The 72,089-nt window shown below is 38.4% G+C and overlaps 3 protein-coding genes across 20 annotated transcripts in view; 1 reads left to right on the forward strand and 2 right to left on the reverse strand.

The window, feature by feature from the left end:
• The window catches only part of pins (G-protein-signaling modulator pins), a 281,528-nt gene extending 276,267 nt beyond the window's left edge, over window positions 1-5,261 (forward strand). For all 11 annotated transcript variants that reach the window (XM_071672594.1, XM_071672591.1, XM_071672595.1 and 8 more), the window contains 2 exons: window positions 1-177; window positions 317-5,261. The exon at window positions 1-177 is cut by the window's left edge and continues 23 nt beyond it. In XM_071672594.1, the coding sequence (XP_071528695.1) occupies window positions 1-177; window positions 317-583 (444 nt within the window). In that variant the 3' untranslated portion in view covers window positions 584-5,261. The remainder of the gene's footprint in view (window positions 178-316) is intronic.
• Window positions 5,262-19,040: 13,779 nt separating this feature from the next.
• Window positions 19,041-45,257, reverse strand: Ada (adenosine deaminase-like protein). 3 transcript variants are annotated; one of them, XM_071672602.1, is made up of 9 exons: window positions 45,109-45,257; window positions 43,512-43,654; window positions 41,539-41,730; window positions 41,272-41,386; window positions 39,424-39,555; window positions 34,275-34,413; window positions 29,782-29,882; window positions 24,436-24,495; window positions 19,041-21,129 (listed from the first exon to the last, which is right to left on the reverse strand). In XM_071672602.1, the coding sequence occupies exons 1-9, from the start codon at window positions 45,208-45,210 to the stop codon at window positions 20,983-20,985; spliced, it is 1,131 nt and encodes a 376-aa protein (XP_071528703.1). In that variant the 5' UTR covers window positions 45,211-45,257; the 3' UTR covers window positions 19,041-20,982. The 3 variants fall into 3 exon arrangements, with proteins under 3 accessions (XP_071528703.1, XP_071528704.1, XP_071528705.1); XM_071672603.1 differs by lacking the exon at window positions 45,109-45,257 and adding an exon at window positions 44,942-45,028; XM_071672604.1 differs by lacking the exons at window positions 43,512-43,654; window positions 45,109-45,257 and adding an exon at window positions 44,042-44,694.
• Window positions 45,258-52,599: 7,342 nt separating this feature from the next.
• LOC139754793 (NACHT and WD repeat domain-containing protein 2) overlaps window positions 52,600-72,089 on the reverse strand; it is a 91,637-nt gene continuing 72,147 nt past the window's right edge. For 3 of the 6 annotated variants that reach the window (XM_071672607.1, XM_071672608.1, XM_071672609.1), the window contains 8 exons: window positions 71,862-72,005; window positions 71,110-71,289; window positions 69,839-70,057; window positions 67,966-68,178; window positions 67,330-67,504; window positions 64,254-64,388; window positions 63,391-63,601; window positions 52,600-54,479 (listed from right to left, as the gene is read on the reverse strand). In XM_071672607.1, coding sequence (XP_071528708.1) covers window positions 54,476-54,479; window positions 63,391-63,601; window positions 64,254-64,388; window positions 67,330-67,504; window positions 67,966-68,178; window positions 69,839-70,057; window positions 71,110-71,289; window positions 71,862-72,005 — 1,281 coding nt within the window. In that variant the 3' untranslated portion in view covers window positions 52,600-54,475. Of the gene's footprint in view, window positions 54,480-59,298; window positions 61,005-63,390; window positions 63,602-64,253; window positions 64,389-67,329; window positions 67,505-67,965; window positions 68,179-69,838; window positions 70,058-71,109; window positions 71,290-71,861; window positions 72,006-72,089 lie in introns of those variants that run through there. The other 3 variants (XM_071672606.1, XM_071672605.1, XM_071672610.1) reach the window with 1 other exon arrangement.

Raw genomic sequence — 72,089 nt, forward strand, 5'->3', positions numbered from 1 at the left:
TTGATGGAGAGCATCGCAGGAATGCAGAGCCGTCGAATGGATGAACAGAGAGCATCGCTACCTCAGTTACCTGGTTTGAACAACCAGCATGCCATTCTACAGCGACTTTCTGTAGCAGCAAGTGATTCTACACCTCTCCCAGATGACAACTTCTTTGACATGCTTATGAGATGTCAGGTACGGGGTAGAGACTCTTTGATATCTTTAAAACATCATTATCATACTTAGTGTATTCGATGATGAGCTTTTAAGTTCTCCGAGCCAAACAGGAGGTGATCCAATTTAGAATAATTAGGTTATTATTGGTGGTTTGCAGGGCTCTCGTATTGAGGATCAACGTAGCTCTCTTCCAAATGAGGGTTCACTGACTCATTCAGCTCCTACAGTGCCAGATGATGACTTCTTCTCTCTTATAATGCGGTTCCAGTCAGGTCGTCTTGAGGATCAGCGTTCCACAATGCCTCTGGAAGCCACTCGAAATAGCACTCACCCAACTACAGATGAAGAGGACCCACCCAGTAGTGCCCAGTCTACAGGGACAAAAGATGGACTTGTTAGTAGATTGGTGAAAGGTAGAAAATAAGATGTTTTCCATAAGGACATCAAATATTTTTTACATGTTCATGGATTCAGATAGAATTATAAAGGTGCACATTTCTGTATGGTATATTTCATTCAGAAATCATATTTCTGGCCTGTTCATTGAATAGCCTTTTTTCCTGGATATGTGTTTGCTATTGGACTCAGAAAAGATATGACATTTTTTTACATCCAATGATGTAGAGAAAATAACATTTGTTTAAATCTGAAGATAATTAGATCTTATAGAAAATTGTGAGATTATCTTCATTCTCTTTTTCTTTCATTTTGTCTCCCTAAAAACCCTCTACCAGTGTATCTGGTACAGGGTTAGAGTACCCCAGTATTGTAGCCTACAGTACATAAGGTGTAATGTGGCTTAATGTTATGTCCATCCATTCTTGATTTACCTGTCACATTTACGAGGTACTGCAGCCACTACATCTGGGTGAACTGAAGTGCAACTTCCAAAGTAGGGATGAGCAGGACTACACTCACACCCTTCAGTTTAAAAGTTTTATGTTCTAACCAGTCATCTTTCATGCCACCCAGAAAGTTAGTTGATTGTTTATTTAAATGAAATTAAACAGTTGAGTATATAGGACATTTTATATAGTGTGTCAATGATAGATGTCACTGTCTAGGAAATAATTGCAAAATTCTATAGTATTTATTTAAATATTTTCTGTGACTGGGATGTTATGTGATATATAGGTTTAAGACCCAAAATGACTTTAATAAGAAAATTGTCCCTTCTTTATTGTCAGTTTTTAAAAATAGGAACTAGAGAAAATTAAGTTTTCCTCTGATGATCAGTTCCTGGAGCTACCTTGCAAAGGCAAGAAAGGCAAGCACATAGAAAAGAAAATAATTCTCATTTTTGACCATCAGAGGTACACATGACAATCCCTTGTATTACGTGAGCACCAGACAGTTTTTTCAGGGCTGCCAATTCTGTGAAAACTTGTATATACAGTATATATGAAAGTATTGCTACTTAAGCAGGAAAGCTCATTTTGAATCTGTATTGAGCTTGGAATTTAACATTACTTATTTTATAAGCCATCATGATTGCCAAGTAGTATAAAATTGTAACATGCGTAAGATTTCTTTGTATTTAGAGAAATATAAGAAAGTATTATGTACACTAAGTGTATATTATGTATAAACTGGCGGGTACCCTCAGTATGAATGTGTAAAATGATTTCACGGTTTGAGAGAGAATGTAAGTCAGAAGAATATATTTAAATATCAATGGTTTCATTATGGCCTCGAATATTTTCTGATATATCTTGTTACTAATGGTTGTTAAACATGAACAAGGAGGAGTAATCTCCACTGAGTTTGGTTGTCCGTGACAGCATAAGGGGAATTCTGTTCTCTAGTAGCATATCATACATGTGTATTTATGCATCTCCCATTGTTCATGTGTGTATGCTGCTTAAAGGTTCATGTGTAATCTAAGATTCTGTGATCAGCATCCAGGGGTGGATTTAACAGATAGCTCTTGGGCAGTTGCTGATGCCCCCCAACTCTCAGATCAATTATTGGGGTTCTTGGAGCTCTTTGCTTGTTTTTAATATTACTGAAAAAAGAGGCTATATTGCATGCCTTTATGACCAATTAGTGAGCAGTGTGTTTCCATTTCAAATAAACAATTTTATTACTGAATCTCTATGGAATATTATGATTTAAATGGTTTGAATACCTAAGGGGGGCTTCAAACAGTGTTGCTGACCGGGCTGTTGTCCTTAAATCCGCCACTTTCAGTATCTCATACATATATTCTTGCCAATGATGTGCTGTTCAGCACTTTGTGACCTGATTTATTTCATTCTTTTATATTCAGCTGTGCTTTATAGTAACCCAACCCCATCCAAGTTTTTTGTACTCCATTCTAAATATGTGGACATTGTTACCCCCTTTTTGCAAACACTAGAATTGTAAATTACTATACTTTTGAATTTGCTGAGAGGAAATTTATGATTAAAAAAATGAATCAAGCTTTTGGTTATATAGATTTGTATTCATTATGATATGAAGCTAAAATTAAATGTCACATAACACTGTTACTGGAATACTGGGAATCAGGTATGGTGTCCAGAGGATAGCTTTAGAGTTAAGTGCACAGAATATTTTCCAAGTTTAGTATTAATTGTGATACTGGTCAAGAAATAGTATTCAGATGATCACTTCTAATAACTGTTCGCTAGTAATAATGTAACTGTGGTCAAGCATTTGGTCCAGCACAGCTATATATGTTATTTAGCTAGTTTGTACAAGATATGAAGAAAGTATTGTAAGACTCTGTGAATGTTTTTCCTTACATGACTGAAATTGCAGAAACATTTGTAAATAATGTGTTGGTAATGATAGTTGGGTATCGGTCATGTGAAAGCTAATCAACAAAAATAACGTGATTATCTTTTCTTCAGGGTAATGAGCTACCAAATTTTTCAGGTAAGGAGTTATGCAGACCAACTTTCTTCATCTTGATGTAATAATGTAGTGCCTAATGAGAGACATAGGTGACTAAATTTTGCATGCAGTTATTCCCCTCCCTCCCCTGGCAAGCTTTCACCACACCAAGGCAGACATAAGTAGCATCTTAGGTAGTGGGCATGGTCAGAATTTTCTTTGCGCTACCTCGTTGACACAGGAGACCGTGATTAAGTATGATAAATATAAATAAATGCACCAGAAACAAATAAATCAAAGAATTTGTTACAATCTTTTTCATTTTTTTGGTTTCGATGTTTAACTCAGAGGAATTTAGTGCTTTTGAATTTAAGGGGCAATAAATTATATGGGAGGGTATTGATTGAGAGGGTGAAGGCATGTACAGAGCATCAGATTGGGGAAGAGCAGTGTGGTTTCAGAAGTGGTAGAGGATGTGTGGATCAGGTGTTTGCTTTGAAGAATGTATGTGAGAAATACTTAGAAAAGCAAATGGATTTGTATGTAGCATTTATGGATCTGGAGAAGGCATATGATAGAGTTGATAGAGATGCTCTGTGGAAGGTACTAAGAATATATGGTGTGGGAGGCAAATTGTTAGAAGCAGTGAAAAGTTTTTATCGAGGATGTAAGGCATGTGTACGTGTAGGAAGAGAGGAAAGTGATTGGTTCTCAGTGAATGTAGGTTTGCGGCAGGGTTGTGTGATGTCTCCATGGTTGTTTAATTTGTTTATGGATGGGGTTGTTAGGGAGGTGAATGCAAGAGTTTTGGAAAGAGGGGCAAGTATGCAGTCTGTTGGGAAGTGAGTCAGTTGTTGTTCGCTGATGATACAGCACTGGTGGCTGATTCATGTGAGAAACTGCAGAAGCTGGTGACTGAGTTTAGTAAAGTGTGTGAAAGAAGAAAGTTAAGAGTAAATGTGAATAAGAGCAAGGTTATTAGGTACATTAGGGTTGAGGGTCAAGTCAATTGGGAGGTAAGTTTGAATGGAGAAAAACTGGAGGAAGTAAAGTGTTTTAGATATCTGGGAGTGGATCTGGCAGCGGATGGAACCACGGAAGCAGAAGTGAATCATAGGGTGGGCGAGGGGGCGAAAATCCTAGGAGCCTTGAAGAATGTGTGGAAGTCGAGAACATTATCTCCAAAAGCAAAAATGGGTATGTTTGAAGGAATAGTGGTTCCAACAATGTTGTATGGTTGCGAGGCGTGGGCTATGGATAGAGTTGTGCGCAGGAGGGTGGATGTGCTGGAAATGAGATGTTTGAGGACAATATGTGGTGTGAGGTGGTTTGATCGAGTAAGTAATGTAAGGGTAAGAGAGATGTGTGGAAATAAGAAGAGCTTGGTTGTGAGAGCAAAAGAGGGTGTTTTGAAATGGTTTGGGCACATGGAGAGAATGAGTGAGGAAAGATTGACCAAGAAGATATATGTGTCGGAAGTGGAGGGAACGAGGAGAAGTGGGAGACCAAATTGGAGGTGGAAAGATGGAGTGAAAAAGATTTTGAGTGATCGGGGCCTGAATATGCAGGAGAGTGAAAGGTGGGCAAGGAATGAGTGAATTGGAACGATGTGGTATACCGGGGTCGACGTGCTGTCAGTGGATTGAATCAGGGCATGTGGAGCGTCTGGGGTAAACCATGGAAAGTTCTGTAGGGCCTGGATGTGGAAAGGGAGCTGTGGTTTCGGGCATTATTGCATGACAGCTAGAGACTGAGTGTGAACGAATGTGGCCTTTGTTGTCTTTTTCTAGCACTACCTCGCACACATGAGGGGGGAGGGGGATGTTATTCCATGTGTGGCGAGGTGGCGATGGGAATGAATAAAGGCAGACAGTGTGAATTTTGTGCATATGTATATATGTATATGTCTGTGTGTGTGTATATATGTGTACATTGAGATGTATGGGTATGTATATTTGCGTGTGTGGACGTGTATGTATATACATGTGTATGGGGGTGGGTTGGGTCATTTCTTTCGTCTGTTTCCTTGCTCTACCTCGCAAATGCGGGAGACAGCGACAAAGCAAAATATGAAATAAATAAATAAACAAGTTAGAGTTTGGCTTTCAAGTGATTGTTGTTCAACTTTCATTGACATTTGTTCATTGTTTCTGCAGCTTCCCTATATCCACATAAATGCATTATAATCTAAAGTTTCATTATCACGGTTGTTGGTCAAGCCACATTATACCTTTTTTGTGTGAAAATACATGCTGATGATTGGTTACTGTTTATAGATTCATCCACATCCCAAGTTTAGTGAAAATCATTTAAATGTATTGCATTATTATTATCTAAGATAGATGGTGTATTCCTTGAGAATTTAATGAATACTGTTTTTGATCAGTGGTCATTATTGCTAAAATGTGATGTCATAATTTGGCTACTTAGCTATTTGAGGACAATGTTCATCAAGAAGAAAGATCCACTCTTGTTAAGGTGTATGGCATATATTATTTTTTGTTTTGTTTTATTGTTGACTTATGATTCGTATAATGCTCAGATTGCAGTTTTTATTTAATGGCAAGATTAGACTGCCTACTTGCCTATTCTCCTTCATCAAATAAGCTTCCAAATTACTTTCACGAGTAGGTTACTTTAGTAACTGCCTTGAAGGGGTGCAGAAAGCATGTAAATAGAGTTTCTGTGAAAATCAAGTATCTTCTGTCTTTAGAATGCAGGAAATAACTTTCATGATATAGATGCACAGGTAGTAGACCAAGCTAAGTCTTCTTCACATACTTATATCACATTTGAGTGATGATGGAATGCTTGTGAAAGAATCCCACTTTGCTAGTTGTTAACCACAGAAGCTAGTGATTTTCTTATACTTTCACAGTGATATACGGTGATGATAAATATCTAAGTCTTGAATAATGCTGTTTACTTCTTATATTTGCTGTGAAAAAATGTTGCCTAATTGTTGTCTTGTATCTTCCAAACGCAGCTGTCACATACTTTATTCAGTAATTTGCGATGTCCACTCTGAATAGTAATGTGTCAGATCAAGTCTTTACATGATATTTATTGTATTTCCATTTGAGTATCATTTTGCAGGTTGTATGGCGATGAAATCAGAACTTCTTGCTCATGCAACATAGCTCTTGCAAAACATCCTAGATGTTACAGTTTCTTTTCTCTTTCACTTTTGAGTCAGCCATCAGTTTGTAATTTATTTACATTTGATTTGGTATGATTAATTGATATTTTTCTCGTGTAGATATGATATCATGAAATGAGAGGCTGTATGAACTTGACTCACTACCCGAGATTAGGAATGGAGTTAATTCTAATATATAGTTATATTGCTAGTATAAGCCATCGATAATATTAACAATAAAAGAATTAAGGCGTTTTGATTTCTGTGTAATATGTCATGTGCATGTAGTGTATGTGTATATATGTAAATTTGTGTGTAATTACCTATTTGTACGTGTGGGGGAGAGCTAAACACTTAAGGTGCCCCATCTTGATTTCTTATTTCTGTTAAACAGGCTTTTAAGTCTCCAAATACTTTTACCTTAAAAATACTACTATGTTAAGTTTTCCACATGACCACCAGTGCAATTCTAAGTAAGCTTTTTCTTTTTACCCCGCTGGCTCTTCTTTTCCAGTTCTAGTTAGATCCTTTAGGTACATCATTCTTTAATCATTTTAATGATCTGATCAATATGAGCATCATCTTTACCTCTGATGAATTTGAAGGTTGTTGTTATGTTCTTAATCCTTATTCAATTAGTATGATTAGTTTTATCATTTTTCTGCTGTATCCATAACTAAGCCCCCAAAGTTTTGGTACATCCTGAATAATCTTAGACCTGAAATATCCATATTTTAGTATCCAGCGACTGACCTTTTCTGATCTTTCTTTGATTTGTAAGCACCATTCACTCTCAACACTGTTATTATTATTTAAAAACTTGAAAGTTTTAACTATGCCTTCCTTTCTTTTTCAGTGTAGTCAAATTTATAACCACTAAGATGTATATTTAACTTAGCTTCCTTATTGCAGGTATTATCTCTATCACATATTGCCTGCATGTCATAGAAGGTATCTATCTTAATCACATATTCCGTGCATGTCATAGAAGGTGACTAAGAGGGGTGGGAGCAGGTGACTGAAAATCTTCTGTATTATTTTCCAAAAGAAAGAACAGAGCAAGGAGCCAAGTGAGAAATTTTCCCTCTGAGGCTCTGTTCTTGATGCTACCTCATTCATGCAGGAAAACAGGAAGCATGTATGAAATATTTTTTTTTTCTTTCTTTTAAACTATTCGCTATTTCCCGTGTTAGCGAGGTAGCATTAAGAACAGAGGACTGGGCCTTTTTTTGGAATATCTTCACCTGGCCCCCTCTGTTCCTTCTTTTGGAAAATTAAAAAAAAAAACGAGAGGGGAGGATTTCCAGCCCCCTGCTCCCTCCCCTTTTAGTCGCCTTCTACGACACGCAGGGAATACGTGGGAAGTATTCTTAATCCCCTATCCCCAGGGATGAAATATATATATTATTATTATACTTAATTGCTGTTTCCCACATCAGCAAGGTAGCGCTAGGAAACAGACAAAGAATGGCCCATCCTCTCATATATATATATATAGGGAGGTTACCTATATATATATAGGTAAATAAAGTGCGTAAGACAAGGGAGCAAAAGGGAACTTCAGTGAAGGGCGCAAATGGGGAGTGAAAACAAGTAGTGGTGATGTGAGAAGGAGATGGAGTGAGTATTTTGTAGGTTTGTTGAATGTGTTTGATGATAGAGTGGCGACCTTTTGGTCGAGGTGGTGTGCAAAGTGAGAGGGTTAGGGAAAATGATTTGGTAAACAGAGAAGAGGTAGTAAAAGCTTTGCGGAAGATGAAAGCCGGCAAGGCAGCAGGTTTGGATGGTATTGCAGTGGAATTTATTAAAAAAGGGGGTGACTGTATTGTTGACTGGTTGGTAAGGTTATTTAATGTATGTATGACTCATGGTGAGGTGCCTGAGGATTGGTGGAATGCGTGCATAGTGCCATTGTACAAAGGCAAAGGGGATAAGAGTGAGTGCTCAAATTACAGAGGTATAAGTTTGTTGAGTATTCCTGGTAAATTATATGGGAGGGCATTGATTGAGAGGGTGAAGGCATGTACAGAGCATCAGATTGGGGAAGAGCAGTGTGGTTTCATAAGTGGTAGAGGATGTGCGGATCAGGTGTTTGCTTTGAAGAATGTATGTGAGAAATACTTAGAAAAGCAAATGGATTTGTATGTAGCATTTATGGATCTGGAGAAGGCATATGATAGAGTTGATAGAGATGCTCTGTGGAAGGTATTAAGAATATATGGTGTGGGAGGCAAGTTGTTAGAAGCAGTGAAAAGTTTTTATCGAGGATGTAAGGCATGTGTACGTGTAGGAAGAGAAGAAAGTGATTGGTTCTTAGTGAATGTAGGTTTGCGGCAGGTGTGTGTGATGTCTCCATGGTTGTTTAATTTGTTTATGGATGGGGTTGTTAGGGAGGTGAATGCAAGAGTTTTGGAAAGAGGGGCAAGTATGAAGTCTGTTGTGGATGAGAGAGAGCTTGGGAAGTGAGTCAGTTGTTGTTCGCTGATGATACAGCACTGGTGGCTGATTCATGTGAGAAACTGCAGAAGCTGGTGACTGAGTTTGGTAAAATGTGTGAAAGAAGAAAGTTAAGAGTAAATGTGAATAAGAGCAAGGTTATTAGGTACAGTAGGGTTGAGGGTCAAGTCAATTGGGAGGTAAGTTTGAATGGAGAAAAACTGGAGGAAGTAAAGTGTTTTAGATATCTGGGAGTGGATCTGGCAGCGGATGGAACCATGGAAGCGGAAGTGAATCATAGGGTGGGGGAGGGGGCGAAAATCCTGGGAGCCTTGAAGATCTGTGTGGAAGTCGAGAACATTATCTCCAAAATAAAAATGGCTATGTTTGAAGGAATAGTGGTTCCAACAATGTTGTGTGGTTGCGAGGCGTGGGCTATGGATAGAGTTGTGCGCAGGAGGGTGGATGTGCTGGAAATGAGATGTTTGAGGACATTGTGTGGTGTGAGGTGGTTTGATCGAGTAAGTAATGTAAGGGTAACAGAGATGTGTGGAAATAAAAAGAGCGTGGTTGAGAGAGCAGAAGAGGGTGTTTTGAAATGGTTTGGGCACATGGAGAGAATGAGTGAGGAAAGATTGACCAAGAGGATATATGTGTCGGAGGTGGAGGGAACGAGATGAAGTGGGAGACCAAATTGGAGGTGGAAAGATGGAGTGAAAAAGATTTTGAGTGATTGGGGCCTGAACATGCAGGAGGGTGAAAGGAGGGCAAGGAATAGAGTGAATTGGATCGATGTGGTATACCGGGGTTGACGTGCTGTCAGTGGATTGAATCAGGGCATGTGAAGCGTCTGGGGTAAACCATGGAAAGCTGTGTAGGTATGTATATTTGCGTGTGTGGACGTATGTATATACATGTGTATGGGGGTGGGTTGGGCCAAAATAGTAATATTTTTTCATACATATTCGCTATTTCCCACATTAACGGATAGCGTTAAGAACAGAGGACTAAGCCTTAGAGGGAATATCCTCACTTGGCCCCCTTCTCTGTTCATTCTTTTGGAATATTAAAAACGGAAGGGGAGAATTTCCAACCCCTGCTCCCTCCCCTTTTAGTCGCCTTTTATGACACGCAGGGAATGCCTCAAGATGCATACATTAATTAAAGTCTAATATCTGCTGTAGATAGTCCACGGAATCTCTTCTTATATATCTACCTATATCCTTTGGGAACTCCCTCATAGTACTGAAACATAATTTGCCTCTTTGATAATGCTCCATATGTGTTTTTCTGGCAATGAGCTAGGTTCTAGTAGACTTTCAAATCCATTTCACACATAAATTCATGCAATTTTTTCCTTCAGGATTGTAGTCATTTACAGGCTGCTTTTCACTGGGTCCTATTTTTGTATTTAGAATTTATTTTGGTAAAACTTCATCCATGTGTTTGACGAACCCTAGAGCATGTCTGTCTTTTCATATATTGATGCAGTCCTGTCATTCACACCTTTGGTTGCTCCAGCCCACCTATAGGCACATCAGACAAGTGTCTTCTGTTCCCTTACTCTTGAATGAATTTCAGCCCTCTGAATAATTTCCCCACCTATGCCAGGCAGAGTTCCAGTTTCTTTACTAACCCATCATTTTGTATAGGTCATTGTCAACATTTAGGCAGGATTTATGGAAACTGGTGAAGACAGGGTGATGGATGGTGTGTCGAATGAGAGGCGTGTCCCATCCACAAGGCGAAGCAACACACGGGGTGGCACCCTGGAGGAAGCACCGCATACAGGGATGTACGCGAGTGCGGATCCCAGTGATGAGACTACTCCTCCCACAGTTTTAACTGTCTCAGCCATCCTGCGGGTCCCCTAATCCCAGACAATTGCTTCCTTTGTGGCGGAGACTGTTGCTTATCTCGACACATTAGGACTTGGCCCCACAAGTCCATCGTGGGGCGAGGACATCCTAAATGGAGCCCTTGACCACTTGTGTCAGGGTGACAGCCTCGCCGCAATCAGGGTAGACACAGAGCATGCCACACATGTGACAAGCTCCTGTGGTTCACCCGCAGACCGCCAGAATCGTGGTGGAGGTGGTTCAAGGCAGTCAGCGAACTCTGGCCGTGTACACCGAGCGGAGAAGGTTCCTTTGCATGGAAACCGGCTTAGAAGAGACAATACCGGAAAGTACGGAGACTCTATCGAGAAAATAGGTCTTTGGCCGCTGGACTGGTCCTTAAAGGTGACTGGGAGGTACCGCCAACCTCGGTTGGGCCAGAACGCCTCAATCCCTTTTGGGGGGCTCTCTTCTCTCGGTCGTCTGAGCCAGATGAACATGCCATAACCGATTGCGACCAAGAACATGGACAACTAGCAGGAGTTGTCACCGTAGGCGAGGTAGCACACCACCTCAAAGCCACCCAAACATCTGCCCCTGGTCCTGATGGGATGTCGACTAGATTACTGAAGTCCATTCCTCCGAGGATCCTGGCCAAAATGTTTAACCTGTGGCTGGCTACGTCTACTCTACCAGAGCCACTGAAGGCAAACCGAACGGTGCTGATACCCAAGGTACCCAACCCAACCGAACCCAAGGACTATAGGCCGATTACCATCTCTTGTGCCATAGTCCCCCTATTCTATAAGATCCTGAGCAGCTGCATCTCGAGCCTCGTCCAGATCGATGAAGCTCAAAAGGCGTTCGTCCCAATAGACGGATGCCTTGAGAACCTCACGATCTTGGATGCGATTGTCGGTCGTGCGCAGGCACACGCCCACGGTGTGCACCTGGCATTCCTCGACATGGCCAAAGCATTTGATAGTGTTAACCATAGCACTATCGAGCGGGCCATGTCGCGGAAGGGCATCCCAGCCCCCGTCGGGGCATATGTCATGTCGACGTATGACTGAGCCTTCACTCACATCGAAGGCAGCGGCGAGATGTCAGAGAAAGTTCAAATGACTCGTGGGGTCAAGCAGGGTGCCCCCTTATCACCAATTCTGTTCATCCTTGTGATTGACGAGGGAATCACAAGGGTGAAAGAGACTGGTGTAGGGGTTAGGTTGGGTGACCAAAGGGTATCAGCATTAGTGTTTGCTGATGATTTGGTCCTGGTGGTGCAGACGCCCACTGGCCTGCAGCAGGCAATGAACGTGATGGCTGAGACCCTCGCTGGGGGTGGGCTTCATGTTAATCCAGGGAAATGTCGTACCCTCAACATGGAGGTCGATGGCAAATGCAAGACTTGGTACGTCAATAAAAATAGGACGTTCCAAGTTTTGGGCAGTGCTGTTGGCTCCATGAGTGCTGAGGATGAATATAAGTACCTCGGCGTTCTTGTCGGAGCTGAGGGGCGGCGAAAGTCCTACGGTGCCCTGTTAGAAGAGGGGCTCCTTAACATCACCAGAGCCCCTCTAAAACCTCAACAACGGATTGCGTTGCTTGTGGGACATCTGGTGCCCAAGCTCATGCATCAACTGGTGTTGGGGGAAGTTTATAAGACACAGCTAGCATGCATGGACAGGCAAGTGCGAGTGGCGGTTCGCCGCTGGCTGCACCTAGCCCATGACGTGCCCTGCACATACTTCCACTCGGCAGTGGGAGATGGTGGGCTGGGTATACCGGACTTTGTCTCAACCGTCCGGCTGAATAAACAAGCGTGGTTCGAGAAATTACTCACCTCGACCGACCCGGTGATTCATGCGGCTGTCCAGGAGCCTGCGGTGTTGAGCAAGCTGCGCAGCGCTGGACCGGACCCGCATGCATTGCTGGTCGGCAGGCGGGTAATAAACCTGAACGCCTACACGTATGGAGGGCCAATCTGGTCAGCACCATTGACGGAGCGGGTCTTGCTCCATCTGCTGCCGCGCCTCAGGTTAGCAGATGGGTAAATAGCGGGAACCGGTTCCTGTCCGGTTCTGATTACGTGAAAGCTGTCCAAGTGAGGATTGGCATGTTACCCACCCCTGCCAGGGCGTCCAGAGGCCGGCCCAAGATCAAAGGCCTCTGCGACACCTGTCAGAAGCTGGGTACACTCGGGCACATCGCTCAGATGTGCCCCGTACCCATGGCGGAAGGGTAAAATGGCATGATAACATCAGTGCCTATTTGGCTAGACGATTGAGGCAGAGGGGTTACGAGGTGTTCTGTAAGCCGCACATTCCAGTTGTGGGGTCCTTTCGGAAGCCGGACATTGTGGCTTCCAAAGGTACAGAGGCCTATGTGATCGATACTTGAGGTGTGCAGTGTCAAAGCCCTAACCTGGACCCACTCCCTTTACAGGATATGGTCCAAGAGCACAGGTTAGCAATCGGGCCTTCCTTGTCCATCTGGTGTCGGCCACAGGGCAGGTTGAAGGTCATCTCCCCTTTGTTGGCTAGGAGTGTGCGGGATTAGGCTGTTCTCCTGTGGCTCCCGGGCAGGTACCAAGGCGGGCGGTGGACGCCTTGGCAGGGTTGCCCATTGCTCCCGTCTGACAGGCCACGCTGGAAGGTTGAGCAGTGCTGGGAGGTCGCTGTGACTTTATGTCAGGTAAGGTACATCGAACCATCGTCTTACTGCCACCTCTTTAACTTACTCCTACCTATGCTATCAGCAGTCTGATCTGAAAATCTTCCTCTTATTGTGTCCATACAGTCTTCCTTCAATTAAACACTTCTTTCACTATCTACATGTAGATTGGTCGCTTACCGACAACCACCCCTTTGTGTAGATTCACAGAAAAAAAGAAAAGCACAGTTAGTAAAGTAGTTAGATCTTCCTGCACGTCCCAATCACTAATTGGGAATCTATGAAGACAATCTAGAAGTAGTAGGTAGGAACATTAGGTAGAAGCTTCTGCAAACACTGCTCTAGAGTTGCCCTCTGCCAGTGGCCTGTTAATGGTGAGGCACTGGAGGCTAAGAAGTGGCACTGGAGTCCACTAGTTATGGAGACTCTATTGCTGTAGCCACCCCTTTTAGGAAGTTTCAGGTGGGAACAAGCGTCAGAGATATAGAGTGTCAGTTGCTTGCCAGCAGTTAAACTTAGCCCACCCAGCCTTACATAGGTTGGTGCTCTCTCTTATCATAGAAGCTTTGATATGTACAACCTCTTTACTATAAACCCATGCTGTATGTCTTTTTTGGTAGTTTCTTCTTTGAAAGTAATCAAGCATTTGCTTTCTAATCACCTTTCTCAGCTATTTACAGATCATGCTTTTCAGACCCTGGTATGTGGCTTTGTGCATTAACCCACTCTCCTTTCTTTAGAATGTGGGAGTTTTTGTTTCTGCAGGGAAGGTCTTTATACTTTTACGTTCATGTATGTAAATAGTTAATCATTTTTTATTATCTTTTAGTGCATATGGGTACAGAGTCTTGTGTCTTTTTTATATCTGTCATACAGGCTTTTGAATATTCTTCCAATGTCAGAACTTAATAGTCTTTGATTTATTACATATACTGTTCCTGGTTGCTCAAGAATTGGTTTCTTTTATCTTTCCTGGTTTCCTGAACCCAGCTTTCAATTCATTCATTCATGCTTTGCTTGTCTGTTATTTCATGCATTAGCAAGGTAGTCTCTTGAATTGACAAAGACAGACAGACACACACACACACACACCCCGGTCATGGACAAAAGTTCATATCAAGGGCGGACCTTGATTGAAATAAGAGACTTATGAAATGGAAAAAGAAAAGACAAGGGAAAGTATTTAAGAAATTAGGAGGAAGTTAAAAACCAGTCTTTTAAATTGTGCCAGGTCATAGTTGTTGGCAAAGACATGAGAAGGCAGAAACTTCCGAAGCTTCAATGTGTAAATAAAGAAGCATTTGTCAAAACTGCCCACCCTTAAGTTGCTGATGGCCACACAGTAATCGTGAATTATTTATTACTTTCATGACCCTATTAGAAGTCTGTCGTACCTTTCTTCCTCCGGTATGAAAACTTTTACTAGTACATACATGCATATATACATACACACATACATATATGGATTTAAAATAATTGCATATGTTGAAAGTGATCTCTCCTTTTACCTACTCCCACATAACTTTGACAGATTTAAACAGTTGGTACTTGTATATCCATTCTTTTCATATGCCCACTGCACCTTCATCCTTTAACAAACAAAAAAAAGCATGCCAAATCAAATTAATCAGTAGAAAGTTAAATGACAGTTGTGACGTACATTTATAGTGAAGCATTTTACAGTATGATTAGCCAAGTACATTTATAAAGCTCTTTACATGAGATTTCCTTATACAACACCTGAGTGATCAGTAACTTGGAATTTGATGACAATGGAAAAGATAAATGTTAAAGGCTTATGCAGCTTGCCCTCCCAAAGTCAGACTAATTGGTGTACAGTGGTGTCAGAATTAAGATGTTTGGAGAAAAATTTATCCCCCCCAAACCTAGATTATTTGGTCCAGGACTTGGTAGAAGAATCATGCATCATTAATCACATCACTTGGGCAATAGGTCCCCCCAACCCTGAATGGCTCCTTCCTTTTGGACACTTGATGGGTTTTCAGAGCATGTTCTGGATACAGATTTCACAGCATCCATGTTTGATGGATAAGTTGTATTGGCCAAAAGTATAGTCCTAACATTTGCTTATTAGTTCATGATCTTGAGGAATAGGAGGGGTGTTTGTATTAGCTATCATTTGTACTGACACATCTCTTGGATATGTGGAAACATTCCAAAATTCTACCCTCAAAATTGATATTGTACATCAAACCCAAAAAGAGAATTGCAATAAGATCTTTGTAGGATAAACATTTGCATGGAGGTATGTCAGACTTCTTCACCTATCTTTTTGTAAAGCAAATTGTCAAGAAGTTCCTGAACTCCCAGTGTTCCTTGTAACCTTGCAGCAAACACTGTGTACTAGATCATTTGAGTAAAGTTTTGTTTGTGCAAAACAAAATATCTGATGTTTAAATGGTTTTGAAATATATAAATGCTCTAAACCAATACATTATGGACATACCTCATTGTTGTCCTTTGCTATATTTAAAAGGTTGTTAGTCTGTAGGTAAATCAGTCCTACCAGAGAACCACTTTTCATCATTATGAATAGTTGAGAAGAAAAATTTCATGAGCTAGTGAATAGATACCCTTTAAATGGAGTATTTATAAATACGATTACCCTGAAAACATTGAATTCTTCGTGTATTTTTCAACACGCTGTTGTACCAGAAATCTACAGATAATGATTCAACTTGTGGTATTTGGCAAGCACTTACAAGAAACATGTCTGTGACCTTTTTAGTATAGAACTAGGCCTAATCAGTGTTATCATGATGCCTCCAAAGAAAACAGTCATCCAATATGTATATATTGTTCTTTACCTAGAGAGAAGGTTTCAGTTCCAAACAAGATAAGTTTGTTTATATTCAGGATGTTGCAATTGAAATCATATTGTCTTCCACTTACCATCTTTGTTCATTCCATCTTCTGCATCATTATCTTATTTGTAAAATACTTGTCATCTACACCATGCTCATCTAAGTTTCTCCTGTATGTGCTTCCTGGAAACATATCGTTATGTAAAAGAAGGCCATGTATGTATATTTCCATGCATAAACCAACATATGTTGTCCATATTATTTCCTTGCATTACCTCCATTCTTTTACTCCCTGTTGAATTTTTATCAACATGATATACCCCATATAGATTGTAATGCTTTATAATTATGGTATATACTGCTTGGAAATATTATATAACATTTGTCTCGTGTCATTTGTAAGTTTTTGTAGATAATATTGCAATATCACTTAACATTGTCTCTACTGGTTCTGCCAACTCCATTGTATCTTTGCAATATGCTGTTGGCCATTCATAATACTACTAAAAGAAAACTGTGCCAAATCTCTTCCTAATCTAAGTTGCTATACAAATGGGCTAATATGAATGCCTGTATAAAAAAAATCAACAGGACAAGACCTTGCACCTGCCATTGGAATTGCAGCTGAATAACTTCTCTTGTTGAGAAAGTTAGATTTAATTTGGTATTCATTGTTAGTTTGTTTAGATCTTATATGATTTTGTTTATTACTTTTATGGTTTGAATATTTTTAGTGAAACTTCATTATAGTTATGTTGATATGGGCCTATTCTATGATATTGTGAATGAAATTTGAGGCATATGGTAATAATAATGAATTCTTGGAATACATTTTGCTTCATATTCAGTTGGTATCTGCCATTTTCCTGCTTTCTTTGAATATATTGTACTCGTATAAATAGTGTCTATAGCTACTTTGTAAATATACCAGAAATATTGTCATTCTATTATCTTTCTGAATTACATCCAGATTGGGAGTACATAAAGAGCCTTCTGCTTGGTTTGGTAACTTTACTTGGGTCCTGTAATTTTAGCCCTCCTGTTTCAGGGTGTCTGGGGGTTTCAGCAGTCATGTTCTGTTTTACCACTGGTTCCTGAAATTTTCATGGACAAAACCCAAAACTAAGGTTAACCTTTATAGTATTATGTAAAGTTTGGTTATTGTAGTGCAGTTTCATTGTGCATAAAGGCTACATGTTAAGGCCTGTCTATACGAGCGGGCCTGATTGGCGGGTTTGCCCGTTAACGGGCAAATTCTGGCGGGCCTGCCCGTGAATGTTGTCCACACGACCGAAGTGATAAACAGCCAGGCCTGCCCGACAATGTTGCCAGTAGCGGGTGGAGTGCGGTACAAGAACCATGATGCCTAGCATTGTCAAGAAAAAGATTTTGTGCTCTATGATAATAGCTTTGTGTCTCAAGAAGAAAAAGAAGAAAAGGATATGGTGTAAAGATTGGTTAAAGAAAAGAAATATGTTTGGAAGCACTGCAACAACACTTCATGAACTACAAAGAAGTGAGGAACACGACTTCAGAAATTACCTGAGGATGAGTGTAAGCACTTTTTACATCTTATCAAAGGTGGAGCCATACATAGTGAAGAAAGACACAGTTATGAGAAACAGCATTACAGCAGAAGCTCGTCTGGAAGCACTCTGCGATTTTTAGCAAGTGGGTCTACTTATTCAGCTTCACATTCCATAAACATGGATTCTTACGATAAAGGTCAATCAAAGTACTAGTAAGTGCTTTAGACCAAAAGATTGTTGGTGGCTCACTAGAGTTATCCTGGGCTGCCATCGTTAAATGTTCATCGTGCTACTATGCTGTGGGATGAAGGCCCGCTGTGGGTTCACGATATTATCTTGCGTCTGGCTGGGTACAAACTCCAGCTACCGGGCACCAGCTCAGTGATTTTGCTCGGCAGGTTTTTGGGCAATTTGATCGTTTGCCCGTCAAATATGCCCGTTAATGGGCAAGCCCACCGATCAGGCCCGCTCGTGTAGACAGGCTTTTAGTTTGCAAAGATAACTGGTGTATCTTTCTCAGCATTTCACTGTGTTCTGCTATAGCTATCAGTTTCATTAATTTATATAGTCAGTATTTTCTTGATACTAACTCTGTTGCAGTGTGCATGACACTGCTACTTCATAAGAAATGGACAGATTTCTCAAGACAAAATTCTCGTTGAAAATATATGCTTTCAGTCAGACAAATGATCTATTGGTGGGTAAATGTTTAATATAATCAGCTCAGTCCTTATAAGGCTTTGTATGCAAGCCTAGTAACTTTATTGAAGATTTTAATTTTTAGAGGTATGAATACACATTGATTGTGAACATATTTGCACGTGTTGCGTGTCATAGTGAAAGTGAATTTATACTTTAGTCTATATTTTCTTTTTTCAAGCTGTGGTAATCATTTTTGAACATTTAGTTGTCCACATCCAACACAGACTATTTAGTTTGTACAGATGATAGATTTCTCTATATATTTTTCTTTTTTATTGGAATAATGTTAATAGTAGATCTTTATGTTGAAAACATGTTGATTGCATTTGAAACAGTGGCAGGCACCTTCAAAGCTGGAAGTAAGTAAAAGGATCTGTTAACCAGCAAATTGGTTTAAAATTTGTATTATATTAAATTGAAACTATTATTGCACTTTATGAAACATCCCTACAAACTTAGATGAATACTATAATTACTTTTTGTGTAGCAGAATGCATATTAATGAAAAAATACATTTACTGTTGCTTTCATGTATTTTTTTTTATTTTTTGAGAGTTCCATATGAAATGTCAATATAATTCAATTCCAAGGTGCAAGAATGTGAAGGTTTTATTATAGTATGAAATAAGTTAGGTTCCTCTATGAAAATATTGTATACTAGGTAAAACAATTCTCTTTTTGTATTAATGCAAATCAGGGATTTAAGAGGTTGTAACAAGAAACTGATTCATGCTGTTGTCAAATCATGTGTGAATATGTAAGAGATAGGGAACATGTATAGTAAATATGGAGAAATAAAAAAAAAATATTGTAATTACATTTGCCATCTCATCCAACCTCTACCTCTAGTCAAATTTGCAGTAAAATAAGTAATTTTTATATATCTTTGGGGGTAAGAATATATGGTTTAAAATTCTTTATTCTGACAAAATTATAAAATTATATTTTTAATAAAAAAGAAATATATGCATAATCCACTTCTTCTTATTTAGGGTTAGTGTTAAATTTCTTGTAATAAGTTGAATGACACTTAGTCATTAATAATAAAATATTAGAAAAATTTTAAGCATTTGAGTACTTGACACAACATTGGTTAATAATAAAAATATATATAAAGAATCCCAATTCCTCTCCACAAGTTACACACTTCATAATACAGCTCAGACACAGCCGCTCAACATTAACAAAAATTTTATCATAAATCTGAACCATTTAATTAAAATTTTAAAATAAATGCATAAAACATTTCTATTAAAGAACAATAAAGCATAACCCATTTCACTTTTAGGCATAGTTATTTTTCTTTTAATGAGACTGAATGACAATTTGTCTGTATAAAGTACAGACAAATTGTCATTCAATCTCATTAAAAGAAAAATAACATTATGCCTAAAAGTGAAATGGATTATGCTTCATTGTTCTTTAATAAAAATGTTTTATGAATTTATAATTTTAAAATTTTAATTACATGGTTTGGATGTATGATAAAATTTTTGTTAATGTTGTGCTTGAAATCCTCCCCTCTCGTTTTTTATTAATTTTCCAAAAGAACAAAGAGAGAAGGGGGCCAGGTGAGGATATTCCCTCAAAGGCCCAGTCCTCTGTTCTTAACACTAATGCGGGAAATGACGAATAGTATGAAAAATATATATATATATATATATATATATTTTTTCTTTCATACTATTCGCCATTTCCCGCATCAGCGAGGTAGCGTTAAGTACAGAGGACTGGGCCTTTGAGGGAATATCCTCACCTGGCCCCCTTCTCTGTTCCTCCTTTTGGAAAATTAATAAAAATGAGAGGGGAGGATTTCCAGCCACCTGCTCCCTTCCCTTTTAGTCGCCTTCTACGACATGCAGGGAATACGTGGGAAGTATTCTTTCTCCCCTATCCCCAGGGATATATATATATATATATATATATATATATATATATATATATATTTCATCCCTGGGGATACAGGAGAGAGAAACAGATATAAACCAAACTGGTTGGTTTTCCACCCTCTCAAAAGCAAACATAATAAAGCAGCAAACCACACAACATATTGTGCTTGCTAACACAGACATATAACACCTTCACAATGAAACAAATATCCTACCAGATCAGTCCCACTTTAACATTCCTGGCACCCAGTTCTATGATACAGCACTGGACCCCTTGCAACCAAACCACTCTATGACTAACCACCAACCCTTAAGTACAAATATAAAGCTTAGCCCCTGCCTCACACTTCAGTAACCTGTACTCCCATTACAAGGTGTATTCCTACAACAAAGTCCCACTCCAGACATCACCATCCCTACAATACTACAAATACCATTTCAACATATCCCAAGACCTTTCATGACCACAACATAACTCCCACAACAAAGACACCAAAGCACTTGATACTCAATTACTTGGTACTCTCCACGCAAACATGTACAAACAACATCACTAAACTTTATGACGTAAGGTAACAACTGGTGGAGGTGGCTTCCTGAGCACAGCAGGAGCTCCTGGGGCAAGATGTATAATTTTTTACCTGCTTGCCATTTTTGAATATGTATATAGAATTGATGAACACACTTATGAAACAGGAAACTTTGCAATGACAATTATGAAATATGCAAAAATGGAAGAAATGAAGGGCTGCACTAAGTCCAGACCAGGGGAAAAGATTGAGGTAGGTTACACAATGCCATTAAACTAGTGCAACTTTCATTATCCACAGATAACTAATTGAATAAAAAAAAGGAACCTCTAATAACATAATTTGAGAATGACAGTTGTTAACCTGTGTACACCACCTCCATCATACATGTTTACACCACAAGTTGCCTGTAATAGCTATTCCATTACCCTGATATATGTTTTTCTTGAAGGTTGATTAACTCTTCTTGTATTGACAGTATGAGTTGGTGCTTTTCAGGTTTGGGTAAGAAAGTGGCTTCAGCAGCACTAATACACAACTCGCTTAGGTCATCCTTGGAGAGATTAAAAGTCTGTAAAGATAAAAATCCTTAACTATGATGCAAGCTGACTGTAATGAAGAAAAACAATGAAAGTTGGTCAATAATGTCACATTTAAACCAGTCTGTGTTATAAGGAAGCCTGAAATATATGCATCACAAATGGACAAAAATACCCTTTCATATCAAAGTGGATGAGCTTTGTTCTTAGTCTTGTTTTCCAGCAAAGCATGATTACATTAAGGTCTTTAACATTTGTGATAAGTAAAAGCTTTGGTCTTCCGAATCTACCACTATATTACAAAAGCAGGAATGAGGACTTAATTCTTAAGAATATAACTACAAAACCTTATCCAGTATTGCTCAAAACCAATCTCCTACAAATAAAAATATACAACATACATATGTAAATAGAAATAAAGAGTGAACAAACAAAGGCTGACAAATGTGAAGGAAAGGACATAATTTGAGAGAACCAGATATATGAAGTGTATGAAATCAAGGTTAACAAACTGTTGAAGAAACTGTGTTTAACAAATGAGTTATAACAAACCAGTGAAGAAACTGTATGGGTTAGAACAAATTGCCAAAGAAACAGTTAGAATATTGGTTGGACCATATCGCTGAAGAGACGGTATTGAAAATGTTACATCAAATCACTGAAGAAACTTAAGAAATAGGTTAAACCAAAGCGGTGAAGAAAAAACAGTATTAACAAATGGGTTTGACCAAATCACTAAAAAACAGTAACAGCAGGTAGAAAGACAGCTGGGTATTTGCAACTGGCAATCTACAAAGGCAACTAACCTGGGAGGTTTAAAATCTGAAGCTGAGGAAACTAAAAGAACAGGAAAATATAATCAGGACAAGAAAAGAAGTACTGAGCACTTAACAATGAATTATAACAGATAGATGGTTTTAAAACAAACAAAAAAAAAAACATGCTTATTGTGAGGATTCTAACAGGGTGGATAATGAGTTAAAAAAGCAAAGAAAACAACAAGGCAAAAAAAAAAAAAAAAGGTGGAAAAGACCAAAAAGATCACCTACATCACTACAACAGAGAAGCTAAGTATATGAAACAATGGAAGAGTAAGGCTAACAAGGTTCTGCATACACAAAATGGTAGAGTTGTGCACAGGAGGGTGGATGTGCTAGAAATGAGATGTTTGAGGACAATATGTGGTGTGAGGTGGTTTGATCGAGTAAGTAATGATGGGGTAAGAGAGATGTGTGGTAATAAAAAGAGTGTGGTTGAGAGAGCAGAAGAGGGTGTTTTGAAATGGTTTGGTCACATGGAGAGAATGAGCGAGGAAAGATTGACAAAGAGGATATATGTGTCAGAGGTGGAGGGAACGAGAAGTGGGAGACCAAATTGAAGGTGGAAAGATGGAGTGAAAAAGATTTTGAGTGATCGGGGCCTGAACATGCAGGAGGGTGAAAGGCGTGCAAGGAATAGAGTGAATTGGAACATGTGGTATACGGGGACCGACATGCTGTCAATGGATTGAACCAGGGCACGTGAAGCGTCTGGGGTAAACCATTGAAAGTTCTGTGGGGCCTGGATGTGGAAAGGGAGCTGTGGTTTCGGTGCATTATTACATGACAACTAGAGACTGCGTGTGAACAAATGTGGCCTTTGTTGTCTTTTCCTAGCACTACCTCGCACACATGAGGGGGGAGGGAGTTGTTATTACATGTGTGGCAGGGCGGCGATGGGAATGAATAAAGGCAGACAGTATGAATTATGTACACGTGTATATATGTATATGTCTGTGTGAGTGTATACATGTATACATTGAGATGTATAGGTATGTATATTTGCGTGTGTGGACGTGTATGTATATACATGTGTATGTGGGTGGGTTGGGCCATTCTTTCGTCTGTTTCCTTGCGCTACCTCGCTAATGCAGGAGACAGCGGCAAAGCAAAATAAATATAAATAAATAATCTAAAAAATGTTTATTTGTCAATATTACCCCAAATTCCCCCTGGTCTCCACTTCTAACAAGCATAATGCAAACGGAGTATGGCAATTACTAAGAAAATGAAGTGCTGAGGTTGAGGTGACGAGAGGTATAGGCAGGTACTGATATGTGTGGATGCTTTTCCATGTGTAGACCTGGCCTGATAACACATTTACAGGTGATAGGCTTAGTGAAGGGGTTGGAGCTGTAGTTCCTAGACATGTAAAATACTTTGAAGATTTCTAATTATCATTTCTTTGTGTAATCTAGTTTCTTTTGGATACAGAGCCAATCCTCATTTATTGTTGGGTGATGAAACTCTTGTGACAGGAATCTTAAATATTACCCTCCAGTAAGGGTAGAATAAGGGTGCAAACCTTAGAAAAAATACAAGAAAAGCATGGAGCACTACTGCCTCAAATTCAGTGTGGGAGAGCAAGGATAAAGCAGTAGCATACATTACGGCAGTGCATAAAAAGTGGTCTGGTGACCTTCAGAAATTCACACAACCATTTTAAAAAAATCTCATAAAGAGAGGCATTTCTGTTTTAGAATTTTTCAACAACTGATATTTACAGGTTAAAAGAGAAGTAGATGGTAGGAGATATACCAGATAAATGTAGTAAAAATACAAAGCCAAGCAAATTCTTTAGATGTATGGAAATCAAGAGCGTGATTAAGAAAGCAGGAGAGGGTCTGTTGAAATAGTTTGAACATATGGAGAGAATGAGAGGGGAAAGATTGACAAAGAGGATGTGTGGGCAAAAAATGGAGGAATCAAGGAAAACTGGGGGACCAAATTGGAAAAAGATTTTGAGCGATAGGGGCCTGAACATGCAGGAGGGTGAAAGGTGTGCACAGAACACAGTGCACTGGAATGATGTAGTACAGTACACTGGTGTTAATGTGCTGTCAATGGATTATACAACCAAATGGGGACAAACCACCAACCACAATGTATGTTGAACAAATGAGGCCTTTTCTTTGTCTGTTCCTAGCACTCCCTTGCAAATGCAAGAAATAGCAAGCAAGTATGAAATGAATAAATAGAAATGTCATGGGCAATGGAATATCAGCAAAATCAGAAAAAAAATCATACACAAAGCTAAAAAAAATTCACACATTAGCAACTTATCCTAGTGATAATTTCTAAGTTAACGTTATAGACAAGAACCACTGACTGACCAGACACCAAAAGGAAGACAATTCTTCCTTTCAACAGCAATATAGTCATAATTAAAATGCTGCACAAATATGAATGACTATTACTAGCTGGTTTACTATCTACTTCATTCACTCCATAAAGCTGATTATAAAATGAAAGAGTAATACGGAAGATTGTTTTATAAAGATAAAATAACTAATAACTTACTTCTGCACATATAAAATACTCTTCACTTAAGGAGGTGGCAAATACACCCTTGTCATCTGTCTGTAATGAGAACGATGTGGAGAGAATTAGTTTCAGACTTGGAAGATATTCATCTAAACAAAAATAATAATGCTTCTTATAACTAATATCAGGAAGTGACCAGACAAGCTCTCACATTGGGTAATGAGAGATTTTGGAAAGCAAGCATTAAACAACAAAAATTGTTCTCCAAGGTGAATCTTGCAGAGACAAAATCAAGGGCAAGAGTTAAATAATGCAGCAGAGCTGAAGCTATAAAGTGGCGTAAAAAAAAAATGCTCTTTATTATGGCTAATCAGCTCAAAACACAGGGTAAAACATGATAATGGCTAGTTCTGCCCATCAAATTTTGACACTAAAACTTCCATTAATTTTTTTCCATACATTTCAGAGGCAATATAAAAATTCATTATATTCATTTTACTTTGTCGCTGTCTCCCGCGTTAGCGAGGTAGCGCAAGGAAACAGACGAAAGGATGGCCCAACCCACCCACATACACATGTATATACATACACGTCCACACACACAAATATACATACCTATACATCTCAACATATACATATATATATACACACACAGACATATACATATATACACATGTACATAATTCATACTGTCTGCCTTTATTCATTCCCATCGCCACCCTGCCACACATGAAATAACAACCCCCTCCCCCTCACATGTGTGAGGTAGCGCTAGGAAAAGACAACAAAGGCCACATTCGTTCACACTCAGTCTCTAGTTGTCATGTAATAATGCACCGAAACCACAGCTCCCTTTCCACATCCAGGCCCTACAGAACTTTCCATGGTTTATCCCAGATGCTTCACATGCCCTGGTTCAATCCACTGACAGCACGTCAACCCCGGTATACCACATCATTCCAATTCACTCTATTCCTTGCACACCTTTTACCCTCCTGCATGTTCAGGCCCCGATCACTCAAAATCTTTTTCACTCCATCTTTCCACCTCCAATTTGGTCTCCCACTTCTCCTCGTTCCTCCACCTCTGACACATATATCCTCTTTGTCAATCTTTCCTAACTCATTCTCTCTATGTGACCAAACCATTTCAAAACACCCTCTTCTGCTCTCTCAACCACGCTCATTATAACCAACAAAATATTCACCTTAATACAAGACAGAAGGTGGATACTTCTTATGACACAAGAATCAGGAACTGCCAGATGAAAAGTTAGTAAACAAATAAGACAGTCAAGTTATACAGAGGTATGCTACAAACTAAGACAGGGTCCTCAAACTCTTTTGATGCTAGAGCACAAGGAAGATTTCATTTAAAAAAGGGGCCCCCAGTCATAACAATGCTGTGAAAATCTCAAATGAAATTGGAAGAGGCCATACAATTTACTTATCACAAACAAAAGTCTTTTCATTAGATGATACAGTTATCCCTCATGAGCTAACACAAAAGCATTTTAAAACTCCTTAATTCTGCAAAATCATTTATTTAGAAAATCATATTCTTATAAGAAAAATTGAGTCAAGTTCATTCATCAGCAGCAAAATTTAACCTAAATTTTTATCCAAGACCAATATTTTCAATATTCTACCTTAAAGATGCACCTTCCTACATGCACTTCTTCAAAACTTAATTGAATAGAGTAATAGCATTACAAACAAATCATAAAATCCAATCTTTCTCACTATAACACAATGTTCACCAGGCTTTGTGGTCATATTTAATACCAGTTGGTGAGGAAAGTGAAAAAAGAATGTCATGAAAAATCTTAAAAAATAAATAACTTACAGACTGATCTTATTGGGATTAGGTAAGAATGAGGCCTAAGATGAAGGCATTCCCACTAAGCTTGAGACTGTGGAAGAAATCTTACTCTTTATGTAATCCTGCATAATGGAGGACTTTGACAGGTAAAGAAAGAGAATATTTCCAAAGAAAAAAAAATGCAACATGAAATATGAAGATGTAACTAATGTTCACGTTCTTCACCACCAACAAAATGTCTGTACAAGTTATAAAACCATATTTGAAACCAAAGTAGAATGTTCAGTATAAAGAGAGAAACAAATTCCTCAATATCCTCCCACATTTGCCATCCAGTCTCCCTGACATTGAATGTTATGTGAGAGATGCAATGTTTCTGTATGAAATGAGAATACACTACACATATATATCCCTGGGGATAAAGTAGAAAGAATACATCCCACATTCTCTGCATGTTGTAGAAGGTGACTATAATGGGTGGGAACAGGTTGGAAATCCTCCCCTCGTTTTTACTTTTCCAAAAAGAAGGAACAGAGAAGGGGGATAAGTGAGAATTTTCCCTATAAGGCTCAGTTATCTGTTCTTAACGCTACCTTGCATATACAGAAAATGGTGAATATATATGAACAAATAAAATATATATATATATCCCTGGGGATAGGGGAGAAGGAATGCTTCCCACATATTCCCTGCATGTCATAGAAGGTGACTAAAAGGGGTGGAAGAGGGAGGCTCGAAATCCTCTCCTTCAATTTTTACTTTTCCAGAAGAAGGAACAAGGAAGGGTGCCAAGTGAGGATTTTCCCTTCTAGCTCAATCCTCTGTTCTTTACCTCGCTAACATGGGAAATGGCAAATATGTATGAAAAATATACAGACATTCTTTTTCATACATATTCACAATTTCCTGCATTAGCAAGGTAGCATTCAGAACAAAGGACTGAGCCCCCTTCTCTGTTATTTCTTTTGGAAAACTAAAAACACGAGGGATGCGGGATGTCTCCATGGCTATTTAATTTGTTTATGGATGGGGTTATAGGGAGGTGAATGCAATAGTTTTGGAGAGAGGGGCAAGTATGCAGTCTGTTGTGGATGAGAAAGCTTGGGAAGTGAGTCAGTGGTTGTTCGCTGATGATACAGTGCTGGTGGCTGATTCGTGTGAGAAACTGTAGAAGCTGGTGACTGAGTTTGGTAAAGTGTGTGAAAGAAGAAAGCTGAGAGTAAATGTAAATAAGAGCAAGGTTATTAGGTACAGTAGGGTTGAGGGACAAGGTAATTGGGAGGTAAGCTTGAATGGAGAAAAACTGAAGGAAGTGAAGTGTTTTAGATATCTGGGAGTGGATTTGGCAGCAGATGGAACCATGGAAGCAGAAGTGAATCATAGGGTGGGGGAGGGGGCAAAAGTTCTGGGAGTGTTGAAAAATGTATGGAAGTCAAGAATGGTATCTTGGAGAGCAGAAATGGGTATGTTTGAAGGAATAGTTGTTCCAATAATGTTATATCGTTGCGAGGCGTGTGCTATAGATAGAGTTGTGCGGAGGAGGGTGGATGTGCTGGAAATGAGATGTTTGAGGACAATATGTGGTGTGAGGTGGTTTGATCGAGTAAGTAATGAAAGGCTAAGAGAGATGTGTGGTAATAAAAAGAGTGTGGTTGAGAGAGCAGAGGAGGGTGTTTTGAAGTGGTTTGGTCACATGGAGAGAATGAGTGAGGAAAGATTGACAAAGAGGATATATGTGTCAGAGGTGGAGGGAACGAGAAGTGGGAGAACAAATTGGAGGTGGAAAGATGGAGTGAAAAAGATTTTGCGTGATCGGGGCCTGAACATGCAAGAGGGTGAAAGGCGTGCAAGGAATAGGGTGAATTGGAACGATGTGGTATACCGGGGTCGATGTGCTGTCATGTGAAGCGTTTGGGGTAAACCATGGAAAGTTTTGTGGGGCCTAGATGTGGAAAGGGAGCTGTGGTTTCAGTGCATTATACATGACAGCTAGAGACTGAGTGTGAACGAATGTGGCCTTTGTTGTCTTTTCCTAGCACTACCTTGCATACATGCGGGGGGAGGGGGTTGTTATTTCATGTGTGGCTGGGTGGCGACAGGAATGAATAAAGGCAGACAGTATGAATTATGTACATGTGTATAAGTCTGTGTGTGTATATATATGTATATGTTGAGATGTATAGGTATGTGTATGTGTGTGTGTGTGTGGATGTGTATGTATATACAAGTGTATGTGGGTGGGTTGGGCCATTCTTTCGTCTGTTTCCTCGTGCTACCTCGCTAATGCGGGAGACAGCAACAAAGTATAATAAATACAAAAATAAAAATATAAATCGACATTCATACTCGCTCGCCATCATCTATTCCCAACCCCACCACACCCCACAGGAAACAGAACAAAACGCATAAAAGAGAAGAAAAAAAATTGCAACATACACAATCTCTTTTTCTTCCCCACACCCGATATCCACTCCCATGCATCAGCAAGGTAGCACCAGGAAACATCCACTTACATCCATACACAAGCTGTCATGTGTAATGCACTGAAATCCTAGCTCCCTATCCACATGCAGGCCCTACAGACCTTACTGTAGTTACCCTGGATGCTTCACATACCCTGGTTCAGCCCACTGAACCCAGTATAACACATCGTTCCAAGTCACTCCATTTCATGCATGCCTTTCACCCTCCTGCATGTTCAGGCCCTGATTGCTCAAAACCTTTTTCTCTCCATCCTTCTATCTCAATATCCCTGGGTATGAGGTAGAAAGAATACTGCCCACATGTTCCCTGTGAGTCACAGAAGGCGACTAAGAGGAGCAAAAGCTGGTGGCTGTAAATCCTTCCTTCCTGCATTACTTTTCAAAAGAGGGAACAGAGGAAGGAGCCAAGCGAGGAATATTCCTTCTAAGGCTTTGTAATCTGTTCTTGACACTACCTCGCTAATGTTAGAAATGGCAAGCATGTATGAAAATATACATATATTGTTAAGGAGATGGCCTTGATTGGGGCATTCAGTTGTCCTGGCCTTCTCGGCTAAACAAAATGAAAAAAAATGAGAAGTCTAACATGCCATTCACATCTAGGTCCTAAATATCATAAGCAGAAATGCTATTACCATTTGACAAGCATGGCATGTATAAAATAATGAACAGGACCAGTATCATGACTTCTCTGTTATGGTTGTGTTATCTTTCATGTCCTGGATATGGTGGACTAGGTCTTTATCACATTCTGTCAGTCATGGTACATCATTTCAAGTCTTAGATGTACCATAAAGACTAATTTTGGCTCATTAGGTATGGTATGTGGTCATGTAAATCTTCCTCCACATAACTTGAAAAAGATATACAAAAGAATGAACATACATACAACATGAAAGATAAGGCTATCTGGGATAACCACGAAAACATAAACCATGAAGAATACCCCTAACTTTTCACTAATAGTCTAACAAATTACACCAACAAATGATCACTGCTACAAAATTCTTGAAAAAACTTCCAAAACATGGGCAATCTTAAAAGAATTTAACTTAAGAGTAGAAATAAAAGTACTTACACAGATGATGATAGGGTGACCTTCCTTTCTCCAATGCATCAAATGATGGTCTTTAATGCTCTTTACCGTCCTAGATTTGATATTTGATGAAACACAAATCTCTGTGAATATGGAAATAAATATACTCCAGATCTGTCCACAACAGAAATGAGTAGCATTTGCTATAAAGCTTCCAAAGACTGTGGACATACATTCTTAAAGATTTTCAATGATTAAATAAGAAATTGTACAGTCATGTCCATCCTGAATGTTTAAATGTTTAACTGAGTTCAATTACTTTACGCACTGTATCTTACATCTATCTATCTATTCCTCTACATCTATTGATCTTCTCTATCTATCTATTATCATCAACTCCATTCTAATTAAAACTGAGAAGGTAAAAAGCACATAAGCATTATTTGTGGGAATCTGTTTTGCACAACTGGGGTCCTTGTCCTTGCTCCAGACTGGGAAAAAGCAGACTTGGCAAAGTCCCAGAAGCATACTTAATACCCCCATTGCAAGCAGAAAATTGAAAATACCTAAACCTAAGGACCAAGCAATATCCAGATTACAATATTTATTTATATATTTTGCTTTGTCGCTGTCTCCCGCATTAGTGAGGTAGCGCAAGGAAACAGACAAAAGAATGGCCCAACCCACCCACATACACATGTACATACATACACGTCCACACACGCAAATATACATACCTATACATCTCAACGTATACATATATATACACACAGACATATACATATATACACATGTACATAATTCATACTGTCTGCCTTTATTCATTCCCATCGCCACCCCGCCATGCATGAAATAACAACCCCTCCCCCCTCATGTGTGCGAGGTAGCGCTAGGAAAAGACAACAAAGGCCACATTCGTTCTCACTCAGTCTCTAGCTATCATGTAATAATGCACCGAAACCACAGCTCCCTTTCCACATCCAGGCCCTACAGAACTTTCCATGGTTTACCCCTGACACTTCACAGGCCCTGGTTCAATTCACTGACAGCACATCGACCCCGGTATACCACATCATTCCAATTCACTCTATTCCTTGCATGCCTTTCACCCTCCTGCATGTTCAGGCCCCAATCACTCAAAATTTTTTTCACTCCATCTTTCCACCTCCAATTTGGTCTCCCACTTTTCCTCGTTCCCTCCACCTCTGACACATATATCCTCTTTGTCAATCTTTCCTCACTCATTCTCTCCATGTGACCAAACCATTTCAAAACACCCTCTTCTGCTCTCTCAACCACACTCTTTATTACCACACCTCTTCTGCTCTCTTTATTACCACACATCTCTCTTACCCTTACATTACTTACTCGATCAAACCACATATTGTCCTCAAACATCTCATTTCTAGCACATCCACCCTCCTGCGCACAACTCTATCCATAGCCCACGCCTCGCAACCATATAACATTGTTGGAATCACTATTCCTTCAAACATACCCATTTTTGCTTTCCGAGATAATGCTTTTGACTTCCACACATTCTTCAACGCTCCCAGAATTTTCGCCCCCTCCCCCACCCTACGATTCACTTCCGCTTCCATGGTTCCATCCGCTGCCAAATCCACTCTCAATATCTAAAACAATTCACTTCCTCCAGTTTTTCTCCATTCAAACTTACCTCCCAATTGACTTGACCCTCAACCCTACTGTACCTAATAACCTTGCTCTTATTCACATTTACTCTCAACTTTCTTCTTTCACACACTTTGCCAAACTCAGTCACCAGCTTCTGCAGTTTCTTACATGAATGCCTTTCTAAGTATTTCTAACATACATTCTTCAAAGCATACACCTGATCCACACATCCTCTACCACTTCTGAAACCACACTGCTCTACCCCAATTAATACCCTCCCATATAATTTCCCAGATTACAAATTTACATATATTCTATTAACATAGATCCCAAATTTTCATCTAACTATATTGCAGAGCTTAACAGTATTCCATATACCTTAGAATGATCTGATATATTTGTTTATTTTACAATATTAGTAAATGTATGTTACACAGTATTTTTTTATATTAACTATATAACTCCAATACACTCCTTTTATGAGCCTCCTGTGCTGGAATCAGAGGCAGGGAAATGTTTAATTTCTTGGGAGAGAGATGTTCTTCAACAAGACTGTACTCCCTTCCATCAACGTAGTAATACAGCCTTGTTGAAGGTTACTTTGTACAAAGGCAAAGGGGACGAAGGTGAGTGTTCAAACTACAGAGGTATAAGTTTGTCGAGTATTCCTAGAAAAATATATGGGAGGGTATTGACTGAGAGGGCAAAGACATGTACGAAGCATCAGATTAGGGAGGAGCAGTATGGCTTTAGAAAAAGTAGAGGATGTATAGATCAGGAATTTACTTTGAAGAATGTATGTGAGAAGCACTTAGAAACACAGATGGATTTGTATGTAGCATTTATGGATCTGGAGAAGACATATGATAGGGTTGATAGAGATGCTTTAAAGAAGGTCTTAAGAATATATGGTGTGGGAGGTAAGCTGCTAAAAGCTGTGATTAGTTTTTATCGAGGGTGTGAGGTATGTGCACGTGAAGGAAGAGATGAGAGTGAATTTTTTCCAGTGAAGGTCAGTCTGTGGCAGGGGTGTGTGATGTCCCCATGGTTGTTCAATTTGTTTATGGATGCAATGGTTAGAGAGGTGATTACAAGAGTTTTGGAGTGAGGGGCGAGTATGCAGTCCATTAGGGATGAGAGGGCCTGGGAAGTGAATCAACTGTTGTTCGACGATGATACAGCACTGGGGGCTGATTCAAGTGAGAACTTGCAGAAGCTGGTGAATGAGTTTAGAAAAGTGTGTGACTGGAGAAAATTGAAAGTAAATGTGAAGAAGAGCAAGGTTTTTAGGTTCAGCAGGGTTGAAGGACAAGTTAATTTGGATGTAAGTTTGAATGGAAAAAACTGGAGGAAGTGAAGTGTTTTAGATGTCTGGGAATGGACTTGGTAGCAAATGGAACCATGGAAGTGGTGAGTCATAGGGTGGGGGATGGGGGGGTGAAAATTCTGGGAGCAATGAAGAATGTGTGGAAAGAATGAACGTTATTTTGGAGGGAAAAATGGGTATTTTTGAAGGAAAAGTAGTTCCAACAACATTATATGGTTGTGAGGCAAGGGTTGTGCAATGGAGGATGGATGTCTAAGAGGTAAAATGTTTGAGGACAATACATGGTGTGAGGTGGTTTGATGAGTAATGAATGGGTAAGAGAGATGCGTGGTAATAAAAAGAGAATGGTTGAGAGAGGAAAACAGGGTATGTTGAAATGGTTTGGATATATGGAGAGAATGAGTGAGGAAAGGTTGACAAAGAGGCTATACATGCCAGAAGTGGAGGGAACGCAGGAGAACTGAGAAACTAAATTGGAGATGGAAGGATGGAGTGAGAAAAATTTTGAGAGATGTTACCCACAAACAGCAAGTGACTCAACTCTTAAGCCCCCCAACCCCAAAAATACTGTAGACCTGCCCCGGTCTCCAAGACCTCCACATTTACATTCTTCACTACCTCAAACACGAACAGATTAAACACCCATGGTGACATCATACACCCTCAATATATACCCATATTCACATAGAGCCACTCAATCTCATCCCTTCTTACACACTCTCCTGATAAAATTTCCTCATTGCACTAAGTAGTTTTCTTCCTCCACTATATATTTGTAGCACCTTCCACATGCAATCTCTGTTAATCTGTTAAAGGAAAAACTTCATGTATCATTACCCATACAATAAAAATAGATTAATATCACCTGGAACTACATGTGAAGCATTGGACAGAAAATAGGGTACTGTGTAGTTAACAAGCTAAAGAAACCACAGCTTATCAAAGTCATTTAAGCTTCCTGTAATAAGTGCCCATCTATTCATTCAAACTATGTCCTTGATGCCCATTCCCTTTGGGAGCTCACTGGAGGGGTTGGCCACTGCAGATGAGTAATAATTGGCAGTAAGTTCATACTACTTTTCAAAGTTAGTTTTCAAACCTTTTTGTGCTTTACTTCAATGTTGTTTTGCAAAATTGCAATTCAAGAATTAATTTGTATGTAGTTTTCCACTTTTAAAACTTTATCTTTATAATCTTCCAATTTCAATTCTTTTTAATTTGCTATTTTTTTTCTTACACTTCAGTTAAATAATTTATCACTATATATAAGATTCTCCAAGTCTAAAACCAGTATTTTAAGGCTAAGGTGTAAAAAATAAGAAACATACAAGTTAACTAACCAGTGATTAGTATTTCATGACATTCCAATTCTATATCCCACATGCAATTTGCTTACCACAGAGCCTCTACCACCTAATCCAGCCACTACACATCTCTAAATGTCCATCCATGCTATAATCTGTCTCACAAACCTAATCCAATGCTGTGACCTTCCACCTTACTTTCTTAGCTTACTGAAACTTTATATCATGTCTTAGCTCAAACAGAAACCATACATATACATATATATTACCTAAAGGTATTTGGCAGTTTCTGACATGCTGCAACAGCTCCTGCGATCCACCACTGTCAGGATGGATGAATGTTCCATGTCCTATTCGATCCACAAGGCCAGATTGCAGTATGGCTAGAGTTTCTTCTTTGCTTGGTACCTATGAATAACCATTAATTAGCATGAATGACAGATCTTTTCCTTTAAACTATTCGCCATTTTCCGCGTTAGCGAGGTAGCGTTAAGAACAGAGGACTGGGCCTTTTTTGGAATATCCTCACCTGGCCACCTCTGTTCCTTCTTTTGGAAAATTAAAAAAAAACAAAAAACGAGAGGGGAGGATTTCCAGCCCCCCCGCTCCCTCCCCTTTTAGTCGCCTTCTACGACACGCAGGGAATACGTGGGAAGTATTCTTAATCCCCTATCCCCAGGGATAATAATGGAATTTATTTTATTCTTCCAAATAAATCTATATATATATTTTATTTTTATCTATTATTATACTTTGTCGCTGTCTCCCGCGTTTGCGAGGTAGCGCAAGGAAACAGACGAAAGAAATGGCCCAACCCCCCCCATACACATGTATATACATACGTCCACACACGCAAATATACATACCTACACAGCTTTCCATGGTTTACCCCAGACGTTTCACATGCCCTGCTTCAATCCACTGACAGCACGTCAACCCCGGTATACCACATCGCTCCAATTCACTCTATTCCTTGCCCTCCTTTCACCCTCCTGCATGTTCAGGCCCCGATCACACAAAATCTTTTTTACTCCATCTTTCCACCTCCAATTTGGTCTCCCTCTTCTCCTTGTTCCCTCCACCTCCGACACATATATCCTCTTGGTCAATCTTTCCTCACTCATCCTCTCCATGTGCCCAAACCACTTCAAAACACCCTCTTCTGCTCTCTCAACCACGCTCTTTTTATTTCCACACATCTCTCTTACCCTTACGTTACTCACTCGATCAAACCACCTCACACCACACATTGTCCTCAAACATCTCATTTCCAGCACATCCATCCTCCTGCGCACAACTCTATCCATAGCCCACGCCTCGCAACCATACAACATTGTTGGAACCACTATTCCTTCAAACATACCCATTTTTGCTTTCCGAGATAATGTTCTCGACTTCCACACATTCTTCAAGGCCCCCAGGATTTTCGCCCCCTCCCCAGTGATATTATATTATATATATAATATATATATATATATTATATATATATGGGGATAGGGGAGAAAGAATACTTCCCACGTATTCCCTGCGTGTCGTAGAAGGCGACTAAAAGGGAAGGGAGCGGGGGGCTGGAAATCCTCCCCTCTCTTTTTTTTTTTTTTTTTTTTTAATTTTCCAAAAGAAGGAACAGAGAAGAGGGCCCAGTCCTCTGTTCTTAACGCTACCTCGCTATCGCGGGAAATGGCGAATAGTATGAAAAAAAAAAATATATATATATATATGTATATATATATAAATATATATATATTATATATATATATATATATATATAATATATATATATATATTATATATTTTTTGCCGCTGTCTCCCGCGTTTGCGAGGTACCGCAAGGAAACAGACGAAAGAAATGGCCCAACCCACCCCCATACACATGTATATACATACACGTCCACACATGCAAATGTACATACCTACACAGCTTTCCATGGTTTACCCCAGACGCTTCACATGCCCTGATTCAATCCACTGACAGCACGTCAACCCCGGTATACCACATCGATCCAATTCACTCTATTCCTTGCCCTCCTTTCACCCTCCTGCATGTTCAGGCACCGATCACACAAAATCTTTTTCACTCCATCTTTCCACCTCCAATTTGGTCTCCCACTCCTCGTTCCCTCCACCTCTGACACATATATCCTCTTGGTCAATCTTTCCTCACTCATTCTCTCCATGTGCCCAAACAATTTCAAAACACCCTCTTCTGCTCTCTCAACCATGCTCTTTTTATTTCCACACATCTCTCTTACCCTTACGTTACTTACTCGATCAAACCACCTCACACCACACGTTGTCCTCAAACATCTCATTTCCAGCACATCCACCCTCCTGCGCACAACTCTATTCATAGCCCACGCCTCACAACCATACAAAATTGTTGAAACCACTATTCCTTCAAACATACCCATTTTTGCTTTCCGAGATAATGTTCTCGACTTCCACACATTCTTCAAGGCTCCCAGGATTTTCGCCCCCTCCCCCACCCTATGATTCACTTCCGCTTCCATGGTTCCATCCGCTGCCAGATCCACTCCCAGATATCTAAAACACTTTACTTCCTCCAGTTTTTCTCCATTCAAACTTACCTCCCAATTGACTTGACCCTCAACCCTACTGTACCTAATAACCTTGCTCTTATTCAAATTTACTCTTAACTTTCTTCTTTCACACACTTTACCAAACTCAGTCACCAGCTTCTGCAGTTTCTCACATGAATCAGCCACCAGCGCTGTATCATCAGCGAACAACAACTGACTCACTTCCCAAGCCCTCTCATCCACAACAGACTTCATACTTGCCCCTCTTTCCAAAACTCTTGCATTCACCTCCCTAACAACCCCATCCATAAACAAATTAAACAACCACGGAGACATCACACACCCCTGCCGCAAACCTACATTCACTGAGAACCAATCACTTTCCTCTCTTCCTACACGTACACATGCCTTACATCCTAGATAAAAACTTTTCACTGCTTCTAACAACTTGCCTCCCACACCATATATTCTTAATACCTTCCACAGAGCATCTCTATCAACTCCATCATATGCCTTCTCCAGATCCATAAATGCTACATACAAATCCATTTGCTTTTCTAAGTATTTCTCACATACATTCTTCAAAGCAAACACCTGATCCACACATCCTCTCCCACTTCTGAAACCACACTGCTCTTCCCCAATCTGATGCTCTGTACATGCCTTCACCCTCTCAATCAATACCCTCCCATATAATTTACCAGGAATACTCAACAAACTTATACCTCTGAAATTTGAGCACTCACTCTTATCCCCTTTGCCTTTGTAGAATGGCACTATGCACGCATTCCGCCAATCCTCAGGCACCTCACCATGAGTCATACATACATTAAATAACCTTACCAACCACTCAATAATACAGTCACCCCCTTTTTTAATAAATTCCACTGCAATACCATCCAAACCTGCTGCCTTGCTGGCTTTCATCTTCCGCAAAGCTTTTACTACCTCTTCTCTGTTTACCAAATCATTTTCCCTAACCCTCTCACTTTGCACACCACCTCGACCAAAACACCCTATATCTGCCACTCTATCATCAAACACATTCAACAAACCTTCAAAATACTCACTCCATCTCTTTCTCACATCACCACTACTTGTTATCATCTCCCCATTTGCGCCCTTCACTGAAGTTCCCATTTGCTCCCTTGTCTTACGCACTTTAATACCTCCTTCCAGAACATCTTTTTATTCTCCCTAAAATTTAATGATACTCTCTCACCCCAACTCTCATTTGCCCTCTTTTTCACCTCTTGCACCTTTCTCTTGACCTCCTGTCTCTTTTATACATCTCCCACTCAATTGCATTTTTAATCTGCTAGCATATATCTGTTTAAAATGATTCTGAGTAAAGACCCATTACATGAGGAAATCAATCAATATCAAAAGAGGAAAGGTATATGTACAATATTGGCAGATCAAGATGAAGTTGTGAGAACTGAAAAAAAAAGGTAAATGAGAAATAAGATAAATAAGGATCAATGAACTTCAGAAAGAATGAGAAAATGCTTCGGTTTGAAAAGATGTAAACTATGTGAAAGACAAGAAGAAATGGCGACAAAAGTAAGGAGTGATAACAGACACTAATATAAAACAAAGATAGGGCAAGCATTTAAAAGGAATATTGAATTCTTTGTCCAAAATTATCCTTTTTTTCACACTTGATCACTGTCTCCTGCATTATCTATCTGGTCATTTAATTACCCTTAAGTCGGATCACTTATAATCACTTAATGTGTTGCTTTCACATATCTATTCATCTCATATCCCTCACATGAATGGTAAGAAAAAACATATTCACTTTACACAGGAAAAAGGTGATACATCTTGTTTTGCTATCAGATGAATGTAACACATATCAACACACACTGCACTGCTGTATTCTTATTCACCTCCAGTGAACCTAAGGAATGAGTAATGCATTTACCCTCAGGTAACTCACTATACAAAACTAAATTTGGTTATTTCTAGCATAAATAACAAAGTATTCTGTTGCTGACTGTTCCTGCACTCAAATTGTGATCTTTCTGAAAGCACCTTTGAACTAATCATACCTCTGCTTAGCAAAAAGTTGACTTTCTCCCTGATAAGCACTACTGTCATGGTCAAAACAATGAAGAGTTTAATTTCATGTCAAATGAAGAAAAAAAAAAATGAAAATGATCCACAAATAACTTTCATGAAAGAAAACTACTAACAGGAAAAAAAAAAGTTGCGTATTACTGTAAGCACATAACAGTATCAGAAAATGTCTTCATGCTGGTCAAAACAAAAGCAATCTTTACTTGCAAGGCAATGATGCCTACAGATGGGTGAATACCACATAATAATGAAGTGTTAACAAGGAAAGTCTATATGCACCGTATATCGATCAATAACTACTTATGTTAAGTATTAGTGGTAAAGAAGCCACCAGAATTGTTCATCTGCAAGATTTTGAACATATATAATGTATAATCCAACTAGAGGTGGGAAAGGGCCACAATCATTAGTATCCTTGGGTCACTTCCAGGTTTAGAAGTGAATTTCCAATTACAATAGATACATGCCAGTTTCTAACTACTGTTCCTTCTTGATCTTCAAATACTTATTTTTTCAAAACTTAAAAAAACAGATACCCTTATGTGCTAAAGGGAAATTCAATATATCTCCGTCTATTATAAAGTTCATTCCTACTTACATGACGTGGATCATAAACAAAAATACACCTCATGGTAAGAGATTACAAAAATAAAGCCCAAAAGCCTAAACTTGAAGATTGACTAGAGGAAAGAAACTGATCAAATCAAAAGTCTGATCATTTCTTAAACTTTTTGCCTCACCACAATCTGCCATCCCTACTTCAGTAAAAGTTACCACCATTCTTCATTATTCATACTTCTGCCAAGTGGATGGTCAACTGAAGCCCACACTTCTTTGCTTCTTCCAAAATAGGAATGTAGCTAGACAAATTTCCAATCTTAGGATTGCCGCTCACATCTATACCACATATCAAGGACTTGTACACATCCTGAAATTGAAAATAATCTATGAAATTTGTTTCAGCACTGCATCACTTTAAAATGAATATGCTTCTGAAATAAACCAATTTACACCTTGCTGTCACTTTGAATGGCCCCACTCAACAAAACTCAAATTATTCTGGGCATTTTGTATTACACATGTATTACATTCACTCCCCTCATCACAAATATCAAAACAAAAGCAATAAACTAAATGCCCTCAGAACATTAACTGGTACCACATCTAACTGGTACCATGTTTGGACAAGAAAAAGAATCCTTTAGCATCTTCTACATGCAATTCATCCATTCCAACCTAAACTATGCCTCACCTGCCTGGTTATCTACCCTGTCAAAAAAAAATAAAATAAGGCTGCAAACCACACAAAACAGCATCTACATATAATAAATGGATGCATCCACAAGCACTCAGCACCTACACAATGAAACAGGTAGGTAGCCACCAACCACAGAGGTATATTACTGATACTATCTGCCTGGGTTGTGACAGCTACAAAGTAAGCCAGCACATCAGCAGTTGTCAAGCTTCACTCCTGTGACCCAGGTAGCTGTCTTTTCTTTCTGCCACACCCAAATGTGGACTGCTTGCATTCTGTCCACATACATACAATCTCTCCTTGTTACACATAACACTTGACAATCACTTAACTCACACAACTCATTCCTCGTAAATCTAGATCTTCCTATGGAGATCGCTATGCTCTAGCTTTGCCTTCTGGCAGCAAGAGATAGTAGTAGTAGGCATGAACATTCTCATGAAAACAACTCCATAACCAACCACCAACCCTGATATTAGAAATTGACCCATGCCTCTCACTTCAAAAACTTATACTCACAGATCCCTTCCTCATCAAACACAAAACTGATACATTTACACACCAAAATTAACAGACAAACATCAAACAGCCACTCCTAACTCAATCTGAAATACCATCCTCCTAATCCAATTTAATATACCATCCTGCTAGACATGCACCTATCGGAAATAACACTTCAAAGAACCACTCCCAACTCAATCTTAAATACCATCCTCCCAATCCAATTTAATACACCATCCTGCTAAACATGCACCAACTGGAAATATCACTTCAAAGACAACTACAAATTGTCTTTCCTGACTTTACTCTGAATATCACTCATAACTCCAAGATTACAAACACCATTTCAATATCTCACAAAACCACTCATGTCCCCAGTGTAACTACCACAAAGAAAACAACACTTATTGCTCAATTGCCCTGCACTCTCCCCACATACACCACCACACTTCATTATATGTGGTCCACTCAAGTGGATGAAGCTGGCTCCCTGACCAAGAGAGTAGCATTGTTTATTTAAAAGCAATGAAGAAAGCTGACCTACAGCCTGCTCTTCTGAAAACATCTAATGGAAAACACAAAAAAGTGGCATTTTATGTAATCAAAAATATTCATTAAAGATATCATAATCATACATAGCTATACAATGACAGAAGTTGAAGCTACAAAAATACTTACACCTCTACAAATACTTTGTGAATTTTCAATAAAAAATTTATTTCAAGAGCAGAATTTATGAGATTTCTTATATTCATTAATCCTTATCAGCTTCATACAGTGTAGATCTCAACACACTGTAAGAAAAGTACTTAGAACATCTTAAAACAAACATTCAAGATGGAGTCGTTAGTACCAAATCATGATAAAACATATAAATCTATTTACATGTATAATGTACTCTTTAGCCAGTTTCAGTGTGTCCCAGGCATCGTCCACACCACGGGCACGGTCTATGGACAACAGTAAGCGCACAATGATACAGCTCATCTTCATTTCCTCTCTGAAAACCATACAGCATGGTATGTTACACAAACTACCAACACAGTTACTGTTTTATAACATAACACAAAGCCTTTAGGAATTCAAATATTACTTCAAATGCTGATGACAAGAAAGTAAAATTCAGTATATCACATTATAGTAAAGACTTGCATCATGGCTTCTAATACTGTTTCTACATATTCCTTCTTTGTCATTCTATTAGGGATGAATTTTGGAGTGGTTCTCAGCTCTAAATATTTCACATTATCAGATGCAAACTCTTGAATCACATCTTTCGTCATTTTCTTAACTGCACCTAAGCTATCCGTCAAGGAGTGCAAAATGCTAAATACTTGAAAGCACCTGAAAAAGAAGTATCATGGCATTATTTTGTGTAAATGTGCCCTTTTTGTTATCTAGCAAATTTAAAAACATTCAGAAAATCAGATTCCAGTGAGTATCTCTACACACTTCTTAAAATAATGGGGTCTTTCACATTCATGAAAAACCAGTTATATGGAGAGACTAATCTCAAAGAAATGATGTTTAATAGAAATACAATTTTTGCCAGTCAGAGCACTAAATGACCTCTGATAGGGCATACCTAACTACCCTACGAAAGCACCAGCACTCTTAAACATCATTCTTAATTGAACCACAAAATTAATACTCCTAATAAAAGATGAAACACTCATCACATTTGTATTTCCCTAACTGGGATTAATATGTGGGCTTAGCATATAAATACCACAACAAATAATGACCAGAAAAAAGTCAGGTCCACCAGCATTTTGAACTGGGCAGGATAGATAACTGGTGTATCTACCCATGTAAGGTCCATTATAAGAGAACAAGTCTTAACAAAAAATGCACATACAGAAGCCTGAAAGACACCAGCATACATGCAAAATTGAATATTAGCTTTCATATTAGCAGTGCTTCCATGCATCCTGAAGCCAAGAATAATATACATCAAAATCATAAGAGCAGATTCTTTCCCAGTGCTAATTTCAGTTCCTTGTGACATATGGCATCTCTACCTACCTACCAATAAAGCATGCTAAATGACAAAGAGAAAGGCAACTTGTATAAGTACTGATACTGTTCCCACACCATAACCCATAATGTACAATATTCCTCACCACTCTATCTATCTATATCTCCGATGCCCTTTTCCTTTGGGAACTTGCATCAAGGGGTGCCCACAGCAAAAGAGTCTCCACTTATCCCTGTCCTTACATGCCTCCCTCATATACACCATTTCAAGCATTCTTCCACTATTTCTCTCCCTCCAGTGTTCTTCCACTCTATTTTCCAATGTCACAGGTGGCCTTCCTCTCAAACCAACCCCTTTAATTGTACTATCATACACTCTCCTTGTAAATTCCCAGTCTTACATTCTTTCTACATGCCAAAACCACTTCACAGTACCATGTTTCACCCACTCTACCACTCCACAGTTCATTCCCTTTGCATTCCTTGCCATAATGCATCTCCCATACACCCCTTCATTTCTTTCTTCACTCCATCAAGTCACACCACATGCTCTTCTCAAATAACTCATTTCCACAGCCTGAATCCTTAACCTCTATGACTTATTCCATGTCCGTATTTTGGCTGTAAAGGCAAGGACTGGGAGGGTTATGCTGTCCCTTAACCCTCTCTTCACTACCATACTTACACCTCCACCCTTCATTAGTCTATTAAGGGTCCCAATGACTCTTCTACCCTGTACTGCTCTCTTACTTATCTCTCCTTCCACTTCCCCAAACTTACCCAAACTTTACATCCATACACATCTATTCTCTAGCTGTCACATGTAATGCACCGAAACAACATCCCTCCATCCTCAACCAAGCCCCACAGACCTTAATATGGTTTATCCTGGATACTTCACATGCCCTGGTTCCATCCACTGACAACATATCGACCCCTGTATACCAAATCATTCCAATTCACTCTATCCTGTGCATGCCTTTCATCCTCCTATATGTTCAGGCCCGGATTGCTCAAAATCTTTTCCACTCCATCATTCCACTTTATATATTCCTTGGCAAGGTTGTACTGAACAAGAATTATAGTATATGAATATATAACCCCAGACTCCTTGTGTCAGATTAACACAGAAAGAAAAAGTACATTACTCTTCCAGAGTGCGATCATGTCCCCTGTTAATTGTAACTTCAGCAGATTTAGGTAGGCTGGTGGCCCCTTCCCTACGCTTAGCATCTAGGAGTCGCAGCACTGTCTCATCGCTTAAGGATCCTGTCAGGTGGGCATGTAATTCCTGGAAATACGCAGTTCAGATTGTATAGCTAAGCACATTCATATATGTGGTTTGCTATACAGTTCACTAAAACTTGTAAAATGTTGCCATCCAACTGTATGGGCAAAAGTATCAATAAATTTTCAAGATCATGCTTGAAAAAAAACTAGAGATATGATTGGGGACATAAAAAGCTGTAAAAGTGGATACAGATGAGGGGTATACACCTCAACCATATACCTGACAAATCCAAAATGTTGTAAAGGTATTGAACACTAAAATAGTGCACAACAATATGCATATGAAAAATTTTTGAAATCAACGACCATACAGTAAGTGCTTGTGTGTCTGACAACATTTAATTAACAATCTACAAAGTAAATAGCAAGAGAAAAATAGCTCACAAACCTTGTTATGGAATGCAACATTTTTCACAATTCTACATTAACATAAATATGAGGTCTAGCTGACACCAGGACAATAACTCATTTACGTTCGTTTATAATGCGAGTTCTGTGGCATTCCAGAGATAGGTAAGAGCACCTGTTGGAAGTTTAATACAGTATTTGAAATTCAAAGTGCAATCACCAGGAAGTTCTCTTGTATGCTACTTAATTAAACAATATACACCCATTTACATAACACTCCACACTTTATCAATTAACTGTTTCTATACAGTGCCCTTCATGCCTCAGGATTCCTTTCTACAGGGCTGACCCCTTACAATTCTTCATAAATTTTCCCTGTATATTCATTCTAATTTAACAACAAATTGACAGTTTAGGACAGGAATTTGTATGACTGCAAAGAATGTTCAAAAGAGCAGGCCCCATGAATGTACAACTCCCTCCCCACACAATACAAATAGGTAGTTACAATCAGCGAACTAATCTGTTAGCAACTGAATATCAATGACATAATAACTTCAACTTTTTTCAATAACCATTACAAATATTGTCAATTTGGATTGCTTGAGGCAGTTATATAAGGTTTTAAACGGTTCTGTGAATTTCGAGAAGTGTTTCCCTCATTTTGACCACCACATCTCCCCTGATCACAGCCACCCCTTCCCCCACTATCCTTAATCATCATAGTTGTAAAAAATCAATGTTCCAAATCATGTTCTCCTATTCTATTAATATAAGAAGTTTACTGGTATCCAATTCAAACAAATCATAAGTCCGAGTTGTGCCCTTAAACGGGTACTTCAAGAAATTACTATCAGATACCATAGTTAACAAGCAGTTGGGATTAAAGTTAAACATCAAATGATATTGCAGCCAATACAGTAGGACTGTGATACATTACATCCTTACTGCACCACATTGTGCAAAGTTGCTTGACTACGGTGCTTGTCGTTCAACCCTCAACCCACGTACAGCACAACAAGCATAATATGTCCTAACTTCCCCAAATTTGTCTGCTGTTCAAAGTAAAGAGAAAAACCATCACATTTTCAAATATATTCGACTTACAATCTTAGGCAACATCTTGCAGTAAGCGAGAGAATCCATGACTTTAGGAGGAAGGAAGCTACACCCACTCAACTTAGGTTCCCAAGCCTGCCTAGTCTCCATACATAATAGTCTCGATACTAGAATTACTGAGGTACATCTCTTTAATGTCCATGGGAAAATTTATTCAGAGTTTGCATCTAACAAGAACAAATTTTTAACAAGATACCTTGCTAACAATAAATTGTATATTTAAGCACATAATCAATAATGCAATCAATCTTTTCTCTCGTTACGTCCTATAATGTATGTATTACTATGGTAAGTTATCTGTAATTTTCATGTTACAATGATAGAGAGACTCTGATAGCCAGATAAAAAAAAAAAGGTTGGATTATACATTGCACTTATTGTAGTGGTCATAAAGATTATAGACGATAAGTACTCAAACAAGGTCAGAAAGATTATAGATCACTTCTAATGAGCACAGCCAGTGTAATAAGGAAAAACTAACTAATGATACATATAACAAGATTTATCTGATAAACGATAGCACTACTTCAATACACTTTTCTTCCAACAAATTGGACCTGCATATTTTTAGGAACAAAATCAAGGTACGTTTTCGGTACATATATATAACCTTTTTGGTCCAAAGTAATACCCACTTTGACATTTCTCAGGAAGAACATAACGTAACGGCAGGATTGACCACCTTCCCCATGCCGTTTATTTAGTCCAGAACACAGAACTCATGAAGTTTGTATGCCTGAGAATGTCTTCCAGTCAACTATTTATCTAGATAATATGCATAGGAGAATAGTGGTCAACCCAGAAATAATGGTCATCCCCCCTCCTCCCATTTCTCAATTTCCACAAGCAATGAAATTAGTAATGTTGAAAAAGGTTTTTCAAAATCTAAAATGTTGGCAATAGATGAAGGGAGAAAAAAAACTTGTATTATGTCTGAAACAAGAAAGCAAGAAAGTTAAGTTCAAGTGATATTGCAGACTACCAAATGAAGGCAGTTGCAGCCTGAGTTAAAGTGGCTGTAAAATTCACCTCACCTCTTTAGAACAGATCCCACTTGGCATATCTAATATTCCCCATTGGACCTGGCAGGACTGTAGCTATTGTACACATACATACAGTCCTTGCTATGGAATCATGATCGCCGATTAAGTTTAAAAATGTACGCGAGTTAGTTTGTCCCTTACATTATACGTGGTTAGTTTGTCCCTTACCAAAGTATATGCAATGGTAAGATCTGTACACCCGTCTCTGATATGTGTAGGGTCATTGGAGATGACAAAGGAGACGTCAAGGATATTATCTAAGGCAGTGATTATATTACTGGAGGTTATCCAAGAGTTGAAAGGCAGGTGTCTAGCATTAAAGTTCCTTTCCAAAATAATGAATGAATCCTTAGCCTAAGACAATTGTTTACAGAGTATCTAAAGCTGTCCCGCTGTGCTTATGAATATAATGTAAGAGGACTGACAATTTTTAAATGAAGTTTCACAGCCTAAACATCTACATAATCACCAATGTGTACGTACTGGATCATGCACACGGGTACCTGGTATTAGATGACAGAATCTACTGAAATCATAGAGCCTAGTTAACTTACATGGTACTGTGTGTTGTTGAAGGCTATGGTAACTGACGATTCTGGAACACACGACTTTCACGTAAGAATCCTTCTTTCAGCATCACTACACATGTTTTGTTCCATGTCACTGGCTCTTAAAGATGGCAGATTTTCAGTCCAAGTCCCTGCGAATACCACTGTACCACTGTCGAGCTCTATCAACTCGGTTCATTTCGTCCTCGTTGCTCATTTTACCTAAAAGTTCTGTTGAAGGTCGTGTGTTGTTTCTTATAACTCTTTCACTAAGTAACTCTAGTAAATAAAAGGTATGATCCTGTAATTCTGTCCCCGAAAATCTACATACATGTCACTGACGACTATGATGGTACTTGGGATACTCGTTTCGAATCCATTCGAACCTGAGGTCGAAGTTGCTAGATCGTCAACGCTACTGATGAGGGATGTATAATTTTTTCTGTTATAATTCGCTGATTTCTTTGTGACAGTTTTACTGAATGATGTGATCCCGTGTTTGAGAATTTAAGCTTTCACACAAATGTAGTTACTGTTGACTGCTGCTGTTGACCTGCGGACGCTGTACTGTAACGTTCGTCTGGGATGGTTTCTGGTCGGATGATATGAAGCTATTTATTGAATCAGTTTTTATTAATTTCATTCATCTTCTATCGAAATCGTGCTTTTTTTTCTCAATCTAAATCATTATTTGTTCCGAGCTATTCAAATCAGTTACGTTCTGCTCTCCAAAGGGTTTTGGAGTTTTGGTTGTGGGAAATTCTATGTAGTCTCATTCTCGTCTCTTAAAAATATTGTTGAATTCCGTCATAGTCTGTGACTGGTTCTCGATGATCATCATCATGTTTTCCCCATAATATATATCGCGAAATGTAGGAGTTTCGATATCAGGTTGTGGAGCTTCAATACGCTTCGAGAGGGTTTCGAGATATTTCGTCTGTTTCACTAATGGGGTGAGGTGAGAATTCTAGCGTTTTAAAAGAACTTGGGGTTCACATGTAACTGATGAGGACTTGGTACAGATGGGCCCAGGACGGGGTTGAGGCTGTGGTGTAGGGATAAACTGCTGTATGTAACCTTACTCTCCATTAAGCTTCATTTATGGCTTTATTGTACGTTATTTTATTAGAGCAAAGACCCCTTAGTTGGTAAAAAGAGCCTGCACCGCCTCCCCAGTGGGTCACCTTGCTTGTAGCAAACCCCGTACCTCTCCCTGTATGTGCAGTCGGCGTACAAATGCCCTGTAACACCTTAATCAGCGCTGTTACTCTTTCCGGCACATCTCTGAGTCAGCCAGTGCGGGATCACCTTGTTGCTGTAGACATCGTCCCTACCCTCAGCCCTCCGCTCTGCCCACATCCCCAACACACTGATGCCACGATCCATGGTATATCCCAGTAAACTCGTCTTGGCCACCTTCTCATTATTGACGTTCCTTCTTTAGAACATTCTGAGCTTCGCGGTCATGTTACACTTAGAATCAGCAACCAGTTTGGGTTATAAAGCTTTTGATAGGGTGTGGCATCGGGGTCTCATCTCTAAGCCACCCTCTTTTGGCTTCTCCCTCACTTTGCTTCCCCGGCAGATCTAACGTTGTGGTTCTTGAAGGATCAGTTTCCCCTCTTCGTACATCAACAGCGGTGTCCCTCTAGGTTCTGTTCAGTCTCCTACACTTTCTCTTTTTTTTTTATCAACGGTTTCCTCTCTTCCACAATCAATCAACCGCATTCATGCATTGACGACTCAACACTACATCCCACACCCTTCATTTCTGCTCCTTCTTCACTCACTCGATCTGCATCTCGTTTTGATACAACTTTCTCAATAAACTCAGACTCTGATAGATTCTCTCAGTAGTGTAGACAAAATCTAGTTAAGTTCATTGCCTCCAAGACCCAGTTTCTATCCATCTCTATCAAAATCTCCTCACAACTCTCATCTTTTCTTTGACGGTTCTATAATTCCATCTCTAGGCTCAATGAAAATACTTGGTATTACAGTAACATCCACTCTTTCTTGGAAACCTAAGTCTGCTTATAAGGAACTGGGAGTCCTGTTTAGATGCCGAACATTCTTTTCATGTGAACAGTTGTTCCGTTTACACAATAGATTGATTCGTCCGTGTGTAGCACTTTCTCACATTTGGGGTGGTTCTAGCTCTGCACCCTTCCTTAAAAAGGACGAGTTGAAAGAGGACACCTTAACTTTAAAACTAGACCCTCTTGACCTATGCCATAATGTTGCTTCACTTTCCTTCTTTGGGTATTGTTTTGGTTTTAGCTCTCGAGAGTCGCCTGCTTGTATTTCCCAACCATCTGTAGACTACGCAATACTCGGGAAGCTGCTGCGTCACATGATTACTATGTGGCCGTTGGCAACTCAAGGGTGGGCAGTTTTGATTACTGTTTCTTCCCATACACCTCAAAGCTTTGGAAATCTACTATTTCATGTCTTTTCAGATAACTATAACCTGGCACATTTCAGAATACAGGTTTTCACTTCCTTCAAAATTCGTAAATACTTTTCCGTGTCATTTCTTTTTCCCTTTCATATTCCTTTCTATGTTTCAAGTAAGGCCCGGCCTCTATGTGGACTTTTATCCATGACTGAAGCCTCCGATGCAAACAGAATAAAATCCATGTGTTTCTCAAAGGATTTCTCCCAAAGTTTCCTTAAAACAAACACCTGGTCCACACATATTCCAGCACTTCTGAAACCACACTGCTCCTCCCCAATCTAATGCTCTGTACAAGCCTTCACCTTGTCAATCAATACCCTTCCATAATACTTACCAGGTATACACAATAAACTTTACCTAAGTAGTTTGAGCACTTACCATTATCCCCCTTGCCTTTATACCCTTCAGAATACTCACTCCATCTCACTTCATCACTACCTGTCATTACTTCTCCTTTTGCCCCCTTCACCAGTGTTCCTATTTGTTCTTGTTTTTCGCATAGTATGCAGTCTGTGATGGGTAAGAGGGCCTAGGAAGTGAGCCATCTGTTGTTTGCTAATGACACACCTAATGGCAGATTTTAGTGAGAAACTGCAGAAGTTGGTGACTGCGTTTGGAAGAGTGTGTGAAAGGAGAAGGTTTGGAGTAAATGTGAATAAAAGCAAGGTTATTAGGTTTAGCAGGGCTAAGGGACAGGTGAGATAGGGTGGGAGTTTGAATGAAGAAAAATTAGGGGATATTGCGGCAAATGGAACCATGGAAACGATAGCAAGTCATAAGGTTGGTAATTAGGCAAAGGTTCTGGGAGCACTGATGAATGCATGGAAGGAGAGAATGTTATATGGGTGGACAAAGTTGGGCATGTTAGAAGGAATAGTTCCAACAATAATATGTGGATATAAGACATCGGCTATAAATATGACTGAGCAGAGGAGGGTAGATGGGTTGGAAATTAAATGTTTGAGAACAATATATGGTGGGAAGTGGCTTGATCAAGTAAGTAATGAAAGGGTAAGAGAGATGTGTGGTAATAAAAAGAATCTGGTTCAAAAAGCTGAAGAGGATGTGCTGAAATGGTTTGGAAATATGGAGAGAAAGGGTGAGAAACGATTGACAAAGAGGTTATATGTGTCAGAAAGGGAGGAAAAAGGTAGAAAGGATAGACCAAATTGGAAGTGGAAAAAGATTTTGAGTGATCAGGTCCTGAACATGAAGGAGGGTGAACGGTGGGCATGGAATGATGTGGTATACTGGTGTTGAAGTGCTGTCAATGGACTGAACTAGGGCATGTGAAACATCCAGGGCAAACCATGGAAAATTTAGTAAGGCATAGTTGTGGATGGGGAGCTGTGGTTTCAGTGCACGAATATAACAGCTAGAGAATGGAAGTGAGCAGATGTGGCCTTTTTTCATCTGTTCCTGGCACTACCTCGCTAGCATGGAAAGTATGAAAAAAATATTTTCATACTTGATTGCTGTTTCCTGTGTAAGAGGCAACTATAATAACATGTTGCGTCAGCAGACTAATGCACAACTCTGTAGTAAAATAGAAAGTATTGAAAGCCAGGGTCAGTCAAGTGGTTTTGCACACATTTTTTGCTTGTCTTATCACCTTAAGTTTGCAATGTACTTGTAGTTTTGAATTCCTGTAAACAAAACCACTATGTGGTTAGAAACTACAATATTATCCAAAGTCATGAACATTAAAATATTGTGATAATTTCAGTTTAAGGCACGATAAAAAATTATCCGCTTATCACATATATGGTATCAAAATTTCTCTCCAAAAGTATTATCATGTAATCGACTTTACAAAATAATTGCATATGAATTTCATAACAAAAGTGTTCTGTACTGCTGAGGACTTGTAAAAAATACTTAAATCACTCATAGATACACTTGCATCCATCCATAGATACAATGCATCCATCTTCATACAGAATGCCTTTCATGCTGTACTTAACAGTGCCTATTTACAAATTGAAAATGCATATTTACAGATGATATCAACACTGAAATGATCATGGAAAGATGGGAAAACAAAACATCTTTAATTTTTTATCTATTATTCTCATCTCCATACAAATATATCGTATATACTCAATGCTTGAGTCAAAAATCAGTATGATCAGTAAAGCAAATGTAAAAACTTGTTCAAGCACTGAAATGATTGTATAGTAGGTAAGCTCTTCATTTTCAGTATTCTACAACATACGTTGTACAGACACTTAAAACTGGACCACAAATAAAAACAATACATATTCAACAAGGAATATCTAAATCAATGGACATTAACATATATACATAATAGAAAAAACATTATGTACACAATCACAACATTGTCACATGGTCAACTTATCTCACAGTTAACAGCATTTACAGCAGCTATAATTACTGTGTACTGCTTGGCTTAAGGTGTCTCTGTATCTCTAGAGATACATGCATTAGATATTTGGTTCATGAAAATTTTGCTTTACTAAAGGCACAGTAACTGCAAAATAACAGGACCAGTCTTTGTAACATAATGCATAATGGTAAAAAAAAATTTATAGGTTGTTTATACCATCAGTACAGTGCTTGGTATTGAGAATGGTTGCAGGAGGATGTTGCAGTTTGGTTAAATTTGTTAAGATATCAGTCTCCGTGATTAAGATGCTCTCGGGCATTTTCTTTTATGAACCTTTCAATGGAATATAAGGCAGAGTGGTATCTTATTATGTATTTCTTTTACCTTTCCTTCAGGCCATGAACAGTACAAACTGCTATGAATTATTTCACAATCTAATCAGTGAAAAATATTTCATACACTCTAACGTCTCCAGGATATTTCAAACTTCAGCAACTCCCATAATTTGACACTTAAGAGGGTACTGGTGTTTAATGAAGTGACACTCAAATAATGCCATTCTACTATCAGGGCACTAGCTAAGCATCCATGTATCACCTCATAGCATTATGTGCTCAGTTTTGAGTTGCTAAGCAAAACTGATTATATAAAGCAATTGACACTGCAAGAAAATTTTAAGAAGACATCAAAGTACTGTATATACCCAGGTACAACTCCAGTCCCTTCACCAAGCTACTTGCCTGATGCTTTCAAGCCTGAGCCGAATTTCATAAAGTCTCCAAACAGGTGGCACAAGCTCCTACAATGGATGAAATGTAAGACCTGCCTTCTCTGTCTGTCCTGAGACATCAACCTCACTGCAGCAAGGTGACATGCATATATACTTACCCTCAGTCTCAGCAGGGCCAGCTCTCACCGCCAGCATTTCAACTTTGTTGCTATCACTCAATTCCACCTTGGCCTACATTTCATGCTTTAGAATTGGAAACAAGTTGGAATTTTGGGTAAGTACAGCAAATAGCTACATTTGTAATGTTTAAAACTAATACAAACTCAAGTGACGGGAAAATAAAACTCCACAGGTCAAGTTATACTTTATTCGATCCAATTTCAGGTCCCCTTGGCAATACTGATACCCATAAACTGGCAAAATCCACTTTTCAGCAACTGCTTGGCCCATTTTTGCCAGATCTGAGACATTAGAGTGTATTATTTTTACTGCTCTGAAACTGGTAAGTCAGAAGTAAGTGAAATTATATCTCTATTGCACTTTGTAGCATATCTGACTGATTGTCATGGATCTTACAAGGCACATGATGCATGTGCAGAAAAATGTGAGATAATTAAATGTCAGATAATAAGTTGCTCTTTCCTCACAAAAATATCTAAGTGCTCAAAACCCTGTTCACTTGTGGAGCGTATGAATGCAAACTTTTACGTAAGATCACCTATTTCTGAAGAACATAAAAAATAAAAGTTCTTGAAGCTCTGACTATGTTTTCAATCCTTATAACATAATGTCTTATAAGTGAAAGCTGTCGAGGTGTTCCCTGAATATATCCATCCTTTATGCTGTTATCTTGGATATGATTTTCTTGATACTGATAATATGGTTTCTTGACTTTTTCCCTGTAAGCTCAGTTACTGTTTACTCTCTTTAAAGTTCCAATGGCAAGTCTTGAAAAAAATCTTTACAAACAGTATAAAATAATCATTTTCATTAGGTTATGATGGTATGTGCACTGTATGTTATGTATATCAAAAACTGATATAACAATCTGCCGTGCAGATTTTTTACATCACATATGTATATTCTAGCCTAATGACATAGTTAAAGTAAAACTATTATGAAGTGCTATACTTATTTGTCCATATTGAGCAACATATTTAAAGAAACAGACAATGAATCAGATTATGTTGGGATAATCTTCAAGTAGCAAAATATTACGTCTCAAAAAATCTATTTAAATTGCCATCATTTTAAGAATTTATGCTATATTTCAATCCGTTGTAAGCAGGTGAAAACATTTTGGTCTGTTGTAGAATAGTGAGAGATAGTTTGATGTAGTGTGGAGTGGTGAAAGGATAAGTTCTTCCTCTTTGACTTATTTTAACAATGAATTTTTACCTCCAGCACCAAAAACAGCTTTAATCACATTTTCCAGGCAGAAAACAATGATTTGTATATCTACACTAAATCCTGACAGAACTACAGGTGATGCAAGACAAACATGTGCTACCATACAGAAGGACTAATTCTTTAACTAGACCTGATGAGAATATTGATTTATAAATATGTTGAAACTTTTGCAAACATTTTTTCTTTGAACATTTCTTTGTATAAATTTATTATAAAGAAAAATAAACACATAAACATTATATAAAACAATAGTCTGTAGTATGTCATATTCTAATTAAGTGCAGTTAAAGAATAGATCCAGAAAACTACAACAATCTGGATACCACAGCCAGAAAAATCATGACGCTACACCATGTTCACGTGCAGAAGCTTTTGTTATGTCAGGAAATATTCATAGGTTTAACAGTGATGTACCTGACATTGCAAGGGGGCACTGCATGTCAGTATTACACAGTACACTGTCCTGACAAATGAGAGCATATTTTAGACACCATTTGCTGATACTATTTCATCACCTCAACATCTTACATGCATTAGCAACTTTGCTTCCAAATAATTTTAGATGACAGTAGCAAAGTAAGAATCCACTGGCAACGCTTAGCAAGTAAGGCATCATGAGAGACCTCCTATGTCTCTCACTGAAATGAGTCACTTGTACTCAGCTGACATCATTTATTTGTGAAGATGACACACCAGATGTTTGTGCAGATGAAACACAAGACAGTTTGTGCAGACACTAGGACATTGAGAGACTCCACCATCATACAGCAGCAGGACACAATGACGTCATGCAGCACTGCTACATGGAAGACTTACACATTACCTAGAAGGAAAAATAGACATAAATTTAAAGAAAACAAGAGTTGTATATGGTTAGCCTGAGGAACAAAATCCTAACAGAGCAGAAACACCATCGATATGGAAAGCACTTTTTTCTCTTTCAATTCTGAATAAATGGATAAGATCAATTATAAAACATCAAAAGCTTAAAACAGTAATCACAGAGAGTAAATTTCTTGTATTAAAATTACTGCAGCACCATGTATCATCAAATTTTTATGTAAAATTTCTTATTTTGTGTAACACTTTGTCTTTCAATGAAAGTAAGTAATGTCAACTAGTTTGTAATGTTAAAAAAATATTACAAATAAGGTGTTTACATCAGTGACAGGACAAGAATAACTTTGGGTACTTGCACTTTCCATTTGCTAAATCATAAATGAGAATCATCCGTATGCTACACTCATGCATACTGTTCATCATATCACTGTATTCTCATTCTTCAATCTATTCATGTTGTTCATTTCAAATTTCAAACATAAGTGCTTTTATATCATCTTCCTGACACTTTTAATCTGGTGACCCTCTGGATGGAGAGTATATTGCTGATAATACAAATTGTGAAAATAGATTTTACAACTGAAGCAGTCACCACCTACTTGGAACCAAAGAAATATTCATGAAAGAATATTAGTTCAGTTTCATCTTTAAAACGTAACTTGTATTTGTAATACTGAACTTTCGTACTTCCTGGTTCACTTAAAAATGTGGGAAATTTGCCACTTCGATATAGTAGTTCCTACCTAGCTCTCTGCTGATCATTTCTTGCTGAAATTGCTATGGTAATGGTGGGTCTCATTACAGTGGTGGTTACCATTTCAAAAGCCAATTACTTTATCAATCTTCATAATTCACAAAATAAAAGGAACTTAGATGTTCTAGCTCTGAGTAAAACAAACCAAAAGTGGAAAGGGGAAGAGTGTAAGGAAGTGAGCTCTGAACAGATGTGAGTTATATTGAAAGGTGGGTGATTAGTCCTTATGCACCTGGAGATGAGAGGACTAAAGAAGAGAAGCGAGTCTTTTAGGAGGGCCATGGTGAGTGTGTCAGCAGTTTTGATTCAAGGGGTCGTGTATTTGTAGTAGGTGATTTGAATGGACAAGTGGGTAATGAAACATGTTTGTTGAGGGTATAACTAGGGGGTGGGGGATGGGTTCTTGCTGATGAAAATAAAAATACCTTATTTAAAAAGTAGAACATACACATGTATACACAGGTCAGTAGGAATGATGGAAATAGGGCATTATTGGATTATACTAATTGGTAGGCATGCAGAAAAGACACTCCTGGATGTAAATATGTTGATCATTACTTGGTGAACATTTGTGGAGGCTTTCGGAAAAGAAGAAATGATATGGGTGGGAAGAGAGCTGCAAAAGGGAGTGGGCTTGGAAATGAGACTCGTGAGAAGGGATATATGGGTGGGAAGAGAGCTGCAAAAGGGAGTGGGCTTGGAAATGAGACTCGTGAGAAGGGATATCATGAGAGACTGATTGTTGAATGGCAAATGGTGAAATTAAATGAAACCAGGGAAGTGAGTGAGGCATGGGAGATGTTTTAAGGAAGCAATGGTTGTATTTGCCATAGGAGTGTGCAGCATCCAGGAGTTGGGAGGTGGACAGGTGAGAAAGCATGGTGAGTGGTGGAATAAAGAAGTTAAGTTGCTATTGAAAGAGATGAGACATATACGATCATTATATGGATAGAGGGAGTGCTGATGATTAGAAGACATACAAAAGAAAGTGGCAAGAGGTCAAGAAGAAGGAACAGGGACTGAAAAAGAAGGCAAATGAGAGTTGGGATGGGCAATTATCAGCAAACTTCAGGGAGAACGGGAAAATGTTTTGAAAGAAGATTAGTAGTGACAGTAAAACAAAAGAACAAATGGGGACATCCATGAAGGGGACAAATGGGGATGTGGTAACAGGCTGAAATGAAGTGAAAAGATGGAGTGGGTATATTGAAGGGTTGTTAAATGTATTGAATGAGAGTGGGAAATGTGAGATTTTTGGACTTGGAGATAGCCTTGGAAGATAGTTTGTAAAAACAGAGGATGGAGTGAAAGTTTTGCAAAAGATGAAGTGCAGTAAAGCAGCAGAAGTGGCTGGGATTACAGGTGAATTTCATAAGCGGGTGATTGTGCTGTTAAATAGTTTGTTAGGATCACAGTATAAAGGCAAGGAGGAAAAATATGTGTGTTAAAATTACAAAGATATAAGTATGATGACAAAAGCTGGAGACATGCTATCCTCAATCAACAGAATGAAAATAAGTGAAATGGCAGGCTATAATAAGTTTCATCCAAGGAAAATGAAAGAGGCAAAAAATTAGATTAGTTAAGCCCTTGATTGCCTTTTCAATAAGTCAGTTGCTACAGAAGAAGTTCCAGATAAGGGGAAGTTTGCCACTGTAACATTGATATTCAAAAAGGTAATAAGTCACTGCACAGAAATTATCGTCCAGTTAACTTGATGTCTGTAGTTGGAAACCTTCTGGAAACTATCATTTGAGATAGAATTGTGAAACCTTTAGAAAACCACCTCTTAAGAAACAATTGCCAACATGGTTTTCACTGAAAATGCTCATGTCTTACAAAATGCTTGATTTGTTTTATGATAAAATCAACTTGCATGACAAAAGCAAAGCAGATGATGTCATCTATGTAGATTTCCAAAAAGCATTCAATAAGGTTCTGCATCAAAGGTTGATTGCAAAAATTAATTAACATGGCACACTGATGGGGTTGTACTTTGGTGGATAGGAAATTGACTGACTGGCTATAAATAAAGAGCTGTGATTAATGGCCAAGCCTCAGAATGGTCAGACATAACAAATACAGTGCCATGAGAATCAGTCGTGGGTCCAGTTCTCTTTCTCATACATATTAATGATATTGATAATGGGATGCATTGCAAGATATCAAAATCGCTGATAATACAAAACTGGGATATAAATTTACAAATAAACTTGACTGTCTACAGCCTCAAACTGACACAGACAAACTGATAGAGTGAGCTCAGATGTGACAAATGAATTTTTATAGCAAAGAGGGCAAATTTTACTTATTGGTAGCAAAAACAAAAACACGAGCTACAGTATGAATTCTTTTAGACTGCAAAAGGTAAATGAGGAAAAAGACTTGGGCTCAATAATCTCTCATGACCTGAAACCAAGAACGCAGTGAAAAAGCAAACATCATTCTTGGATTCACAGGCAGGGTGTTCTAATCAAGTCCCGGGAAATCATCCTTACTCTATGCAATCCATTTGTTTGTCCCCATCTTGAAAGCTTTGGTCATGCTACCTAAAAAAATGACAAAGAATGGAGAGAGTGCAGCGTTAAGCTACCAAGATGATTCCTGGGCTAAGGAACTATTTAGCTTACAAAAGAGAGAGATAAGAGGTGATGTAAGCTAAGTATTCAAAATTATCAAAGGCTTTGATAATCTTGATCTATCAAGCTACTGAAGACTTGATTTGTTTGATTTAACTCAAAAGTAATAGATATAAACTCACAGGCAATCATTTTACCTCGAATGAGGCAAAGAACTTTCTCTTCAACAGGATTGTTGACATATGGAATGATTTGTCAATTAAAGTGGTTGAAAGCAGTAATATAGATACATTTACGACAAACCTGATTAATATTTCACTTGAAGTCCAAAACTCATATTCCAACTAATCTGAGTTTCTGATATCTTTCACTATCACAAACAGCCTCAAAAGGACCCAGTGGTCTAATGCTGTTTGAATTCCTTGGAGTGTGGCTGTTAAGTTGTAAGGGAGAGTGGTGATGGAGAGGGTGGTGGCATGCACTGAGTTTCAGTCTGGGAAGGGAAAACAAAAGGGCTTCAGAACAGTAGACAAGCAGATCAAATGTTTGTTGAAGAATGTTAGCAAAAAATACTCAGAGAAACAGAAGGACCTGCACATGGCACTTATGAATCTGGACAAAGCATATGACAGGGCAAATAGAGACACTCTGTGGCAAGTGTTGCAAATACTGTATATGATGTGGGAGGAAAGGGGCTGGAAGCAGCAAAAAGATTTCATCAATAGAGTAAGATGTGCGCAGGTAGAAAGAGAGAAGGATGAATGGCCATGATGTCACCATGGCTGTTCAATTTGTTCGTGGATGGAATGGTGAAGTAGGTGAATGGAGGGGTCTTGAGAGAGGAGCAGGTATGCAGTTCACTGGGGAAAGTGGCCTAGAGGGTTAGTCAAATGTTGTTCACTGATGACACAGTACTGATAGCAGATTCAAGTAAGAAACTGCAGAGGCTGATGTCTGAGTTTAGGAAAGCATGTAAAGGGAGAAAGATGAGAGAAAATGTGAATAAAAACAAGGATTCTAGGTTTAGCACTGACACGGGATAGGTTACTTGGATGTGAGAGTTTGAATGGAAAGAACTTGGAGGAAGTGGAGTGTTTTATATACATGGTAGTGGATATAGCTTATATATTATTTCACTAAACATTTCGTTATGTCTTTAATGAATGAATATCATTTTCTACCTGGAATCTTTTTATTCAGTTCCCAAAGAAGCAGTTTTTCAAATTCAGCAAATATATCATCCTTTACTGTATTTCTCTTTTCTAATTCTTTGCAAATTAAGTCATCAGCTTATTAAAGTACCTATCACTGATCTGACCACTTAGATAATTTTACTCAAATGAAGTGATAAAATCTTTTGAACACATTTGTTCTAAATAGTTATCCTTTTCCTTGTGTTGCACTCTCATGTGATTTAGTTATACTACCAATGAAAAGCGAAGGTTCATCCTCAAAGATGAAAATCACAGTTCACAAAACCTTTGTTTAATAAATACTTTTATCATCTACAAGGTATAGTTGGCATCCTTGTCAAAGTAAGTATTTTATGGGGTACAAGTACAATACAACTGTTTATGTGCAAATTTTCTGCAACAAAAATGGTGGATTCTTTTCTAATCTTAACACTTTTCATAGGTACAGGTCTTACTAAGACTAATACTTCACTTTTGGGGCTAGGAAGGTTCATGTCGGTACAATAAATATTTGTGTTCAAAATGTACATAGTGAAGGAGTGATTTACAGGAACTACAAACATCAGGATAGTGACCTTAGAATTATTCATCTGATGGTAACATTTCTCATTGAATATTTACTGTTTTCAATAGAATTTAATATCAATGTCGAACTTGATACAAACCTGAGACTAATCAATCAGTGATACGGTTGACATGTAATCAGTAAGGTGTATTTGTACAAAAAAAATATATCTCGGGTATTTTGGTACTACAGTACAGCATTTAACAGTGACAGTAAGCATCACTAACAGTATTCATCACTTTAGTGTAAGGAATATTTAAATTTACTGAAACTATGGATAGGAATTAAAGTCAAGCCCAAGAACTGACTTTGCTGATATCTGGTGAATGTGAAAACAAAATGGATGCCATTTATGGTACAGTGTAGATGGGGAAGTGGTAGTGTGTTTTACCAAGTGATACTATATACTAAAAATGTCTGATTCAGAATTATAGCAGCACAGTGGAAGTAACTGAGCTAATAATTGTTGAATGGTCTCTCAAGCACGACATTTTCAGTTTATACAATTCACAACATCCTAGGTTGCAGAACAGTAGTAGGGCAGTGAGTACATTTTACATTTAAAAGATTTTTTGCTCTATTTTGTTTTTTTATAATCAATAATCAACAAATGCTCCATATGACATCAGTAAAAGTGGAATTTCATTAGTACTAAATATTACATTCATTATTTTCTATGCACAGAATAATAGATATAAAAATATACATGCAGTAAAAAGACACTAGAGAACATGCAGGAAGCTCTTGATTATCCACATCTCTATCTTATGAAATTATGCTACCTGCAAAAATTTGAGGTTACTGAATTTCCCAAAAATTTTCCATTCAAAGTTAAGGAACTATATGTTCATTTTTTTTTTTTTAAATATTTATGAGTGTGGACTCACCAGAAGAAACCCTAACCATTAAGTCAATGAAGTTGACTCAACTGCTTCAGTGGAAGAAAATGATAAACTCTGCCATTCTAAATTTTCAAAATGATAACTATATCTACCTTACTGAAATATACAGTACCAAACAATATAATTTAGCCTGTGATGAATTTTATTATTATGCCTTTTATCTGCAAGGTAACATTCCAGAAATTCATTATTTTTCTATGATTTTTATTGTTTTCTAACATTCATTCTGTTCTTGAAACATTTTTGAACAGCAGAAGAAGAATCACCAGTAATACAAGGGAAACAAATGATGAGGTACTATAATGATCTGGTTCCACAAGATCCCATTATCTGTAATGGTCTTAGTTCTATGGTGTGCATCTAATCAAGAGTTTGCTGTAGATTAAACAGGAAATTTCTAAGACTCAGGAAGCTATCTTATATATATATACAATGCTTGGAGTATGACTAGAAGGTGATAGTGAAGTTAACTCCAAAGCATATTCTCTTCTGCATCACCTGACATGGGCCACGTGCTGTTGGTAGGTGGGAAAACATGCAAATAAAGTTGGGAGTCATGATACAGAAAATACAAAATGAATGTATAATAAAACCCCTTCAATTCATGACAGAAAGTTCATCATTCTGGTATCATACTTATCTTTAAAATTTTCATCAATTATTCAAAGATCTATGGAAATGAACATGTAATTAAAATCAAGTGAATTCAAGTAGATATTGGTTAACTGTAGGTAAAGTGTGACTGAATATTTTTCAGTAAATAAGTAGCAGGGATCATTATACAGTCCATAAATAAAAAAAATTACATAGACTTAAAAATTTGGAAAACTCCTTAAAAGAGAATGAAATTTTGTCTAATCACTGCTAATGATGTGTAAGATACATAGCAGAACACTTTAAAGTACAGTAAGAAGACAATTAAAAAGAAAAGAGTTTGCTCACAAAAGAAAACTGATTTTATTCCACATTAAGATGCAAAATTTAGTGCTAATGCAAACATGCTCTTTGAATGTATTTACACATTTTTCATGAACTGTAAAATGATATTCTATAAAACATGCATATTAAAACTAGTTAAAAAAGCTTAAGTGTATTTTCTCTCCATTCTCCTCGTCATTCTGGTGTATTGTTTTCTCTGTAATATATAATGGACTTGTATCTGTTAAGTCCATCCCAATATTCATTCTTTATAATTGGTAATATATCAGCAGAGTGTTGCACTCTGTGTAGGTTACTGGATGAAACATATGAACTTCCAAAGTTTTATCAATCAATGATGACGATAATTTCATCTCCATATTACCAGGTAGCATTTACCTGGATAGACTGGAATTAACAGATTTAGGACTGTTGAAATGATGACCAGTTCTCAGCACACTTTCAACACATTGCTTACTAGATCTGCTAACCTGTATCAAAATAAGTTCCCCCTATAACTGTGAACTCTGTACTGTAGCATTGTAAAGATATGTCCTCCCCTCAGTCACTGAATTGGGGATATATCAAATACGTTCCAAGCATAAAATGCAAGTACAGTTACACCTCGCTAATCTGACTTGATCTACTCCAATTATGTGCCATTCTGATACGATCATCTACAGGAAGGACTGTTTGGGCACAGAAACCAGATGTTAGTGGTGGGCAGTCTATGGGGAAGGAGTGCACCTTTTTGGTGCTTGGGTTGAGGTAAAAGTTAGGAGTTAGGGGCAAGCATCAGATTAGAAATAAGAAATTTTATCTTGACCTTCAGATGTTTTTCTAAAAGTGTCTACCTCACAACATTCATCATAGTCTGTTATTGTGTTGTGCATTACTAGTTCATTACATTTTCGAATGCAATAAATAAGTGGAATTAGATGAAAAAGAAAAAAGATTTGAGTGTACTTGTATAACTTGTGTGTATAATTACATTCTCAAAATAATGTCTTTCCTTTAGTTTTGCAATACACATCTCGTGTTAAATCTGTTACCAAGAATGATATAAATACTTAACCTTCTTTCATAAAACCTCAAAATCAATGTCACAAAAGTTGTTGCCAAGGTTCTATCACATAATAAATTCTAAATTACTATTTCTGTTGACAGAATCCCATAATTTTCCCCACATATGCTAAAAGTTTTGGTTAAAGGAATAGCCTTACATGCTCATAACTTTCCAATTCTGTTACCACAATTTTGTAAACAATATCCTCATGAGTGGATTCATCATTATTTAAAGTAAGAAAGCTGATGGGAAAACAAGGATATAGAGGTAAATTTCTTATGATATGAGCACCTCAACCCTCTTATTATTTATTTGAGGTTCTACTTCACTGAAAAAACTCCTTAATTTTAAAACTTTATAAATAAAACATATCCTTTCAAAATGAAAGACCATATTAGAAGTAAATTTAGCCATTTGAAACTAACTTCAAACTACTATGCTGCCACTATCAGAGATTAAAAAAGAGAGTGTTGCTGCTATGTAAGTTTCATTGTATCTCCTATCACAACAATAAAAACAAAATATGATATTCACACATTTATGTTTTCAGTGACAAAATGTGTAAAACAGTGATAGTGAAAGCAATACACTAACATCAGCATAATTGCACACTTCCTCTCTTTGAAGTCTGAAGGACACATTGACAAAAACTGAACATATGTTTGCTATGGAGATGTTTAGCAACTTTGCACAATTCCACCAAATGCCACTTACTCAGAACTTGGCCTTTACTCTACAGAACAATATGTAGGTGTGCACTAGTATGTTTTGGGCCATGCCCGAGCAGACATAAATGTGCCATCTAAGCAGTTAGAGGGTCAAAGAAATTTTGGAAAGTTAACTTAAGTTTTTGGTCATCATGTTACTCCCTCATTGTATTTCCTAACATGTACATCATTAACATCATATATACTTACCCTGCTTGGCTCAAATCAAATACTTTGCCCCGGTTGGTGTCATTGCCATAGGATTTGGGCGTGGCATGCCCATCTATTCCTGACTGATGGCACAACAAGAAGGTTACTATCTCAGTCCTGCCCTCAAGTGCCATTACTACAGCTTTTCCATCACTGGAGATCTCACAGGCAGTAATGGCCTGGTCAGGAGTCATTACAGCAAGGCTGTTACCTGCAGGGATGCAGATAGAAGAAAAAACACTATACTCATGTAATTTGTCACTCACATGTTGCCACAGCACTTATGAACAATGTTAATCAAAGCATGTGAAGCATCCGGAGTAAACCATGGAAAGGCCTGTGAGGCCTGGAAGTGGATTTCGATGCATTACACATGACAGCTAGAGACTGAGTGTGAACAAATGTGGCCTTTTTTGCCTGTTTTCCTGGTGCTACCTTGCTGAAGCAGAAGATAGTGATGCAGTTTTCTGTGGGGTAGGGTGGCATCGGGAATGGACTGAGGGCTAGCAAGTATGAATACGTACATGTGTATATATGTGTATATGTTGATATGTATTTGTATGTATATGTATGTGTTTCGGCATTTATGTAAATATATATGTACATGAGTGGATGGGTCATTCTCAGTCTGTTTTCTGGTGCTACCCATTGACACTGGAAATGGGGATCAAATATGATAATATAAGTACATATATATTTATCTATTCATTATTTATTATACTTGATTGCTGTTTCCAGTATGATCTTTGGTTGTTTACATACCAAAGTGTAAAGTTCCATATCTTTCAAAAGCAATCATTGGAGAGTATCATCATAGTGATATGGTAGTATTCCTTACTAAGTGTGTAACATACTTAGCTAACCTGTGTGGATGTCCCAAACTCTGACAGATCGATCTCGTCCCAGGGAGTCATAAGTCAGGCACTGAAGGCCTCGGTTGTCTAGTCTTATGGTAGTGGGTGGGGCAGTGTGGCCTTTTAAAGTCCACCGAGGATTACCTGATAAGAAAAAAAGGTTAGGTCAGTGTTCACTGGTTTTATCCAATTTTCCCCTACAGAAACAGAAAGTCTTCATAAGATATTCTAAATTATACAAATGGCTCTACCTGATTATATGATTAATAATTTTGCTTTTAAGATTTTTAATTGCCTTCCTAATTCATTAGAGACACCTTCCATTCTTAAGTATTTTTCAAATATTCTTACACATTAGTACTAAAATAATCATAATCTGCTTTCTGTTCTCAAGTTAGTAAGTTCGAAATTCTACATTATGGCTCAGAGGTCTAGTGTTCAATTCATAAGGAACATTGTCAACTACTATAGTTATTCAATACCACCTCTCTATTCTATCTAAATTTCTGATGCCTGTTTCCTCCTGGAACTCCCTCAGGGGGGGTGGCCATGGCAATAGGGTCTCCCTAACTAGTGAACTCCAGTGCCACTTCTTAGCCTTTCGTGCCTCACCTTTAATAGGCCACTGGCAGAAGGCAACTCTAGCACAGCGTTTGCAGAGGCTTCCACTTAATGTTCCTGCTTACCACTTCTACCTAATGCTCCTGTCCAAATGTTCCTACCAACTACATCTATCTATTGCTCCTACCATTTTTCCAAAAGGCAGGGCTAGTGTGCAGAGCTCACTGCAGTAAAACCTAGAGTTATGAAAACTGAGCTGTGCGAGTCAAATGTTGTGTGACAATGAGAGATTGTATGTTTGTGTACAGAATGCCAGTAGTGCACAAGTGGGTGAGGTACAAGAGTGCAGCTTGACATCCAAAGAAGTGCTGGCTCACTACACAGCTATCACTAACCCTCCCAATACGTAGGCTGGCAGTACTCGTAATAACCAACCTGGTCGTTGGCTGCCTACCACCTTTACCCATTGACAATGACATAAACTGGTTTCAATTTACTTCATAGTCTTACTGAACCTTAACACTACCCTACAATGGCCTTAGTCCCAACCTGCAACCAATTTAATGAAAAAAAGAAGTTCATAAAATATATAAGATGTTGGAGAAAAGTTCCTACAAGTAGTCAAGAGTTCTTATGGAAAAAGTAAGGCAGGTTTGCAAATAAGAAATGAGAGGATAAGTGGTTCCAGGTGAAAATGAGTCTACAGTTTATGAATGGGGTGGCAAGGAACATAAATGCAAGGGTTCTGAAGAGGGGTGGGTAGGTCTACTTTCAGTTTGGGATGGGAGGTAGGGAGGATGGGAGGTGAGTCAGCTGCCATTTGGAGGTGACACAATTTTGGTGGTAGACTTGAGTGAAAATGGGCAGAAGTAACATAAAGTCCCAATTAACAATCATAATAAAGATGGCATGAGCCTTTCTCTGAATCCCTGGAATTCTGACACTTAATAAAAATATATGTGACAACTATGTCTCTAATCAACGTGGACAAACACTGCACATACAACAAATTGATCTATTTAAAAGTTCCATTCACATTCCTTTCCTTTTGTGTGCATAATACTTTGATACTATGAGGCTCATTACTGAAAAACATACTTTCTGGATCAAATTTTCATGGTAAATCACAGCATCCCATATGAAAAAGAAAATCTCAACATTCAAGTATGGTATGAAATTAGGAATTATATTAAGATACATTCCAGAATGGTGAAAACTAAAAAATACTGTACCTCCTTCATACTTATTAGATAGGAAAAAGTAGATAGACATCAACTAGTTCTGCTTCTGTTTAATCATAACTGGTGGAAACTCCATTTTCACATCTCTCCTCCTATAAAGAGGATAATTTCTGTTCCTATTACAAACATTTTGCTTTTATGACCATCAATCCTGTTCCTCCTTCTTGTAGTTATAACAGTTCTTAGCATTACGCTGAAATTTATGAAGGTATGTCTTCACTGTCCTTTCTAAAAGAATGTTCCTAAGAAATACCCAACACAGTAAACATATGTTTGATGGTACCATAACCATGTTACTTATAAGCATTCTCTTAAGGTTCGTGAAGGAGTAAATTCAAGTAAATAGCATTCTGTTTCCAGTCCTCCAGCACCTTGTTTCATCTTTCACCTGTTATCTGTCCTTTAAAATAGGAAGAGTTTCTCTCAAGGATATTTGTTTCATTCATAGTGCATTATTTTTGTAAGTGACAAAACCTAAAAAACACTTTTCATCTCAGGATCCTTCCCTTCTGTTATCCTTGACTACAAATCCCATCACAGAGATACTCAAAACAGAGTGAAAAGTTTTATAAAATTGAGTGTTACTGCTGTAGCTCCAAAACTGCTTTATGCCTACATTGCACTTAGTCAGTCCATCAAGTCCACCACCAACTCCCAAAGATCATACGAAAGAATAGATATGAAAGTTGTGTGGGCTAGCACTGGGCAGTCAAGAATCAAATCCTTTGGGTATCCACAGTGATGGTGACAGCATAAGAGTAAACTTATCTTAACCCTCCAAGAAGCTGTTTCTGTCACATCATTTTGTTGTGACAGGCATTTTCTTTCTCTAAGGTCAACCTTATATGAACTTCAAAACTGATTAGTATCTTAATCAGACTGCTATCTGACCCACAACATTCCAGCGTACTTGCAGAGAACTATGGGGCTTACTGCTTGTTTCAGTAGGCTACTAGTATGTCAACCCTATGAACTACAGTCATAGGAATAAACCAAATACAAAACATCTTTCAAGGTCATACAAGTTTTTCATATGCATACTCATTCATTCTGTTACTTCACAAACCAAAAACATCCAAAAAAAATTACTTCACTTTAGTCACTCATATCTAAATTTAGTATTTCTTTGCCTGCTCAACAAAACCAACACAAACATCACCATACAGTGCAAACTTACAAAGGATTATGAGCTTATAAACACTAGCAAAACATAACAATGTCAATATTGTACATCCATACAACTGCATGTACAAACACATGAAGTCTACTTCAAGCCATAATACCAGTAATGAGGTCATATGCCATCAGCTTGGAGTCCTCAAGGCCAACAATAACACAGCTCCCAGCTGATGATATGGCAATCGAGATGATGTTCACTCCAGGCTTCCACTTCTTGAAAAGTGTTCCACTTTGCAGATCGTACACCACTATGAAGTTTGGGGCTGGTTCATCAACTTCCTGAAGAGGATATGGCTGAATAAGTTAACTTGAATGACCAGCAAAACAGACACAAATATGAAAAAATATTTCCAATGACCACAAACCCTTCCATACTCAACAGATGATGGGTGTTTCTATTAAGGCTCAGTCAAACAGTATAGACATTAGTACAACAGTTTTGGCTGATGATATTCTAAATACTAGGTTTATGAACTATTCAAATTGTGTGCTTTAAAATAAAATGTTGTCATGCTGGTGATACCAGTACTAGTACTGATGTCAAGAATGACTGAAAGTGGCAATGCTCTCAATGTGATTAAATAGCCCAGCCCCATCATACAAAAACAAAATACTCTAAACTGTTAGGTATAATGTTATGTTTAGCTGCATGGATATAAAAAAGATAAGAACCAATTTGTGTACAGCATCAAATACAGAACAGTTTTAGACAGAACACAAGTAGGCCTCCAGGATCTTACCCTACAAACACAGGAAACATAGTGTCCTTCCTTTGTGATGGCAGCCAGGCGTGTGATAAACTCGTGATGGGGAATACGCAGATCATACATCAATTTGCGAAGCTCTAAATCCCATACCAGAAGGGCTGAGGGTTTCTGGGTCTCATCTCCACACACACAAATCTTGCCATTTTCAGACACCATAAGACTGTTGAGGAACCTGTCCTCTCCCACCTGGTGATGTTACATGATGGATGATAAAACTATTACATTAAATCTCCTGTGTTTATTTATGAAAAACATGCAACTTTGTTCATTCCTTTAGCTTTGTACTTCTCTCATTAACATCATACTTCACCTGTATGTCATAACTCTCATCAGTATCTGCTGCAACTGACTTCTACATATTCTCTTGCAGTCTTTCATACATTTATTCTTTCTATATATCTACATTACTTTTAAAGAATTCTTCACCATACTACCACTAACAACCTTAGTATTACATTCACCTAAATCTTACCTCCTTTCTAGTAGCCTTACTATACAATCTCCATTCAATCTATCAACCATTCCTGCTATGCTACACCCATGATTCGAGTGAATATCTGAACATTAACATATTGGTCCACATATATATATTGCAGCATAAGAACACACTCCAATGTGCATTCTTCACTATGAGCAAATAATACAACAGGCAATATCAATGTTGGCACATTTCAACTCTAACACTGCAAATTAACCATTTCACTAGCCAATGACAAGATGGGGCATGCTCACTCACATCCCAGCTCAGTTTGGGTGAGCAAGGAGATAACTTTCAAAATTGGCGGGCTTGATGCTCTGTGCAGTGCATTCCCTCAAGTAAAGCTACAGAGTCATTGGCCAGCAAGGGGGTGAGATCAGCACTGCATGCTGACTCAGCAAAGAGTTAAGGTAAATATCAGGTGCTAAGGAGAGCTGGATATGGTTTTCATAAGATATACTGATTTTTATAAGTGTTTCAACAACTCAGCAAAAGAGATATGGTAAATCACAGTACACACAGGAGGGGTGAGGTTTTCATTGGTTCTAAAGATTTCTAAGAAAGCATCACCTATTTTTTGCATGAACCCTACATTTTCTCTGATATCTCTGGATCCTTTATTATCAAAGAATAAAAATTATGATGCAGATCATATTCTGCTAGTCTTATTGAATTTTCCACTTAATGAACTATCACTGCTTAACAAAAGTAATGATATACCAAAATAAGCTCTGTGATGCTCTTAAACTCAAGCTTAACAGATACATCATAAGGTAATTAGGACGATGCTAGACATGAGAAATTTGTATGGGAAGCCTGATTTCTGTATGAAGTGGGTGCACTACCCCTCCACCCATTGTACAATTTTACATGAAGCCCTGAAAGTGGGGGAGGGCATTGAAAAACCATGAAAATGTGCTGCATATTATTCAGGTAACAGGTTTCAGTATAAAAGTACAAACAGACTGGTTCAGATGGACCAAGAGGTTGTCAAAAACAAAAACAGAGCAACTATGTGTGTCCACATATGGATGAATCCATTCATTCACAAATTCACCTTAATAAATGAAAGAAATACAAGTGAAACATACAACATTCCCATTTCCACATGGCTTCCAACTTTGATACATTTCTTTCCTCACCAGCAACACTGATTAAGAAAAACAGCATGACAGTCACAGGTGATACATACCAAAAATTCATGTACCTATCAACAACTGTGGCTCTATCTTGGTGATCAAAATTTTGCCTTTTTGCCCTGTATAGGAGTAACATTTGCAGTTGGTATATTCAAAACCCCAGATACCACATTATCTTCAAAATGCTGGGAGTATGAGTAACAAAATGCATATCTATGTTGCTTCATACCTTAAAAGTAGCCACACAGTCTCCATTCTGCAGGTTCATCATGTTTACATACATCCTGGAGCGAGAGAGAGCCACCACATGATCCTTGTCATGCAGGCCAAAGTATGGCATCTTTTGGTTCATCACCTCACGCAACTTCATGACAAACAGTCCTTCATCAAAGTTGTATATACGAAGCTCCCGTCCACAAAGAACCAAACACCGATAGTCATCAATCATCTGTGGGAAGAGAGAGTCATCAGCCATCTGTATATGCAGAGATAGTCATCACTTATCTGTGGAAAGAGAAATGCATTACTCATTAACATTCTGCAGGAAGAGATAGTCATCACATATCTGTGGGAAGAGAAATGCATTACTCATTTAACCTTCTGCAGGAACAGAGATAAGTCAGCAATCACTTCTGGGAACAGACATGGCTCTTAAGTAGCTCCATGTTCAACAAATTTAGTTTTGAAGTTATATGAAAACAGCTGCATTGGTATTTTTACTCAATGCATGTAGGGTAGCTGATTAAGGTTAGGAATATTTCAGATGAAGATCTACAGGAGTGACTGGGAATCAGATGCAATGGAAACATTCTGTGTATGGAGGTGGTATCAATGGTAGCATTCCTCTTACCAGACAAATCAACTTACCAACTAAGTGCATAGAAGGAAAAATAGGCACTTTCATAAGCATGGAAGTTCATGTTTCACTTTAACACAATGACCATGGGTTGAAGGTGTGCATCAGTGATTTCAAAGGCTATATGCACCTGATCTATCAAATGATATTAGGCATGGATTTGATGATGATGGACTAACAGACAGATGAACATTTTGTGCAACAAATAGTCCCTTACTGATAAGCACAGTGACCTTGAATCTGATATTTTCATGGAGCAGATGTCTATTTTTTGCCTAAGACAATTCCATTAGTACTGAAGGTACTGAATAATGAAATAATTTCAATGATAAACATACATGAAAAGATAGCATGATTTGGACAAGTTTATGTTCAAACAAAATTCTAATTCTATTCAAATCATAATCTTCAAACTTGAATGACAATGACATGATCTCTCTCAAATTACACATAACACTCTATCAGTAAGGTTTGGTACAAGGAAGCTGCCTACACTACCTACATAAACATGTGACAAAGAATACCACAAGAAAAAAGGTGACTATCTGCTTGCCATGCATTAAAGTACAGAACTTAACCTATATCCAGTAATACTGACAGGATACCATGAAATGCATTTCAGCAGGTTTTCAGTATCTAGCTACCTTGAGTTTACGTGGCTGGGTGATGCCTGTGAGGGTGCGGACTGGAGTCATGGTGAAGATGTTCCACACAGCAATTTCTCCACGTTCTGTGGACAGGGTGATGACATAGTGTGGGTTGTGGCGAGCCCTGATCAGAGCATTGAAGTAGACCTGCCCATCTCCCAGCTTCACTGTCTGGTCCTAGGACAGCAATGATTGTAAACTGTTAAACAATGGTGACATCTTTTTCCTAATGCCTCTAATGACATCTTAAAGACAACTCTTTGAAATAATCTCCACTACTAACAGAGTCACAATAAATGTCAATACACTTAACTTCTAAACATACATACTCAATGGATTTGATTATATTTTGCCACACTAAAAATCCTCTGAAGCATCACCAGCAGGGATGGCAAATGATGAAACCCATGCTTATCCTAAAGGTGAGGTAACTCATGAAGCCCAAGCATCACCTGCAGGGGAGGTAACTGATGGAAATCAAGCATCATCTGGAGGGGAGGCAATTTATGGAAACCAAGCATCACCTGTAGAGGAAGCAACTGATGGAAATCAAACATCATCTGTAAGGGAGGCAACTGATGGAACCCAAGCATCACCTGCACAGGAGGCAACTGATGGAGCTCAAGTACCACTGGCAGGGAAGCAACTAATGGAACCCAAGCTTCACCTACAGGTCACCTACAGAACACACCTGGAAGGGAGGAAACTGATGAAACCCACCTGGAAGGGAGGAAACTGATGGAACCCACCTGGAAGGGTTCATGAAGGCAGACAGTGAGAGGCAGGAGGCAAGGCACGGGAGCATGTGCTGCCTTGTCATATAACGTTTTGATGATGGGGTAGGTTTCATGGTGCTGTGAGTCTAGCATGAGGCTTGATAATCGACCACACACCTGCCCAAAGATCAGGACACATTACCAACACTCATAAATAATCATGGAGCTTTTCATAAAAATAATAATGATAACACATTATAT

This window comes from Panulirus ornatus, chromosome 17, assembly GCF_036320965.1.
Source record: "Panulirus ornatus isolate Po-2019 chromosome 17, ASM3632096v1, whole genome shotgun sequence".
NCBI classification, from domain to species: Eukaryota; Metazoa; Arthropoda; class Malacostraca; order Decapoda; family Palinuridae; genus Panulirus; species Panulirus ornatus.

What these genes read in the sequence shown, in the direction of transcription:
- Ada (XM_071672602.1), bottom strand. Translation starts at nt 45,210, where the DNA reads ATGGAGACTAGGCAGGCTTGGGAACCTAAGTTGAGTGGGTGTAGCTTC. An exon ending in AAACTGCCAAATACCTTTAG is followed by an intron (nt 29,883 to 34,274) that starts GTAATATATATG and finishes CCATATTCACAG; the next exon opens with AGATTTGTGTTTCATCAAAT. An exon ending in AGTATTTTATATGTGCAGAA is followed by an intron (nt 21,130 to 24,435) that starts GTAAGTTATTAG and finishes TTATCTTTACAG; the next exon opens with ACTTTTAATCTCTCCAAGGA.